General features: G+C 41.8%; 1 protein-coding gene across 4 annotated transcripts; it reads left to right on the top strand.

The window, feature by feature from the left end:
• Positions 1 to 9844: 9844 nt before the first annotated feature.
• Positions 9845 to 65730, top strand: JHY (junctional cadherin complex regulator). 4 transcript variants are annotated; one of them, XM_004750092.3, is made up of 9 exons: positions 9845 to 9975; positions 12727 to 13139; positions 25458 to 25977; positions 41539 to 41652; positions 49884 to 50542; positions 54727 to 55021; positions 60943 to 61023; positions 61815 to 61943; positions 64482 to 65730. In XM_004750092.3, exons 2-9 carry the CDS (start codon positions 12823 to 12825, stop codon positions 64677 to 64679), a joined length of 2313 nt encoding a protein of 770 aa, XP_004750149.1. In that variant the 5' UTR covers positions 9845 to 9975; positions 12727 to 12822; the 3' UTR covers positions 64680 to 65730. The 4 variants fall into 4 exon arrangements, with proteins under 4 accessions (XP_004750149.1, XP_004750147.1, XP_004750151.1 ...); XM_004750090.3 differs by having other exon boundaries at positions 9845 to 10003; XM_004750094.3 differs by lacking the exon at positions 60943 to 61023 and having other exon boundaries at positions 9845 to 10003.
• The last annotated feature ends 2297 nt before the right edge of the window (positions 65731 to 68027 follow it).

Raw genomic sequence — 68027 nt, 5'->3', positions numbered from 1 at the left:
GTCATGGTAATTTGCTGCATTTATCATGGGGTTTTGATCTAGATGAGATGAAGTTCTATTTTTACAACGTTACACCTTCTAAGAGAGAGCCCTCTTCCTTCCTGGGATGCATTCATGAGCGAATTTCTCATCACGGGTCATTACTCTAGACCTGGTGAATATGTGGATTTTTCCCTACCTTTTCTGCTCTACATCTGCTTTTCAGATAGAGGCAAACGAAAATAAGGCAGCAGAAACTTATATTCTCCCCAGATTTTCTCACAGTTGATCTAAAAAGGGGAAAGGGGGGTAGAGATCTTGCCTAAATGTAGAGGGCTAACTTTGTGAGCACACCCTGTGTAGACATTTTAAAGAAGAAAATAATTCTGCCAGGTCTTCTGCAAAGCCATGAAACAACAGGTCAAAATTTTTCATGAAGACAGGACACACCTCAGGGCTCCAGCATGGCTCAGCTGGTTAAGTGTCTGCCTTCGGTTTAGGTAGTGATCTAGGGGTCTGGGATCGAGCCCCGCATTGGGATCCCTGCTTAGCAAAGACTCTGTTTCTCCCTCTTCGTCTCCCCCTTCCCTCCCTTCGACTTGTGTGCTATCTCTCAAATAAATAAACAAAATCTTAATAAAAAATGAAAAAGAGGGTGCCTGGGTAGCTCAGTGGGTTAAAGCCTCTGTCTTCAGCTCAGGTCATGTTCCCAGAGTCCTGGGATCGAGCCCCACATCGGGCTCTCTGCTCTGCGGGGAGCCTGCTTCCCTCTCTCTCTCTCTCTCTCTGCCTGCCTCTCTGCCTACTTGTGGTCTCTGTCAAATAAATAAATAAATAAATAAATAAATAAAATCTTTAAAAAAAGGAAGAAAAAGAAAAAGACAGGATGCCTCTTTCGAATTGGGTCCCAATTTGTGAAATAAAAACGGTGTCTTAGAAAAATACTAAATCCTGTGTTTTCCTGTGTGGTTTAAGGGAGACTAAGCCTCAGTTATCCAGATCAGATTTTTAAATTGAATTGTTCCCTTTACTGGAGAGAAACATAGAACAAATATTTCTCTTTAAAATGAGAGAAGTGCTTTTTTTTGCTGCCCCCAATTCCTTATTCCTAAACTGTGGTAGTTTGGTTTTGGTCATTATTAACCCCTTGTATCTTTGATTTCCTTATCTGTAAAGTGAGGACAACAATTCTCCTCCCACAGGATTAGTGTAAGGATTGAGAAGAAATAATACAAAGTGTCTAGACCAGCATTAGATACGTAATAAGTATTTTTTCTTTTCTACCTGAGACTCTTCTCTCCCTGTACTAGTTTGAGGCAATGGTGTGGAGACCACAGAGTCTGGGTTTCTTTCCTGAGAGCAGCCCCATAACTCAAGAGGGAGAATTTTAACTTTAAAGCTAACAGAGCACAAAGGGACTACTATTAAAGACAGACTCACAGAATGACCTAGTGACACTGAAGACTTTTGGTGAACATGGCCACCTCATCTCATAATAAATCAGTAGCAATTATAGGAATAGGTTTGAATACTAACTATCAAATAAAAATGTCACATGTAATAAAGACAGTATCTCATATCAGTAGAAAAAGATAAACATTTTACTAACTGGCATCCATGCAGAAAAAAAGGTAAAATCAAAAGTATTGCTCACATCATAAACCAGAAATAAAACCCAAACATATGCAAGACTGAAATGTACAAAATGAAACCATAGAAATACTAAAAGAAAACAAACACAGGCTGATTGTTCTACACCTCCAAGTGGAAGAAAGTTCCCTCAAAATTACTCAAAATTCAGAAGTAAGGAGGGCGGGGATAAAAGATTGATAAATTTGACTACATAAATTTGGCTACATAATGTTGGGAAAGAATATTTACAGATTATACCAGAAAGAGTTAGATTTAGGGAAATAAAAAGAAAATTGTGGAACCACTATATTGTACATCTGAAACTGATAGAACACTATGTTAATTATACTTCAATTTAAAAAAAAGAGAGAGAAATTAAGAAAAAAAAACCATTCCACAAAAAAAGGCAAATTATTCTTAAATATATAAAATGACTCTTACATAAGGGAAATGCAAAATTAAAACAACACTGAAATATTATTTCTTCTCCATTATACTGGCAAAAAGTCAAGCATTTCACAGCATGCTTTGTTGGCCACATTGTAGGGAAGCAAGCTCTCTCATATGTTGCTAGTTGGGATGTGAATTAATACAGCCTCTAGGAAGGGGAATTGGTCAAAATCTAGCAAAATTACCATGAGCACTAACTTCTCAATCCAACAATCCTACTTTTAGAAATCAAACCCAAAGGTAAACAACAAAATCACAATTTGACATATGTACAGGGCTTTTACAGATCGTTTTTTACTCACAAGACTTCAGACAATAAATGTGTGGCTTTTTTCCTCCGCACCAACCAGTTTTCCAACTCTCTGGAAGCTAGCTGGGTGTCCACCAATTCTATTCAATTCTGACCCTAACCACCTGGAGGTAGCCCCAAACCCACAGGTTAATGGCTCAGTCCCCCAACACTGTCCCCACTTCAGATGTCAATCACAAGCTGCAGGCACCTATACTTCTGACTGACCAGCTAGCTATAAGACATGGATTCACAGGTCCCCCTCCTCAGGTTTGATAATTCTCTACAACAGCCTACAGAATGCAGAGAAACACTTTACTTACTATTCCTAGTTTATTGTAAAGGATATTATAAGTGATACAGATGACTAGCCAGATGAAGAGGCACATGGAGAGCTCTGGAAGAGTCCCCAAGCCCAGGAGCTTCAATCCCTGTGGAGTTGGCCTGCATTACCCTTCTAGCACATGGTTGCATTCACCAACCCAGAAGCTCCCTGAGCACCATTATTAGGGTTTTTTTTTTTGTTTTTTGTTTTTTTTTAAATAGAGGCTCCATTAAGTATGCAAGACTAAGTCATTGGCCACTGGTGAATAACTCTATCCCAAGTTTGAGAGATGGGGCAGAAAGTTCCAACCCTCACATCACATGCTTGGTTCCTCTGACAAAGAGCTGCCATCCTGAAGCTCTCTACGGGCCCATCAAGAGTCACCTCAGTAGCATAAACTCAGACGTGCCTGAAAGGGGTTTATTATGAATAACAAAAGATACTCTCAGCCCTATTGCTAAGGATCTTTCAAGGGTTTTAGCAGCTCTTGTTTCAGGAACCTGGGACAGAGACCAAATACTAGAAAAAAAGATGCTCCCATCACCCTGACTAGTCATGACATTACAAGTGTTTTAGGAGTTCTGTGCCAGGTATCAGGGCAAAGACCAAATATAGCATAGCTATTTATTGCAGCACCATCTATAATAACTCACGTGTGTATCAACGGGGAACTGATTGGACACACAGTGGAGTATTATACAAGTATGCAAAGGAATGATAAGTGGTTCACTGTATATTTCTATAGAGTCATCTCCAGGTTATACTATTGAATAAGAAAAGAGCCAAGTACAAAAGAGAGTACATATATTCCTTTACTCTGAGAAAGGGGTTAGGTTAGAACTATATACATATTGGATTCGATTTTTAAAATACAACTAATCTAAAAACTAACAAAAATTATCACTTGTATGAGCTAAGTGTCTGCCTTCCACTCAGGTCATGATCTTTGGGTCCTGGGATCGACCGAGCTCTGTATCAGGCTCTTTCTCTGCTCAGTGTGGAGTCTGCTCCTCCCTCTCCCTCTACCTCTCTGTCCTGCTCATGGGCTTGCTCGCTCTCTTTCTGTCTCATATGCATAAATAAAAACTTTTTTAAAAAGGTTAAAATTCAGTAAATAAATAAAACGTGGTATATTCATAAATGGAATATAATTCGGCAATAAAAAGGAATGAAATCCTGATACACAAACATGCATGAACCCTGAAAACATTATGGAAAGTGAAAGAAGCAAAACACACACGCGCACACATTCACACACAAACCAAATACTCTCTGATTCCATTTATATGAAATACCCAGCATAGGCAAATCCATAAAGACAGAGTAGATCAGTGGTTGCCACTGGCTGAGAGATCAGGGGAATGAGAGATGACTGCTAACTGGTGTGGGTTTGGTGGGGGACAGATATTCTGGAATTAGATAGTTGTGATGGTTGCAAAACTAGTGAATGATGTATTTTTACATCATTGTGTGTTATGTGAATTATATCTCAAAACTGTTATTTAAAAAAGAATTACTTTGTAGAACTTCTTTGAATCCTGATTCAAATCTACCCACTCTGAAAAGATATTTGGAAGTCAGTCTAAGTCTGAACACTGGCTCAGTACTAAATGATACTAAGGAGTCATTAACTTTATTTTAAATGTGATCATTTTATTTTAAATGTGGTCATTTAAATGTGATAATTGCAGTTATTTAAAAATGATCCCTTATAGATACCTTACAGATAAAATCATATGACAGCTCAGATTTGCCTTTAAATAATTTGGGGAATCAAGCATAGTGTGTTGAGAAACAAGACTGTTCGGGACGCCTGGGGTGGCTCAGTCAGTTCAGTGTCTGCCTTCAGCTCAGGTCATGATCCCAGAGTCCTGGGATTAAGCCCTGCATAGGGCTCCCTGCTTATGGGGAGCCTGTTTCTCTCTCTGCCTTTTGCTCCCCCTGCTTGTAATCTCTCTCTCTCTCTCTCTCTCTCTTTCTCTCTCTCTCTCACACACACACACACACACACACACACAAATAAATACAAACTTAAAAAAAAAAGTTCATAACTTAAAAAAAAAAGAAGACTGCTCACATGTCGATCTTTGTTGAGGCTGGGCCAGGGCTACATATATGTTCGTTATCCTTTGCTCTCTACTGTTGTATGTGTTTTTAAATGTTCATAATAAAAAATATAATTAAAAAATGTTTGAGAGGGGTGCCTGGGTGGCTCAGTGGGTTAAAGCCTCTGCCTTCAGCTAGGGTCATGATCCCAGGGTCCTGGGGTCCTGGGGGCATTGGGTTCTCTGCTCAGCAGGGAGCCTGCTTTCCCCTCTCTCTCTCTCTGCCAGCCTCTCTGCCTACTTGTGATCTCTTTCTCTGTCAAATAAAATCTTTTGAAAAAATTTTTTGAATTATTTTTAAGAAAGAAGAAGAAAAAGAGAAAAGGCCTTCGCTGATGATGATGATTTGTTGCTCTGTATTCAAAAAAACCACCCTATAGGATCATCTCATCCCTAAAGCCTCTGGTTCCAACCAGGCAGAATCCCCCCTCTAGGATCCTGAGCCCTCGACTTGATCTTCTGGAACAGCATCTGTATTTCTGTATTTCTATTGGCTGAATTGCACTGTCTCTATAAACACACAGATATTACAATGTCAGTCCTCTGGAATTCTTGACGAGTCATTCTAAATAAACTCTGGAGGTGGGCAGAGAATTAAGGGTTTGCCCCCTTGAAATTTTAAACATTTTAATATTTGGAGGGAAAATTCCTTGTAAAATATACTGCATGATGTTTAGCTTTCTACGCACATTTACTAAACTGATCTGCTCTGTAAGAGTTTTTTAAAGCTAATCATTATGGAAATTAACCCTTGTGTTTGCTGTCATACCCTGATTTTCACATAGGGTTTTCCGCTAATTGGATACCTGTTGTCTCTGGCAAACCACCACAAGGTGCTTTGTTTTTCTGAATATCTCTTATTTTGGGGACACTTCTGTCTCTTCACTTGTGGGCAGTGACCCTTCTCTCTGTCCTCAGGATGCCGTTCCTTACCCTCTTCTAAGTTGCTTCGAATTTAACATATATGGAAAGGAACCAGATGATGCAACTTGTTAGAGTTACACATAGAATGACCACACTTCCTAGCAACCTGTGGAAATTTCGGCTTATATCTGTTAATAACAATAGCAATTGTTTTTTGTTCTTGAGCGTATCCTGGGCTTAAATTATCTATCTCATCATCCTAGTTATGTGCCAAATAAGAGTAATACCTCTATTAATAGGTCTAATAGGGCTACATTTATCTACCCTCCATCCAAAGGCTACATTACATGTAAGGGTATTGTGGTTTTTCACCATTACTGAGCAGCTACTGAGTGTTGAGCTCACTGCTAGTGCTTGCTCTCTGGAAGCTCATCATAGAGTAGGAAGGTGACAGAATCATTAACTAGTAACTCATCAGTAATACACTACCACAGCTGTGCATGCATAATGATGGAAGCGTGCACTTGGTACCTTGGGGCCACAGACCAAGGGCCATTAGTCTAGCATGGGGTTTGTCAACCTGAACACTATTAACATTGGAACTGAGTGGTTTTTTGGCAGTGGAGACTGCCCTACTCACTCCTAGGATGTCTGGCACCATCCCTGACCTCTACCCAGTAGATGCCACTAGCCCCTCCCCAAAGTCTTGACAATGAAAAAGTGTCTCTAGATGCTGCTGACATCCCCTGATGGACAAAACTGCCCCCTGGGGGAACTCCCTGAAAATTCTCCCTGTACAGGATGAAGCTCAGTGAGGTCTCAGAGACTGAGTAGCAGTCCAGGAGGCGAAAACTAGCGGAGGAAAGGACTTTGCTAGCAGAGCACCAGAACAGTATAAGAACGGGGAAGTGAGAAGTAGGGAGCCGAAGGGGTGGATGGAGAGAGGACGGAGAAGGATTCAAATCAGTCCAGCATTACTAACCTACCTGTGCTGATTTTTTGTTTACTTGTGTTTCTCATTGGGTCAGGCTGACAGCTTTATTTTAATTTATTTTATTTATTTTTATTTTACTTATGCATAAATTTATCATTATGATTGCCCTAATGGCTGATAGAAACGATGCCCTTTATGGCTTTGCTTGTATGTGTTCATTCTTTGGAGTTGTGAAGAAGAGAAAATTGCTGTGCTGCTTATTAAACCAGGTCTCTCAGCTTCAAATACACTCACAAAGTCCGCTGTGATACTGGGACAAGCCCTCCTAACCACCGTTCTCCGGCCGGCTCCCTGTCGAGCCTACCAGTAGGGGGCACTACAGGGAGAACGCAAGGCTGGAAAACGGAAAAGGAACTGCTCCGCCTTTGCTCCCTCTTTGTTTCAGTAACAGCAGTTAATTTCCAGTTTTCCCAAGTCTCCAGAAAGAGCCTTATGGTCCCTTTTCAGACACCGGCCCTCATCAGCTTTCTATCTCCTCCTTGGAGACCTGGATGCCCACTCCCATCCCCTCCTCCAAGCTTGGCATGGTTAATAATTCCAAACTCTTCCTAGGGTTCTCCTAGAAACAGGGCTGGTGGTTGCTTCCTTCCAGGCGATACGCCTGCTTGCCTTTCAGAGTTTCAGTTCATAAATCTTCGCCTGCGGTTTCTGTTCCAGTAATTTGGTGTGTCTTCTGACTGGACCGTGACGGCTGCTTGTGACTATTCTTTGAGCCTTTAGTTACTTTAAATCAGAATAATCAGGAGAGCCATTCCAGAGGAGGGAGGAAGAAAATCGAGGTCAGGGTGTTCATCTGTGTGTGACCAGTCTCTGAAAGTAGCTGCTGGACTGGTAGATTCCTGAATCACACAGGAAGCATCATTTGTAGAAAAGCAGGACAAAATCTCTTCTGGAGAGTGCAAAAGCGCCTGATGAGTCTGAAGAACCAAAGCATCTGTTCCCACAGACCAGCAGAAGAAGAGGGGGACAAGGGAATGACTCAGCAACCACTCCCTCACATATTCCAGAAGCTGCTCTGGGGAACAAAGCCTTCTGCTTGGGGTTGGTTGGCACATTTGCAGTGGCTCTGGTTACTTTGTATCACGTGCTGGGCAGAATACCCCCACTGTCTTTGGCTACCTTGCTTTCCTTTCTTAAGTGAGGTTCCATTGTATATTCATAAGACAAGGTAGCTGCTGTCAAAGAAGTTTCTTTTTTAAAAGATCCAACTCCAGGGGTGCCTGGGTGGCTCAGTGAATTAAAGCCTCTGCCTTCAGCTCAGGTCATGATCTCAGGGTCCTGGGATCAAGCCCTGCATTGGGCTCTCTGCTCAGTGGGGAGCCTGCTTCCCCCTCTCTGCCTGCCTCTCTGCCTACTTGTGATCTCTGTTAAATAAATAAGATCTTTTAAAAAATAAAATATCCAACTCGAATAAAAAGCAGAATAAAAAAGAGTAAAATTGAGTAGTAAAGATTTTTTCCAATTCTCTGTTTCCCGTCATGAATGAGGCAACTGGAATCATTCTTAGCTCTTTACAGTAGTTATTCAAATCTACTTGTGGTTTTAATGCTATGTTAATGTGAATATAATTCCCAACACTTTTTTTTTTTTACTCTCTCTCTTTTTTTTAAAGATTTTATTTATCTGACAGAGAGAGACAGACAGACAGACAGACAGACAGCAGGGGCAGTGGGAAAAGGAAAGCAGGCTTCCTGCTAAGCAGGGAGCCGATGTGGGGCTCCATCCCAGGACCCTGGGATCATGACCTGAGCTGAAGGCAGATGCTTAACAACTGAGCCATCCAGACATCCCTTTTTACTCTTCTTTAAAGGCTTTTTAATATTAAATATTCTATATACATTTATATAAGTGTAAATAAACTTAATGAACTATTATAAAATGAGTATCTATGTAACTAGCATTAAGTCAGGAACAGCAATCTCACAAACACTGTGCCAATGTGCCACCCCCCCCCCAACCACGGTCCTATCTTTATGAGAATCACTACTTCTTTTCAGTTTTCTCCATTAACTGTACATCCATAAATACAGGACAATTTAAATTTTCCTGTTTGTAATTTTTATATATAAAAATCATACAATGTATATATTAAGGAGTTTTTTCCTCAACATTTTTTTAAAAGATTTCTTTATTTCGGAGAGAGAGACAGCACAAGCAGAGAGGACAGGCAAAGGGAGAGGGAAAGAAAACAGAAGAGACTTCCTCAGTGATCAGGGAGCCCCCCACATCTCACAGCTCTGAGATCACGACCTGAGCTGAAACCAGGAGTCCGACAGACTTTTAAAAGTCCCTCTGTGGGGGCGCCTGGGTGGCTCAGTGGGTTAAAGCCTCTGCCTTCAGCTCAGGTCATGATCCCAGGGTCCTGGGATTGAGCCCCACATCGGGCTCTCTGCTCTGCAGGGAGCCTGCTTCCTCCTCTCTCTCTCTGTCTGCCTCTCTGCCTACTTGTGATCTCTGTCTGTCAAATAAATAAATAAAATCTTTAAAAAAAAAAAAAGTCCCTCTGTGTTGTTGCCGCATTTAATTCATTGTCACTGTTACATAGTAAACTAGAGGACGGAAGAACACATTTTAATTAACCGTTCTACGGTTGAAGGACAGTCGTTTTCAGTTTGGGTGCACAGAAGTTTGAGAGGTAGGTACCTATAAGTGAAATTGGTTTATCACAGGATACGTACATCCCAGCTAACCTCCAACTATTTTCCAAAGGAGCCGCGCCACTTCACACTCCCATCTGTAGCGCACGAGGGTTCCTTGCTCCGCATCCTCCCCTGCCCTGGGGGATCTATCTCATTTTGACTTACGCTCATCTGAGAAGTATGGAGTGATAGATATCCCGGATGGTTTTAAGTAGGCCTCTTCTGATTATTAATGAATTAAGCACCTTTTCAATCAAAAAACAAATATTTATCTGCCATTTGGATTTCTGCCCAAGTCATTTACCCATTCTTTCACCGGATTTTCCTTCTTAATTTGTAGGAGTCCTTTGCCTGTTCCAGCAGTATTTGTCAGAAATATCTCCTCCCACTCCGTGGCCTGCCTTTCCTTGCTTTCCAGCCATAGGAAGTCAGGACGGCCCTATACCAGCCAGGCCCAGAGTTCCTTGTCCTACAACAATGTCTTCACAACCGGTCCCACCCGCTCTTCGGGGGGCGGAGAACGCCACCGCACTGGCCCCGCCCCCTGAGCAGAGCCCCGCCCCCTGAGCCGGGCTGGCTGCTCGCTCTGTTGGCCGCGGGTCTCCACGGCAGCACCTGCCACGCGGGTGGGGCGGGGCTGTAGCGGCTCAGCAGGATGCGGTCTGCAGGGGTCGCGGTCGCCGAGGAGCCCTGGGCAGGTGACAGGCCGTTGCCTCCTGAACGAGGGTGCGCGCGCCGGGGAAGGGAAATGGGAAGGACTGGGATTGGGGGTGGTGGGGGGCGGGGGACAGCAGGAAATCTCCAGAGGAAACTGGATCAGGACCAGGAGAACCACAACTTTGGGGCCCAGGCGGGAAGGCGGGACCGTGGCAAGGCAGGCACAAGGACCCAGAGGCCGGCACCCGGAGAGACTTTGGTGCCCAGACTCCCAGAGCAGCCCTGTCTTCTGTTGATAAAGACCAGTCCGGGGCACCAGACCACCCCTCCCCCGTCCCCACCTGTCACCTCCTTATCTTAAAACGCCTTTGCTGCTAGGTTTTGTCCATCAGAAAAAAGACAGAGAGAAAACAAACCGATCATCCCTTATGGGTAGCTTCTGGGCTGTTCCACAATAGGACAACTATTTCTCTACCTTTCATCTTGGCCAGAGTGAGCAGGGTTCCTTTTCACCTACAGAAGGAAATTTGTTCCTCTCGCTACTAGAGGAAGAGACCCAAGGCCTTGAAGGGAACCCGAGGGAACTGGCTGCATCTTAGTGCCTGGATACCACTGGTGACACCCCAGTCCGCCTTGTTTACTTTTGTAACGAGACTGTTAGCCTCTCTCTCGATCAGAAATTTCAGTGAAAAACAATTGTGCCACTAGGGAGCCACATTCATTGCATTTAAAATGCCTACTTGCTAATGTACTGGAGATACCAGCTTTTCCTTCTTTAACCTCATGCCTGTATAAAATCAGGCCTCTCCCAAAGTCCCAGCTTTGCTAGGGTTCGGCTTTGTATTCTCTGCACTATTCCAGATTTCACTAATTACAACAAAATTATCTTCTATGGACTTTTTAAAAATTTGGTACCACTTAAGAAATCTTAGTCTGTCTCATTTAAGGAGAACAGTTGAGAGGACTGACTGATTTCATGAGCAATACCAAATTTAAATAGAATAATTATTTTAAGTTTTTTTTTTAAGATTTTTTAAATTTATTTATCAGAGAGAGAGAGAGAGAGAGAGAGAGCGCAGGCAGACAGAATGGCAGGCAGAGGCAGAGGGAGAAGCAGGCTCCCTGCTGAGCAAGGAGCCGGATGTGGGACTCCATCCCAGGACACTGGGATCATGACCTGAGCCGAAGGCAGCTGCTTAACCAACTGAGCCACCCAGGCGTCCCTATTTTAAGTTTTTTCTTTAATAATCCCAAGTACAGTGACTTAAACTCATCCAGTAAAACTCTTACAGATGTTTATACAAACTGTTTCTGTTAAATGCTAGTTAGTACTTGGTGGATTTGCTGCTTTCTAAAGACTCCCTAAAAAGCAAGAGTTCATCTACTTGTCAATATTAAAATAATAAGACAGGGCACACTGTGTATTTTTAAAATAAGATGATACAGCAAAGCAGTGTGTATGGTTAAACGATAATATATTATTTATATGTATAATGCCAACTTGGGGAACTTCAAATTCATAAGAAAACTACTTTGTATGCATTTAAATCTGAATGCTACCTTTTGTCTGGCTTGTTTGTTAAGGCACTTTCCTCTAAGGTGTTTGATGGTGTTAGCAATGAGGTCAACATTACTAACAGTGCAAGGAATAGGAATAAGTTCATGTTATCTAATTAAAGCCAGCATTTGCCAAAAGAACAGGAGCAAGCCCTTAAAAAATGTTATAGGAATCTTGGACAGTAAAAAGTTTCAGTTGTCTGGCCTATGAGGGAAAAAAAAAATGGCACAAAGGCAGTGAGATAGAAGACTGAGCAAAATAGAAATGCCGGGGAGAGATGAAAGGAAGCACAATCCAAAATCATCATCTCCTTTCAATCTGATACGAACTTAGAGCACCCTTTCCATAAACCATCTCATGGGTCTTCATGACAGCCCTCTGAAACAAGGAAGGCGCACTTAGAATCACACACTTAAAGAGAGTTAGAAGGGACCCTAGCTGTTACTCTGGCCAATCTTCCACCCACCCAATATTCTCAAGGACAATATCCTTTTCAGGTAGGCAGACATTCAGCCTCTGCTACGAATCACTTAGTGGCATTCACAATTCACAAAGCCTCCAAATTTTGCATTAGACAGTTGTAATCATTGAGCGTGTACTCACACACACACACACAGAGATTAAGCTGATATTAATCTCCACGTAATGTCCACCTAAATTACTCATTCCTATCTGGTGGCAACCAGGGATCCAAAATGTCTTCTAAATGATGAAACCAGCCAATATAGATCTAGGCATAAAACAGCTTCCCTCTTTACAGCTCCAACTATGGAAACCACTCTCTTCCCCACTCTCTCCTTTGCTTTTCAAAGCTAGAACTGAAATCTGTTTTACTCTATTCATGAATACTCAATGATGTGGCATATTTATGTTGGTGCCCTGGGTATTTGAAATAAAGCCATCGAAGTACCCTCCGTAATTAACCATTTAGCTTTATCTAGGCTTGTGTGTAATAGGACCTTGGAAGGTAGAAAAAGGAATCCAACCATTTGATTTCCTCAATAAAGCTGTATTTGATTACTCAGGTTGTTTATGAACTCCACATCAGATGTGTTTCTGTAGAGAAAAAAACACAATAGGTTTTCCAATAGACCTTCCTCATACAAAAGCGTACATACAAAAGGCTGCAGATAATGTAACAGGGTTCTGCTCACTTAAATGTTTGATTAACATTGAAATTAAAGAGAATTCAGTAGTCACAAAGTGACATAAATACAATTTTTTTTTTTTTTAGGTAATGCCTTTGTAAACCACAACTTTAAATATTCAAGCCAACTGCTCCTATCATCAAGAATATCTGTGTTCACATTCACATTGGTATGTTTCCAAGATGAGTCATAGTAAATTAATTCCCAAGCTCTCAATTCAATCTCCTGTTCATCATACCAACTTAAAGATCCGGTCCACAGAGCCACCTTTTCAGAAGGACTTACATCTGATTTCAAAAGACTCCTTGGAATCTGATTCGGGAAGCTTCACTCGAGAGAGTAAGTCCCAGCTTGAAGACCAAATCCGGGACAACAATATGGAACCGGACAGCTTAGAGGAGGAAAGTCTGAGTGAGACGGAAGAGGAGGCAAGCAGAAAAGTAGCGCGGAAGAATGGTGGAGAAAACCTCCACCCCCGGAGCAATGGCATGGACAACAGGTAAGGAACTGGCTTGTGTACGAGAACAGTGGGTCCTGAAGTGTATTGTCAGGTCATCACTGGTAGATCACAAGCGACAGTGAGGACAAGCTATGGTAATGAACTCCTTGTAATGTATGTGGGACAGGTCCCAATCAACTAAGGACAGCTTGAAGCCAGGATTTTTGCCACGTCCTTTTTTAAATAAAAAATATGCAAAAGGGGCGTCTGGGTGGCTCAGTGGGTTAAGCCTCTGCCTTCAGCTCAGGTCATGATCCTGGGGTCCTGGGATCCAGCTGCATCGGGCTCTCTGCTCAGCGGGGAGCCTGCTCTCCCCCCCCACCCCCGCCCCTTCTCTCTCTGCCTGCCTCTCTGCCTACTGGTGATCTGTCAAATAAATAAATAAAATCCTTTAAAAAATGCAAAAGATGAGGCATGAATAAGGGTGTATGCACTCCTTCCACTCTTTGCTCCTGTCCATATTCTAGGGGTCTCCACTGCTATGACCTGACCTTGGAGAAATTCCAGAAAGCCTGCTACAGAAAAATGCCATAACTTGGAATCAGGTGGTGTCGATTGGGTCCAGACATTGCTGTTCGGTGTATAATTTGGAATAGGTCACTTAACTCTTTTGTGGCTCACTTTTCTCACCTGTCATTGATCTGGCCTGTCCATCTCCCAGGACTGCTATCTGTGTCAGTGAGTACATTTTGGGAGTGCAGTCCTACCCGAGTTTATGAAGGTCTACCTCCCGGGGCTTACATATCGTGTAAGGATTTCATTTCTAATAATCGGTATTTATAGGGTGTTAACATAATGCTATGAGTGAGCAAATAATATAAGAGAATATAAAGTAGTGGATTACTCAGTTTTAATGAAAAAACTATACGACACAGCAAGGAAGAAGTTAAAGCTATTGTTAGAAAGAGGTTTTCCTGGGGCGACAAAGTATGTATTCTGAAGCAGACGATCTGGGTTCAAGTTCTGCCACGTACTAGCTGTGTAAGTTGGCCAAGTCCAGTTAATCTCTCTGTGCCTCAGTTCCCTCATCACTCAAATGGGATGACACTAGTTACTTCACAGAGTTTTGAGGCTAAAATAAATGAATATATATGCAATGTAGAACAGTGACTAGCACTTTATACGTTATAGATGTATTAGTTTGTTTTTAAAATAAGTGTTGGAAGTTTTTATTAATATTTTTATTTATTTATTTGGCAGACAAAGATCACAAGTAGGCAGAGAGGCAGGCAGAGAGAGAGAGAGAGGAAGAAGCAGGTTCCCTGCTGAGCAGAGAGCCCTATGCGGGACTCGTCCCCAGGACCCTAAGACTATGACCTGAGCTGAAGGCAGAGGCTTAACCCACTGAGCCACTCAGGCGCCCAGTTTTATTTTTTAAATGGGTAAAATATATTGAGGAAAGTTTCTTAGAAGGCCTAGAACTTGGGCAGGCAGGTTTTTGGAGAGAAGATAAAATTTGGAAACAAGAATCAAATTAGAGTGAACATGTGACACATTCAAGCCCCACTTGATGGCAGAGGATTTGTTCTGAGCGTAGGGAAAGAGGACTACGTAAGGGGCCTGATATAGGGGCCTCGTGTGTGCAACCAGCCCACACCCCAGACAGGGCATTTAACACAGAACCTACAACCTGTCTCAGCAAGACAGTCCCAGCAAGGGCACCTGCGGGAACCAGAATTGGAGCCCAACCCTGAGTCTTTTTCTTCCTTTCTGCTTTCCCTCCTTATTTCTTCCACTGCAACATTATCGGGTAGAATCAAGCTCACTTGCTTCTTAAGGATCTCGAAGTACAGTGCAAATGGTAGGCGGCCTGAACAAGGAACCACCCCAGCGCTGGGGGAGGAAGAGGGGCTCAGGGAAGCATCAGTCAGATGGCCTCCCCTGCTACAGCAGGGAGAGAGAATACAGGCTCTTGGGGGAGACCTGAGAGAGTTAGCTGTGTCTGAGGAAGATTATCCTGCAAGCCAGGGCATTCTGAATCAGAGAGTAAACTGACGACAGACTAAGAAACTACCAGATGGTAATCACAATTACAACCAAGACAACAGTATCTCTTTTTAAAGGCCCACCCGTAATTTCATTTAATTCTTCCTTGTCATCCTGCTAGAAAAACGCTGGTCTTCCCATTTTACAGATAAGGACAATGAGGCAAACAGAGATCAGGTAACTTGTTGAACAGTGACTACAGTGCTGGGGGAGGACGTTTGTGATTTTGTTGTTGATGTTGGTTAAATGGTGACAACATTCTAACCTAAAGAAAAGTACAACCATTTTGCACCAAAAAAAAAAAAAAAAAGAAAGAAAGAAAAGAAAAGAAACACCAGAAAAATACCATATAACCCTAACTGCCATATTTGTTTCAGATGTGTATTTTTTAATTAATTTATTTTAGAGAGAATGCACACATGAGTGAGGGGTCAGAGGGAGAGGGAAAGAAACTCAAGCAGATTCTGCACCGATTGCAGAGCCCAACGTGGGGCTCAATCCCAGGACCCTGAGATCATGACCTGAGCCGAAACCAAGGGTTGGACACTTAACTGACTGCATCACCCAGGCGCCCTTCAGATATATTTTTTATAGACATAAAACATCAACGATAAAACTTCCTTGTTCCCCTTCTCAAACTGCCCCCCCATCTACCTCCTTAGAGATAACCAATATGTTCTCCTGCGTGGGTGTGTATTCTTCTTAGCAATCTTTTATTCATTGGCTGCATAGACAATATATGGGGGCAGGGGAGGGAGAATGAGTATATGAACTGACAGGCTTATTGACAGATCAGATATGGTGGCTGAAGGAAGAAGAGAAGCCAAAGGTCACTTTAAGGTGCTCATAACGATAGCTGGCATCGATAAACTGATTAGCATGAGCCCATCCCTATGCTAAACAGTCTTTGTGTATTATCTCATTAATTCATATGGCAACCCTGTTGGGAGACACTGTAGTGATCCCCATGTTAAAGGCTATACATGAGGCTTAAAGGGGTTCTATTTATACCCATTTATTACGTGGATGGAGGGGTGGAATGGGGAACTCATGCAGTCTGACTCGATGCCCTAAGCCGTGTTTTTATCATAGCTCTGATATAAGAGAGTCAGAACCTCCTAGGCAATAAATGGTAGTAGTTTCGCTGCTGGGTTGTTTTTGTTTTTTTTCCTTTTTCCAGAAACGAGGGGAGAGGAAGGAGGTTTTGCAGTAGTTAGGCATTCTGGAGAAACCAAGGCAAGGACCCATGGAGGGACCTCATTTCCTGACAGTTGAGTTTTTCCTCTTTGAGTCCAGTGCTCAGGTAGCAGCCTTTACCCCTGGCTTTTTACCCAAGGACCATGTAAATACCACTCAGTATATTTCAAAATAAAGGAAAATACTTATAGAAATCAAAATTATGGTTCAGGTCTTCGTCTTCTGATTCAGAGATCTGTAAATATTGCTGTTTTCCCTAGACTAATTTGCTTTAGAAATCTTCAACAACAGACGATCATCCTCAGGGTTAGACTGGCTTTTAGCCGTAGTAATTATTGGGCAGCAGAATAGTGCTTGAGACATCGAACATTAGGAGGAGCAGTTCCCCACTACAAAGGAAAACACAACTGAAGCATTAAGCCAAATACTGCCTCAAAAATATTATTCGGGCTAGTTTAGTTATTGGCTTCTTTCACTTAAGCCCTGGAAACATTTTCTACATACACTGTTGCTTGGCTCTGAGTAGTGCACTAGCCGTGAAACAGACAAATCGATCTCAGACTCTCAATGTGAAATTCAAGTAAGCTTTCATTTTTATAAGGTAGATGGCATTCTGGGAATTGTAGTTCTAAAAAAAAAAAAATTAGTCAAAGCCTTGCCTTAAAACCATGAAAAATCTCTTTCTTCTTGCTGTTATAAACAACAATTTTAAAAGCTGCCTGACAAATCACTTGAGCCCTTCTCTTCTGTTTTGATGTTACTAGAACCTCCTCAAAGCAATTACTCTCTTGTAGCTCACCAAAGTCAAGCCCCAGTTCAATGTATATGGATTAGAGAAAACCTTTTACTTAATGGAAATTGGAGCGGCATTGACTACAGTGAATGAATCAAGAGTGGAGAGAGGATCTCCACGTGATAATCCTTAAACCCCACTCCACAGCTAGCCTTAGGACACTCGGCGCTGGCAAAGAAAGAGATCAATGTAATTCCTCGAGCACTGGAAATAACTTCTTCAGTCCTGGGGCCTCTGAAACCTTATATGATTAAAAAAAATTAGAGGGCAGCAGTACAGTACCTAGTATACGTGTTTAATAACAATATTTATATATAATTAGCTACCATTTATAGATCTAGTTGCATTATATACACTACTGTATTTATCCTCGCAAGAGCCTCTTATGCATTATTACCCCCATTTTGCAGATAAGGAACCAAGTCTCTGACAGCTGTGTAGGTGTATGTAGTTACCAAGGGGCAGAGCCAGGAATTGAACTGAAGAAGTGCTCCCCTAACCAAAGCCTGAGCCTCTGATTATAAGTTATCTAGATAGGTGATCAGGGCTGATCTGATAAAGGATTCAGTTTTATGATCTAGCAGAAATTAAAGCTGTAACAACTTCGATATGGACTCAACTGAGCCCAGAGTAAATATACATGGAAAATCACACATTTTAGTAAAGTAATAAAAGTTTTTCAAAGATACTGTGCCTTTGGAATAAACCAACATTAATTGTATTTTGCTTTGGGCAGCCGGGTCATAGTCTCTGGTATTCCTCGGGACCTCTCCTGGGGAAGAGAGATGTTTTCATTCATTAAGGTCTGTAGAGGTCTTTCACATCATTTGAGAATGATAGTCTTCACCAAAGATCCCATATTCTAACGAACCACCTTGTGAGAGAAATTACTGGGCAGGAGAGAAGGCAAAATGAGCAGTTCTTAACTTTTTATGCCCAGAATTGTCTAAAAATAAGAAAGGGACTCCGTAATAATAATCTACATTTTTTTTAAAGATTTTATTTATTTATTTGTCAGAGAGAGAGGGAGAGAGAGCGAGCACAGGCAGACAGAATGGCAGGCAGAGGCAGAGGGAGAAGCAGGCTCCCTGCCGAGCAAGTAGCCGGATGTGGGACTCCATCCCAGGACGCTGGGATCATGACCTGAGCCGAAGGCAGTTGCTTAACCAACTGAGCCACCCAGGTGTCCCAATAATCTACATTTTTATTGTGTTGTGGTGGTCTAGGATCTTTCTCCCAAATGCTTTTATATATATTATTTCTGATTAATAAATACAAGAATCAGGGAAAGGGTTCAAACAGCAATACTGGGGAACCGAAACAGCGAGTGAGTAAAGAGAGACTGAGTAAAGACCAAAACTCAGCCTTTTCATTTCCCCACATGTTTTCCAGACTGTTCCGTAGAACACGCGGAGACTGGGAAACTGACTGCAGACTTTTCCCGCACACGTGCTGTAGAGTGTGTTTGTTTTCTTGTTGTTGTTTGTGCTGGTTAGGAGAGTAAAGAGGATACCCGAGGGCATGTTTAACATTCTAGGATGGCTAAGAACACTGTGGGAGTTCCCGGGAGCCCACATGCATCCCTGTCCGTGTCTAGAAACATTCATCCATGTTGATGTTTATGGACTTTCCAAGATAGATTTTCAATTTAAGGCCCTGAAGTGCAGACCTGCACTTCATGTACATTACACTACATCCTTCACACAATATTTTAGGGATGGCTACAGCATTTGAGTTATTTCTGATCACTTGGGAATGGTTATACGGGAGAAGTGACTTTCCGTCGCAGGCATGCGTCATTTCTGTTGTCTTTGCAACCATCCGCTCGCAAACGCTACCGTCCTTAAGCCCCGGTGCTGTCCCAGGGCAGGCATGGTGCCATCACAACAGATGAGCGGGCAGGGACGAAGTCAAGTATGTGCGTGGGCATAGCTTGTGTCTGTTAAAGGCAGAGGCCCCGCCAGAAATGCTAACACTGCAGTGGCTTGGGGTGTAATGCCCTCAGAGACAACCACGAGTTCCTTTCTAGCTTATTTCAAAATCGGGAGGCTTTCGGTGCTAAATTAGTAAATAATCGGTGAGTTTGAAAACCGCCAAAGTATTAAGTCACCTCGCCTACAATCCTGTGAGGTTATCAAGATGATTAAGAGGCTTGTAAGCAAGTTAGTAAAGGACTAGTTTAATTCCTGACCTTAACTGTATTATTTCTACTCCCCGGCAATTGTGAAAATATAGAGAGCTTTAATTATTCTACATGTTTAATCTACCGAATGTAAAATGAGTGCTTTTTCCAATGCTTATATACCATCGCTGAATTTTGCATGATGGTTGCAATCCAGTGAATAACACTACGGGTCCTCAGAGCTGCCGGGCTCATAAAGCACAGCCTCTTCTCCTTACTGTCAGCAGGAGGAACTCATTGCCTAGGGTGGGGAAGAGATTCACTCAAGTACCCACAGCCGGGCAGTGCCAAATCTGGACTGGGACCCACGTTTCAAGGCCGGTCCTTCCATTGCCTTTTTCATGACACACGGCTTCCTTGCAATTACAATGCTGTCAATATCAGACACTTAGAAGACAGGAAATTCGATGGGGTGCCTAGGTGGCTCAGTGGGTTAAGCATCCAAGTCTTGATTTCTGCTCGGGTCACGCCCTCAGGGTCCTGAGATTGAGCCCTGCAGAGAGTCCATGCTCAGCGGGGAGCCGGCTTGAGATATTTTTTTTTTTCCACTTCCCCTCTCCCCCTCCCCACCCACCCTGGCTCTTTCGTCCTCGCTCTCTGGATAAACAAATAAATCTTTGACAAATAATACAACAAAACAAATAAAAGACAGGAAATTCTATCTACAGAGAGCGTAAACACCTACAAATTTCATAAATCCAAGGCTTCTTAGCCGCTATTTCTGGAGAATGAAAAGGACATCCAAGAGGGCCATGGAAAATTCTTGGCGTGAGCACTGTAAACTCTCCCTGAATGCGAGGAATTGTGTTTCTAAATACTGGGTCATACATCATTTCCCCTGTGAAGACTCAGGCTTTGTTTCACATAAGAGAAGTGAGGTACGAGAATTTTACATCCCAATTATGACCTCGTGTTCTTTAGATCATTTGTTTTCATTCACCTCCCAGACTGTCCTTGAATCAAGGCTGGTACTTATAAGAACGCAGGGCAAATATCTGGTTATTTTGCAGCCATAAATCTGTTGTCAGAGACAAAGAAGGGACTCTGGTTGGAATTATCCAAATTATATAACTGCTGTAAATTATGTTCACTAGGTAACAATCGGCACTTCTGCTTTTGAGTGTGCTTCTGTAGACAGTCTGGCCTTTGGTTCATTAAAGCAACTTTTTTCCAATTAAAATGCTTAATTTTTCGTAAGCAGGATGCCTACATTAAATGAAATTTCTTGCATGGTAAACAACCTACTTGAAGTGCATCAGCGTGTTTATGGGACCATTTTCTTTTGTGCTTGCAAAAGTTGTTTTTTTTAATCCTTTGGATTTATTTCATTTGATTTACTTAAAAGCCATTGATAAAAAGATTAAGAGGAGCCTAGGATTCAGAAATCCTTGGAAATAACTGTCAGTTTATAGTTCCTTAAAGAAGCTTTAAAAACTTTACACTTAGGCAAAAATTGAATTTGCAGTTCATATGCATAAAAGATTTAATGGCATATAAATTGGGAATAATTGTTCTGTTTAAAAGGATTAAATTAAACCTAAATCAATAATAACATGTGCAGTTTCCATTTAACTGCCTACTTAAAATAAAGTGGCAAATAAATAACAGCTAAATGATTAATAGCAGGGCTTTTATTCACCTCCTCAACAGGCAAAATGGCCAGTTATTGAATATTTTATTATGAGTGCAAAGTATGTTAATTGTACTAGAAACATGCTCTAATTTTAGTAATTTTTTGATTGAATGCTACACTAAATATGAGGCTCTTCATTAAATGGAGATTTGATTTTATTTTGCTTGAACTTGAGTACAGTGAGTACTCAGATATGGTCCATTAAAGCCTGCAAATATCATGGCGTATGCGTGCGAGACCACCTCCCCTTCCTCTCTGCATCCAGGTCTCACCTAGGCATCTGAAGAGGGGACCCGGCATCTGTTGTCTGAACAGCAACAAAAGAGTTGTGCATGCATTGTCTGTGTAACCTTTCTATCAAATGGGGAGGAAGAGAAGTGTGTGTTTTGTGTGCAGATGATTACTGATGAAGGAGCACTTCATACTCATTTTGTTCCACTGTGTTGACCTGGACCACGAAACCTAATTGAGCTTCTTAGCACACAAGCTCAGCACAATGGGGTTCTTCAGTATCAATGTTCTATTTCAAACATTAGATTTGTTTCTGTGAAGTATTACAGCCTCCCGTGCTCATGATTTTGCAAAACATTTGTTTCGACATAGAGTTTCCATCTAGAAAGGGGACGGAGGGAATACTTGGAGACTGTCATTGCAGTGTAAATGGGGCAGTGTAATTAAAGCTCTTAGAAAAGCCACATTTTCAGATTCAGATTTCTTCTGGACACATTATTAGAGTTTCTCTTCCCACGTTTGGTTCAGAAACATTCTTCTCAATCAAAGCAATTCATCTTTTTTTTTTTTTTCTGATATGTTCCCAAAGCCTTTGTATTGCTTGGGTTCCACTTAAGACACCAGTGCTTCTGCAATGTGTAGTATACCTCTAGGGGCATTTAAGAATGGCAATATGTTGAGACCAGAAATTACGTTTCTTTTTTTTTTCTTTTTAATTTTATTTATTTATTTGACAGACAGAGATCACAAGTAGGCAGAGAGGCAGGCAGAGAGAGAGAAAGGAGAGAGGAGAAGCAGGCTCCCTGTCGAGCAGAGAGCCCAATGCGTGACTCCATCCCAGGACCCTGAGACCATGACCTGAGCTGAAGGCAGAGGCTTAACCCACCGAGCCACCCAGGTGCCCCAGAAATTACAGTTCTTTCTGAAGATCTAAAGTCATTTAATTCTCCCATCAGCACTCAGCAGGTTCTTAAAATATTTCATCGTGTGGCTGAAATTTCTTAGTCGCATTTCCTAAACTATAGTTCAAACAGGTCATCTACAAGTGCCTAAGGCATGGTAAAGAAAATCGGATTTTTGAAGATAGTTAGTTCCTTCAAGCCACAAAGGTGCCTCTGAGTGCATCACAACACAGCTCCGTGCCCTGGAAATAACTTGAGCCCCAGGGAGAGAACAATCCCTTGAGATCCACCCACAGGAAGCACAATGCACAACACAACATGCGTCGTGTCATGGTGACTGAATGTAACACAGGGCAAGGACTGGCCATGGAGCTCGTGGGCAGAGGTGGTCCTAGCTAGCCAACCCTCACGGAGTACTTACTCTGTGTCATGGATATGTAAGCATTCGTATGTATTCATTCACGTAATCCTCTCAATGGCACCCTGAGATAGGTACTGTTATCCCATTTCACTGACGCGCAAGCTAAGGCACAGAGAAGTTAATGAATTGCACCTTTTCACACGGTAACTCAATCCCAGGACCCTGGGATTATGACCTGAGCTGAAGGTCAGGCAGCTGAGCCACCCAAACGCCCCTGGATACTCACTTTCAAAGAGTACCAACCCCTGCTTTAAGAGTGCAAAGAAGGCTAGCTATCCTAAAACTTCACAAAAAACAAGCAAACAAAAATGCCTCTGTAGATAATCCCTTCCAAAAACTCATCACCTGGGCTCTCCAGAAGTATTTAGATCTTACTAACATCTTTGCTCTCTAATTATTTTTGCTCAGAGCCAGACTCTCAAGTTAATATAGGTAAGCCAAATTCCTTCACAGAGTTTACAGAGTCCTTCAGGATCTTACCTCTGCTTCTCCCTAAGCTCTCCTCAACCCTCCTTTTATCCATTCAGAATCTGTTCTTTAAAAGCATCACATTTAAAAGTGCCTGGGTGGCTCAGTGGGTTAAGCCTCTTGCCTTCGGCTCAGGTCATGATCTCAGGGTCCTGGGATGGAGACCCCGCATCACATCGGACTCTCTGCTCAGCGGGGAGCCTGCTTCCCCATTTCTCTCTGCCTGCCTCTCTGCCTACTTGTGATCTCTGTCAAATAAATAAATCTTTAAAAAAAAAATTCATATCTTTACTTACTCCAAGATGGAATCAAGGTACCCCTTAATCTGTTCTTTCCCACCTAAACAATCACGCTTATGTTTAAATCATCACATGATAGGCCCAAAAATCATTCACTAATTTGCAAGAAGCTTTTCTGCATGTGTATATTCTAATTGACTACTATTGGTTTTTAAAAATTGATATCTGATACTACATTTGTGTTGACTCAAGTAATTTTAGAGGCTCAGTTATTTGAGAAATACTCATTCACTCCTCTGTCCAGAGCACAGGCTTGAGTACTTCAGGTAGAGATTAGGGAAGGAGGAAGACTCAGACCCTGCTGCCCAGAACTGTAACTAGGTGAAGAGCCAAAGTTAGCATAGTGAAAGGCAAAATAAGCACAAATACAGAACATTAAGATACATTGTCTCATTCTGATGTTTATGCAATCCTGAGAAGTAACCAGAATATAATTGCTACTTACAGACAAGAAAAACTGGCTCAGAGATGGCATAATTTCATGCACAGATAATGACAGACCCAGAACTTGAGCCCAGGTCTGTCTAGTCCCAAGTCCAGACTGTGCCCTGTTGGACCTCTCCATGTCCCCACTCTATGCCCAATGAGACCTAGAGAGCAAAGGCTCTCCAGACAAGGCTAAAAAACAGTGTGAGTTCATAAGACATCACACAGGAGACACCTCCTCCTCAAAAAACCCAGAGGCAGGTAACCCATGATGCTTAGGACATGGGGTGAGTTGCATAATTTGATATTCAACTTCCCAACAAATGTGCACCATCTCCATTCAGGCATTTTGATGGAAGAGAATATCATTTTTCTTCCCTTGGTAGAGAAAGCAGAGCAGCCTACTCCAAGAAGTCCTCCATCTTTTCTTTCTTTCTTTCCTTTTTTTTTTTTTTTTAGATTTTACTTATTTATTTGTCAGAGAGAGAAAGCATACACAAGCATGGGGATCGGCAGAGGGAGAGGGAGAAGCAGGCTCCCCACTGAGCAAGGAGCCCCACATAGGACTCCATCCAAGGACTCTGGGATCATGACCTGAGCCAAAAACAGACACTTAACTGACCAAGCCACCCAGGTGTCCCAAGAAGTTCTCCATCTTAATTCAAAATGACAGTTTAGCAAGACATAGGAGTTTTGTCTTCCCACTCTAATTTTTGCTTTACCTCAAATCAAAAGACATCCAGGGCCACATTAAGAGAAGTAAATCAGTAGCCGGGGCACCATTCGCTTGTTTACCCAGAATAAAATTATGTCCTCTGTAAACGGGAATATCAAGTAGCATAAAAAGCCTAGGTGATTTACATTTTCTTTTTGATTAGAGGATTGCATCTACTATACTCAGGGAAGGAAAATCTCTCCCATTTAGCTTCTGAAGATGAAAGGGGCCATTAAACATGCCATATTACCAGCATTTTTTTTTCTTTTTTTGGTTAAGACCAGGTGGTGCTTTACAAATTGAGACCGTCATGAGGAAAAGGGAAGACTTTACTTGGGATCATATGCCCTGATTAGGGACTAGCCCGCATCCCTATGGTGAGACCATATGTTTAACCTTTTGCTGAAGTAGGGCCGTCCTACAGCCGACCTGTGTTCTGTTTTGTGTGCATCCATGTGACAAACCCACAGAATACAAACTAAGAACTTTTCTGTGAGCCACCGTCTGATTCTAAACATTGGGGTTCGTTCTTCAGCATATGCATGGAAATCTACAAAGACAAGATGAGAAGCAAAATCCTTTAAAGGAAGAACCTAGGTAGGAATTCAGTTAAGATCAATCTTGCTTCCCCTCACAGGAGGGGCAGATGGAGGAAACATTCATCCAGGCAATAACGGCATTTTCTTCCCAGATAAGCACCCAAATGGATGTGTCACTGGCCAAAATGAGAAATCAGGTTTATCTTCGCTAGTTGAAGTGTTCAAGGTGTGCATAAGTCATAGCTCCACTTGAACCACAGCGATTCACTGGCATATGATTTTCAGTGGTTTTCAGGCATTCATAAAGACATATCCCCCATTTTTATTCCCTAATTTAATGAACGAATAATTAAAACCTTTTTGCCCTTATGTGTACTCCATAAACCCAAATTGAGCCTCAGTTAGGTCTTCAATACGTAGGTAGTAAAAGGAAAATTATAGGAGAAAGATTCAACTAAGATAATTAAACATAACATGCAAATTTGTTTTAATTAAGGACTTGACATTTCCTTTCTGCTTTGGGCAGCCAACAACCAGTAGAAGACAAATATTCAGACCTCCGATATGACCCAAACTGGAAGAGCAAGAAAGAGGAGAGGAAGTTGTTGACTATGGACACATTGCCAGAGTCTGTAGACAGCTCTTCCGAAAATCTGATTCCGGATCCCCTGTACCCTTCCAAGGAGACGTCGATGGAACTCTCCGGGGAGAAAGGTGAACCCAAGAGTAGCCCCCAGAGTGTTGCCTCCTTACTCGGCAGTGAATTTTTAAGCCCAAACTATGATCGGGGCGCCCACCGCAGCCAGCCATTTTCAGAGCTGAGCGACAGTGACCTGGCGGAAAAATCCAGCAACCTCTCTCGTTACTTGAAGAGTTCAAGTTCACATCATGAGGTTTTCCTGCCAGGATCACGTGGCCGTCGGCGAAGGAAGTCCAAACAATATTTCGTGGAGAAAAACAAGCTGACTTTGGGATTACCTACTCCTAAAACAGATTCTTATCTTCAACTTCACAATAAAAAAAGGGGGGACAATCTCCCGGAACAGGTATGTAAGTGCTACTGATTAATCTCCTCCCAGCACTACTGGCCTGGAATGTGCCTTTGTTTGCAATGGCTGGAGATCCTTTCCTTTGAGACGATGACGTCATTCTAACCATGCGGCTGAGTAAAACAAATGCCCTATCCCTTGCTCCTCTTTGAAGAATCAGGGGAATTATTCCACAGTTTTGTTTTTTTCAAGATTTAATTTATTTGACAGAGAGAGAGAGCAAGAGTGCAAGTAGGCAGAGTTGTAGGCAGAAGGAGAGGGAGAAGCAGGGTTCCCACTGGGCTGGTGGATCCCAGGGCCCTGGGATCATGACCTGAGCGGAAGGCAGATGCTTAACAGGCGGAGCCACCCAGACGCCCCTCATTCCACTAATCCTTAAGAGCAAAAATCAAAGCCATCAATGGCTTACGGTGCTGTAATTCAATTAATATATCCAAAACATTTCCACTCAGGGAACCATGGATTTTTTTTTTTTTAATTGCATACTCCATTAGATAAAATCAGGACTGAAGGTTTGACTCGCTGTGTTGGTTGCCTTTCTTTCTACTACAACCACTGGCTTTCAACTCTATTAAATGTCCCAACACGTTGGAGGTGACATGACACACTCATGTTAATAAAGGCAACACGCACACAAGTGATTCTCAACTTCGATTTTTATATACATTTTGGGCGGTGATAGGATGGCCACAGGCTATAGCATGTGGTGGTTTGGTTTGGGGGCTTTTAAGATTTATTTATTTGAGAGAACTCATGCAAGAGAGAGAGACATAAAGCACGAGAGCACGCACGCAGGAGTCAGGGGTAGGGCACAAGGAGAGGGAGAAGCAGACTCCCCACAAAGCAGTGAGCCCAATGTGGGGCTTGATCCCAGGACCCCAAGATCATGATCTGAGCCAAAGGCAGATGCTTAACCAACTGAGCCACCCAGGCGCCCCTTGGTTTTTCTTTTTAATTATCCAGATGATTCTACTATCTTTCCAACCACAACTGATAATCACTACACCATCCTTTATTCTATGCGAAAGATAGAATGAAACTTTAGTCTCTCCATCTATAAAACCAGAACAGGAAGTGCCCTCCCTTTCTCATCTTACCATTTCAAGAGTGAATTCTATCCTGGATGATGGATTCAAATCTATTGCAGTCAGTAGCCTTAACTCTATATGCTGGGCACTCAGATCCTATCAGACCAACTCCTAGTGGACATCTCCATGGACATAAGAAAAGAATGGCTAGGGGCGCCTGGGTGGCTCAGTGGGTTAAAGGCTCTGCCTTCAGCTCAGGTCATGATCCCAGGGTCCTAGGATCGAGCCCCACATCGGGCTCGCAGCTCAGCGAGGGGTCTGCTTCCCCCACCCCTCTCTCTCTGCCTGCCTCTCTGCCTACTTGTGATTTGTCTGTCAAATTAAAAAAAAAAAAAAAAGAAAAGAAAGAAAGAAAAGAATGGCTAGATCAGTATATCCACCATCCTTCTTGGGAAGATCAGCTTGAAATTCATTACCTACTGTGAGGTCATTTTCAAATAGGAAGGAAAGGTTATTACATTACATGGGGATGCCCTTAGACCTATTCCAAATTCAAACTGGTATTATTTAAAATGCTCTAACCTATTCTAACCTATAAGTATTTTTTGATAGAACATGAAAAGGAGGTATATGAACATTTGTGGTTTTCTCTTAATTCAGAAACTCCCTTTATAGTCTTAAAGGATTATGGTAACATCCTTGCCTTTATAACTGATAATAAAACAGAGGAATGGATATAGTATATTCAGCTGAATTCTCAAAAGAGTTGGCTGAATGCAAAAGAATTATCAACAATCTGTCCCAATTTTAGATGTTAATGTACCTTTCATAAAATATATGAAAATTTGAATTTTGCTTGGTTGCTCCTTTAAAAATATAAATTCCACAGTCCATTATCTGTGAGAAGTATTTATAACCAGTAATTTCTCTCAGACTAGAACAATATTTTTCATTTATTTTTAAATGTGTTCTCAAAAGAAGCCAGTCTAGAAGGAGAGACAAATAGGCCAAAAGAAAGTTATAATAGAAGTGAAAATAGCTTTATTATAAACTCTTTAATTGCTGATTTCTTAATTGCTAATTTTTCTTAGTAGTTATAACTTCATTTACAAACAATATTGGGGTGAGCTGACTTACAGTGATTCCATAGCACAACTTCCTGTTAGGGAGTGAGAAAACTTTAAAGCATTTTTAGCTTGCTCAATCTTTTTTTTTTTTTTTTTAATATTTTATTTATTTATTTGACAGAGAGAAATTACAAGTACACTGAGAGGCAGGCAGAGAGAGAGAGAAGAAAGCAGGCTCCCTGCTGAGCAGAGAGCCCGATGCGGGACTTGATCCCAGGACCCTGAGATCCTACCTGAGCCGAAGGCAGCGGCTTAACCCACTGAGCCACCCAGGCGCCCCGAGCTTGCTCAATCTTTAAGCTCATAAATTAGTCTTCGAAGTGGCCGTTGACCTTGACCACCACTTTCTCCAGGTTCAAATGTCCGAGGGCCGATTGCTAATTATATTCAAAATTGTTTCTTCACCATTTTCCAACATACATTTCCTTCCTCTTACTCCTCTTCTTTTAAAAAGGACAGAAATTAGTTTGACTGAACAGTGATAGGATATGTGTAACTGTTTTTATTGAGTTATAGTCAATAGCATTGAACAATATGTTCCTTTCGAGTCATTATTTACATATGACATATGTGCAGGTCTCTCTGTCCCTACAGATTATAGGTTTCCTTATGGGCAAGAACTTGATTGATTTGTACCTATTTTCAATCTTCCTGGTAACTAGCCTAACATACTGTAAGGTCTCAGTAAACAGACGGGGAATGAAAAATGGACCTCTTAAATCACCCCCAGACTTACTCTCTTTAGTACAAATTTTATGTGAAAGGAAAATTTGCTAGAGCAGTGGTTTGAAAACCTGACTGGATATTAGATTCACCTGAGAAACTAATTTTAAAAAATGATTCTAGGCTTCACGTCGACCAACGGACATCTTTGGATAAGACCCTGAGCGCCAGTATTTTTGTTTCAAAGACCTTCAAGTGATTCTAACGTGTAGCCAGGTTTGAGATGCTCTTTTCCAGACTAGAGCAGTGGATCTCATCCTTGGCTTCACGATGGAATCATCTGGAAAATTAAAAGAATATGAATTCTTTGGCCTGCCGAAGCCCTGAATTTCTGATTTAATTAATCTGGGGTGCACTGTCAGCATGGGGATTTTTTTCAAAGCTCCCCAAGTGATTCTAATGCTTAGCCAAGGTTGAGAACCATTGCTTTACATCAGGCATTCTCAAACATTAGTTGAATCAGAATCAACTGGAGGGCTTGTTAAAACAGACTGCTGGACCTAACTTAGGGGCTTCTGATTCAGTAGGTACAGGGTGGGACCCAAGAATTTTAATTTCCTACATGGTTCTGGGTGATGCCACTTCTGCTGTTCTGATGCCACTGAGAACCACTGATCTCTTTTTCCCCTCAAACTGTAAGGCATTTATGAACCACCCAGAATCTTGTTAACATACAGATTTTAATCCAGTAGGTCTGGGGTGAGACTTAGGCATGTGGATTTCTAACAAGTGCCCAGGTGATGTCAAGGCTGCTGGTCCATGAACTGCACATAAAACACATACAGGGTTTTCCAGAAACCGGAAGTCATAGTTGTATAAGTCAGTAGTCATAGAGCACTGAGGTTTTCAAGGGATGGTAGGATTATTCTGCTGATTTGTGAGCAGGAGGTAGAATTGGAGGTGGCAGGTTTGGAGGATATGGTTTTAGATTAAGCAGCATCTATCTGGAAAGCTTTCATGTTTGAAAAGCTTTTTTCTCCTAACTTCTTTGAAAGAGATGAGCAATGTCTTACAACCAGAAATACTGAAAGGATAAATGACATCTGTCCCAAATGAATGACTAAATGTCTGTTACCGTTATACAGTGAAGAAAAGCAGCTTTTTAATACATCATTTTGTCACAAGCATTTAGGTCCAGTTAAACTACACATGGCCTTAAGGTGTGTATTGTCTTTGGGAAGAACTGAAAGTACATCTAAGAAGCTTATGACATCCCCCCAAAATGTCAACAGTTGTTTTTTTGTTAAATAGAACTCAAAAAGCTGATTAAGTTCAGATGAAAAATAAAAACAGGGATAATAAAGAAAGCTCTGGACATTAAGAATCATGAGAGCATCTAGCACTACCAGAGAGTGAATTTTAAATCCTCAATAATTAAATACTAGGATAATATTTGATGCATATATAGACAGAAAAATGGAACAACAGAGTAGAAACTGCAGAAACAGAACAAAACTATATATGAGAATATAGAAGATGATACTATGATTGGATAAGGCAGTATTGAGGCAGTATTGAGGAAATGGTGCATTGTTCAATAAAACAACTGGGTAGCCATCTGGGAGAAAATGAAGTCAGATCCGTAACTCATATCATACAACAAGATAAATTCCAAATGACCAAATATTTAATTTAAAAAAATTAAACCACAAAAATACTAGAGGAAAAAAAAAAGAAGCACATTCTCCCATAACCTCAAAATGGTTGAAAATCCAAAATCTACAAAAGATTGATAAATTTGACTACATAAATAAAAATACTTCTATAGGAAAAAGCATGAGAGTCAAAATACAAAGAACAAAAATATTTCTAATTCGTATCACAGATGAAACTCTACTATTGCTAATATATAAAGAGCTTCTAGAAATCAAGACTAAAAAATCCCAATACAAAAATACAGAAAGACCAAAGGTCAATAGAAAATTTACTAGAAAAGTTAAGTCATATATCTATGAAATGCATGAAAAGATACCCAACCTCAGCCATTAGAAGCTAAATATAAGTCTATAGTACATTGGGATTTTATTTTTCACCTATAATTAAACCAACAAAATTCCAAAATGTTTGATGAAGCTGTAGGCAAAAAAGTACAACATCAGGGTGGTAAGATAAGAAATTGGTATAACTGGTGTGGAGGATAATTTGTTAATATCCCCTTAAAATACAAATACATATACTTCTTGAAAAAGTAAAACATAATGGAAGAGAACAGACTTCAGAGCCAAGGTGGTTGGCACTGCCACCTGCTCTCTGACCTTGGGCAGGTTGCTTAGCCCCTATGTGCTTCAGTTTCCTCATTCTTTAAAAAAAAAAAAATATATATATATATATATATATATACACACATATATATATGTATATATATACATATACATAAATATATATAATATATATATACATATATATATATGTATATATATATAACAGTACCTTCCTCACAGGATTGTTAAGAAGGTTAAATACGTAGGTTAATATATGTAGTGTGGTTAGATCAATGCCTGCCTTATAGCCAACACTATATAATTGTTAGCAAAGAGTATTTTTACTTGACCCAATACATCACATTCCTAGGAATTTTTCCTAGTTATGTATGGGCAGTTTTGAAATAACTCCTGTACAAGATTATTCATTTCATCCTTTTTTCAGAGAAAGATTGGAAACCACCCAGATATCTGTCATGTGGGTAATACTGAAATTATAGTACATCCATAGAATAAAGTACATTGTAGCTGTTAAAAAAAAATAATACTATTGAGGATGTTCTCCATGAACGGTTTCGGACAACTTACCAGAGTTTTTTATTATTAAGGGAAAAATCAAAGGTACAGAACAGTGCTCACAGTGTACAAATTGAGGAAGGATAAAGCTCTGGGTTTCATTAGGTATGCCTAAAAAGCTGGAAGAATATGCTGGTGACTGTGAAGGGTGGACAGAGATAAGAGCACAGCCTTCCATTTGATACCCTTTTATAGCTCTTATTTTTTTAGTGGTTTTATTTATTTACTTGACGGGGGTTGGGGGGGAGACAATACAAGCAGGAGGAGTGGGAGAGGGAGAAGCCGTCCCACCCCCGCCCCGCACTAGGGAGCCCGATGCAGGGCTCCATCTCAGGACCCTGGACTCAGGACCTGAGCCAGTGGCAGACGCTTAACGACTGAGCCGCGCAGGTGCCCTATAGCTCTTATTTTTGAACCATGCCTATGGATTCACAAGACACAACATTTTGTAGTAACTCTTGTAACTTCACGCCCACTGACCCCTCAGGGTCACCTAAATTGCCTTCTTTGCTAGTAAATAATGGCTCAGAGAAGAACCATCCGTTTCTAAATTAAACTGCCCCACAATTATTTTTGCCATTTTTCATCTGTACCATGTGCATTTTTCATCTGTTGATCGTACATTAGAACGCCCTGGGAAAATCACCTTGGAATCCAGGCGCTCTGTATCACTGGACGTGTGAAAGCAGGCCCGTTCCTACTGATATAAAACCCAAAACACACTAGAGGGCGCCTGAGTATCACCGTCAGCCAGTGACTTTGCTGCTGAACATTCAGGACCTTCTTTTTTTTTTTTTTTTTATTCATGAGTTGTTCAGGGTTTGTCTGAAACTCATTAGTTAGAATTTGAGTCCATTTCTGAGCTACCATTAAAAGACATCTATGTCTTGAAAAAGGAGCTACCTTTCTATCTTGATTCCAATGTGACTTTGAAGACCAATGAAGGGTGCTTTAGACCTGTTATTCTTCTCTTGGAAATTACAGATACTTTATGAAAACAAATATAGCAAGGTAACTCGGTCCCCTATAGTCTTCCAGACAAAATGAAGCGCTATCAAGAATCCACTACCCAGGGCCGCCTGGGTGGCTCAGTGGGTTAAGCCTCTGCCTTCGGCTCAAGTCATGAACTCAGGATCCTGGGATCAGGCCCCGTATCAGGCTCTCTGCCCGACGGGGAGCCTGCTTCCTCCTCTCTCTCTGCCTGCCTCTCTGCCTACTTGTGATCTCTGTTTGTCAAATAAATAAATAAAATCTTCAAAAAAAAAAAAAAGAAAGAAAGAAAGAAAAAAGAAACCACTACCCATTTTGGGGCTCCTGGGTGGCTCAGTCGTTAAGTGTCTGCCTTTGGCTTAGGTCATGAGCCCGGGGTGCTGGCATCAGGCTGGGCTCTTTGCTCAGAGGGAAGCCTGCTTGTATTCCCTCTCTTACCATCTCTCTCTGTCAAATAAATAAAATCTTGAAAAAAATATATAGTACAAAAGAAAGAAATCCACTACCCATATTAAGATCGACATACATTCGTGGCTCTTGCTGGGACAGCGGATCAGGCAGCCAACAGACCTTTATTAAGCACCAACTATGTGCTTGGGGTTCAGTGCTAGGTAGCTACCAGAGAACAAGACCTACAGCCCTGAGCTTCAAGGAGCTTATGTTCCAGTCATGTGACAGAGGCAAGAAATGTGGAACAAAATAATTTCCAGTGCCAATAAATACCTCAAAGGATACTGAATAACTTGACTTAATAAAATGATGAAGGGGAATGTGACTGGGATGTTTGGGTAGGACTCTCTGAGGAGATGTCATTCAAGTTGAGATGTGAACATACAAAGAAGAGAAAACTGTGGAAGCTCTGGGGGACAGGTTTGGTCTATGGCCCCTGTGGCAGCAGCCCTCTCCCCTAGGGACAGCACAATGTTACAGGAGAAAAAAATAAAACCAAAACAAAACACTAATTCAAAAGTCACAATCACAGGTTATATCCTGGCTCTTCAGCGAACTACGTGGTAGCACTTCCTAGATATTTGAGCAAGAGACTCTTTAAGACTGATACTCCTTATCTAATATATGGGGTCAATTCCTGCCTTGGAGGCCTACTAGAAAAAATTATACAAAGCTCCTGACATGTGGCAGACGGTGTAGGGAAGCTACTGTCAACACTGGACATTCTCAAGCTATAGCTTTCTTTTCCTATGGGAAGGGAAAGGAACCACTCAGAGTAGGACCTTATGGATTTTTTTTTTTTTCCTTTTTTCAGGTCAGAGTGCCTCAAAGTAAAAGGGATAGCACTTCAGGTAGAATTAAAAAATTGTACCTAAAAGGGTAGCATTTCAATGCCCTAGTAGCCCAATCTATGGTAGGACTCTCAGAGAACTCAGAAAACACACGTTACACTTGTGGGTCAGAGTCAAACTCTCAGAGTGGTACACAAGGCTCTCCGCGCCCTAGCCCCTTCTCCTGCTTCAGCCATTTCCTTTGTCATCGCCGCCCCCCGCCCGGCCTCCCTACCACTCCCAGCATCCTCTGGGAACTCACAGCTCCCAGAGCCCAGCGTCTCCCCTGCATTTCTGGTCATGCTGATGGGCCACTCTTCCTTGTCTTGTTTGTTTGGGAAAACCTTACCCTCCCTCTTGAGATGACGGAGCCACCCACTGCTCTCGTTTTCTGTAGTTTTAGATTTAGTAAAACTTTTGGTGGTCTATAAAATTAAGCTGTACCTTTATTTCAATGATGATCATCTTTTTCTAATTTGTTTAGAAATGGAATTTTTTTGTTGTTGTTTAGAATTCTTCTGGTTTGGGTGGTATTTGTTTTTAAATATTTTATTTCTTTATTTGACAGAGAGAGATCTCAAGTAGGCAGAGAGGCAGGCAGAGAGAGACCGGGGGAGGCAGGCTCCCTGCTGAGCAGAGAGCCCAATGGGGGCTCAATCCCAGGACCCTGAAATCATGACCTGAGCTGAAGGTGGACACTTAACCCACTGAGCCATCAAGGCACCCCTGGGTAGTATTTTTGAGTCTCACCTTTATCATACTCATAAAAATTATTCTTCTATAGAGTAAGTGCTCTGTATCTTCATTGATTGGGTTTTTTTTTTTTTCCTTTGCCCTGTGTGACCATGACAAGAGCACTTACTTAGGACAGCATAATTCAAATTGAACTTCATGGTTTTTTCCCAGCATAACGCATTTCCTCAGGCATCTGTCTGTGTGCGCTGATCAGCACTTGGTTTAGCTACGAATTGTGTGATCTATGGAGTGTCACTCCATTCAGTCAACATTACTAACGAGGGACCCATGAAAAGGAAACTTTCCTCGTTAACTAAAGCCTGCCCTTTCAGAAACCAGAACCTTAACCTAAGCCATCATTTCCCAGGTCAGCTTTCACCCAACGTGCTGGAGGGCCTGACATGCTGGTGCTAGCTTAGCTGGGGCCGTGGCACTTGGCTCTGTGGTAATGTCCCTGGCTGTGGCAATGGGAAGAAGGATGCTCTGCTTCTTCCCTGAATGCCCCAGACTGCTAGGGATCTGCAGTCGTTTTTGCTGCTGTCAGTGTATCTGCTGTTTAGCATCTCCTGCCCTCGTGGGAAGCAGACATATTGGGAGTCAGTACAAGGCGGCCCGGGTGGCTCAGTCGATTAAGGGTCCAACTCTTGATCTCAGCCTAGGTCATGATCTCAGGGTCCTGGGACTGAGCCCCGCATTGGGCTCCTTGCTCAGTGCCGAGTCGACTTGGGATTCTCCCTCTCTCTCTCCCTGAGCCCCTCCCCCTGCTCAAGTGAGCTCTCTCTCTACAATAAATAAGTAAATCTTTAAAAGGCATTCCTTTTTAAAGAAAGAACATAGAATATAGCTTTCTTTGATTTTTATTTATTTATTTATTTGACAGACAGACAGAGATAACAAGTAGACAGAGAGGCAGGCAGAGGGGGAGGAGGTAAGTAGGCAGAGAGCCCGATGCAGGGCTTGATCCCAGGATCCTGGGATCATGACCTAAGCCGAAGGCAGAGGCTTAACCCACTGAGCCACCCAGGAGCCCCATGATTTTTTTAAAATAACTATTTCCCTAACCTTTTCAGTTTTCCATGGCCCACCCCCCAGAGTCATTCTCTTGCCTTTTGCTTTATTGAGCCATTCTAAATTACTTTATTTCCATGAAAATAACAACTCTCTATTCACACTTTGATTTCTCTAAATTATCTAACCTTTATATACATGTTATAATTTTAACTAAACAGACAATAAACATAAACAGGTTTGTGAACAATTGTAAAATCTTCTTGGTAAGCATACAACCCAACTGATGGACAGAAATCCCAAGACATCCTAGAGAGGAGTGGGGAGTCATGAGCCTCACCTGTGGGTATCAGTTGGGAGATCTTAAAGTAAGGACTGGAGAGGATTACTGAATCCAATGAGTTGAGAAGACGAATACTTTTGTGTTGTACATATCTAGATTGTGAGGATGGGAGTGTGGGTATTTAGACTAGAGAAACTGTCAGGTGCCTTACATGCAGGCCCTTGTATGTCATTATAAAGTAGGGGCTCTCAGAATACGGTCCCTGGAACCCAGTGGCATCATCCTCCCCTGGGAAATTGTTAGAAGGGCAAATTCTTGGGCCCCATCCCAGACCTCTTGAGTCAGAAACTCTGGGGTGAGGCCCAGCAATCTGCTTTAATAAGCCCTCCAAGTGATTCTCATGCATGCTCAAGTTTTAGAACCGCTGTGCTAAGGAGTTATGCCTTTCCTCTACATGCCGTGGAATCACTGAAAGATTTTAGTAATAGAGTAATTTGAATTCTGTGGCCATCCAGAGGCCATGCTTACATATCCCTAGTCGTGTCATGTAGAGTTCGGGTTACTTGGTTAATCAAACACAAGATATTCCTAAAAATCTCTTTCATATTCTTGAAAATAGTTCATTGCTTCATTCATTTACATGTATTTAGTAAGACCTTACTAGGTACCAGGCATTGTCTTAGGTACTTAGAATGTAATACTGAACAAAAACCAAAAATCCCAACCCTCATGGGGCTAACTTTCTAGTAGGAGGAGATGGACAATAGACAAAAATAGATAAATCATGTATTTGTAGGTGATGGAAGTGCTAGGGAGAGAAAGAGAGCAGAGAAATAGGGAATTGGTTGTGGGGGGAAATTACAGTTTTAAGGAGGTCATGAAGGAGGTGAGAGCGTATCAAGCAAATATTTGAGGAAAGAATGTTCCTCAAAGAGGTAACAGCACATGAGAACGGTGATGGCCCAGTGGTCCTGGGCAGAGTGAGCAAGGGAAAGGGAAAGGTAAGGCCTGCTTTCCACATTATTTTGTTGACAGATGGCTACCTGACTTTATTATAAACCATAAGTCTAGCCAGATAAACAAGTAGATTCTATGTATTCTGATGTAAATGGAGAATTCAGTGCTCCATGTAGGTAGACCTTTCATTCAATGATACTTACGGAGCATGTATGTGCCAGGCTCATGTGACTAGCCCACCAAAACTGAGACCTACAGTCTGGAGGGGAAACAAACCCCATTACCAAGCCAACACTTGTTACAAAAAGGAAAGTACAAAATGCCAAAGCCATGAGCTCAGGTACCTTTGTTGTAATCTCTGAGGAGTCAAGGAAGGCTTCCTGGATGAAATTCTATTTCAGCCCAGGCTGGAACAGCAGCAGTGAATGGGATTGGTCAGAATAAGTGAGGTGAAGAGGTGTTTCCCAGCAAAGATGGCCTGTGCACAAACCCTGGAAACAAGGGTGCCTATGACCCAACCACAGAGTTAAGAAAGTACAATGTGAAAAGAACAAGAAGTACAGAATGAAGGACCTTAAACCTTTAAAGATTAAGGGCAAGGGGGAAGCACTGAAGGGACTGCAAGCAGTGGCTGGCATAATTAGTTTGGGGGTTTTAAAAGTGGCAGGACCTTATGTAGAAAATGAATGCAAAAAAGTAGTATCTCCAGTGGTTTCCATGTCATCACATTCTGATGGAGCGTCTGCGCGTGAAATACGTTGTGAAATGCGTTATGAAGGGTTCTGCACGAATGGAGAAAGTGACCAACAGCAGAGCCAAATGGTAATTCTCTGATGGTATTAACAACTGTGTTTTGTCTCTTAATGGCTGAATCATGAATATAAATCCCCAGATAATTCAAACAGCTGTACAAAATATCCGTGTTAGAGCCTGACAATGGCGGGCTCTTGGTGCCGCCATGCCTCCGCCTCTCCCGCTGGCCATGTGTCAAGAGAGAGATGTTAGTCGGCTTGGACTGCCACAGAGCACAATGTCTCAGAAATAGAACAGAACTAATACAGCAGATCACTCGTTAGCCAAGTGAACCAATGCTCGCTGAATCCAGTGCTCAGGTCCCGAAGAGAGGGATTAAGTAACAGATGTGTTGGAGTGACAGTAAGCAAATAATACATTTAAGAAAAAAAATCAGACACTCTGGCCTATTTTAATTTGGCTATGTGCTAGTTGTTAATACCAGAGAATAACAAGGAAACAGATATGTTAACTGAGGGGCTCTGCACAACGTCCGTGATAATAAAAAATAAACAATAAACAATATCAAGGAATAAAGGAGCAAAACTTGCCATGATTGCAGAACTTAAGGATAATATGCTTTCTAGACATGTTTCAGTGTGTGTCTGTGCAGAGACACTAATTCACATACAGCTCTCAGTGTAAAGCCTCAACTTTTTTGTGTGGTGCCCATTCTGTAAGAACCTGATGAGTTTCTTTGAGAGAGAAGTAGCCGCCCAATCTAGCTCAGCTGTACTCAATCTGAGTTGCTTTCCTTCCTACAAACCCTCACTTCAAAGCAAGGAACATAATGTACAATTTTTTAATGGCTCTAGACCCAGGCACTCAGGCTCTCTGCTCTGCGCCTTACCTCAGTGTAAACACCTAATCAGGATTGCCCGCGTTTCATCAATAGCAGCCAAATGCAATTCGAGAACCACAAGCCTTTGAAGTCCTCCCAGCAAAGGCCGGTTTTCTAGTCTGGGATAATGACATGCCATGATTGCTGTCTTTGTTGTATCTTTTCAGTAGAGAAGCAATTATAGGCCCCAATTTAACAGAATAGACATTACACAGCTTATGATGCTCAAAATGCAATTTCATTTGATCATTTTCTCGATTTGATTGGTATTAATAGAATGGTTCACAAAAAAAAAAAAAATAGCTGGCAGAGGTTGTGTCCCATTCCACTTTCAAAGAGATAATGTAGAAGTATGCTTTACTTGCCCTGAGACTCTCACTGGGGTGATTCTGACACCGAGTTCCACCCAAACAGCCCGTGGATGGAAAATATCACACATCCTACACTCTCTGGGGAAAGAAAGCATAGGACATCGTATTTGTAATTTGGAAACTTTTTGCCAGAGCTATGTCTAAGGGATCGATCCCGGGCAGTCAAACAATTGGAATCACCAGTGGCAGACTGAATTAACTAAACCAAGTCCCCTTTACAAAAGCCAGAGAAATCAAGCATCCTAGCGGTGGGTCTATGATTCAACCCAATTTTTTCTCCCAAGCTCCAGATAACATTTTTGTCCAAGACATCACCTGTTTGAGGTTTGAAAAAGGATTATTTCTTCTCCCACTTAGGCAGCCTATTTAGATTCCACACACACACCCCGCCCAAACTCTCTTGGCCTTCATTTCTTGTGCAGGAAAGAGATGATTTTACTTGTAATTGAGTGGTGTTTCCTTTTAACATCATGGCAGTAAGGGATAGAGTCCTTTGCAATAACAGGGCCAACGTTATGAAACCTAATACTTTTATAGTCCCCTCATGTTTCTTAAACCAGTACCAAGAGATGGACTGAGAGATGGCATCATGACACACAGTTCCTCACCTGCGGTGGCAGCATTTATATTCTTAAACTCTCTGTTGCATAGCAGGTTACACCGTTTCATGGTGTTGGAAAGTTTTCCTTTTGCAGAGTAGGTAATCTTTCAAAATCTATTGTGTGCTCCTATTTAATTTTTTAAAAGATTTTATTTATTTGTCAGAGAGAGAGCAGAAGCAGGGGGACAGGTAGGCAGAGGGAGAAGCAGGCTCCTTGACACAGGGCTCAATCCCAGGATCCTGGCATCATGACCTGAGCCAAAGCCAGATGCGTAACCAGCTGAGTCACCCAGGCCTCTGGAGTACTCCTATTTGAAATCAGGAAAATCCCATGATCCAATAGCACGTTTTGCCCTTGTCTTTGCTATGATCTTCAAGCATGAAGAAGTCTCAATTTTCATTTTTTCCCATTTTCAGATCAACCTATAAGTATCTAAACTTCCATATCATCTGTTTGCCATATCTCTGCATTCGAGTGCAGCAACAATGACAGGTATTGTTTGTGGCCACAGAACCTGCATCGAGCAGTGAGGAATGAGGTTATCTTTACTGGCAGACACTGGCTTATTAATATTTAACAAATATCTCCCCCTCTCTCCCGATTGAATAGCAGTCTGAATAAACGCAAAGTAAAAGTAAGAAACAGCAGGAGAATCTGAACACAAACATGACGGATTCTGGGGGTGCCTGGGTGGCTCAGTTAGTTAAGCATCTGCCTTTGGCTCAGGTCATATCCCGGGGTCCTCGGACCAAGCCCCACATCGGACTCCCTGCTCAGCAGGGAATATGCTACTCCCCCCAACCCCACTCGTGCCCTCATCCTTTCTCTCTCAAGTAAAGAAATAAAATCTTTTAAAAAATAATAAAGTATAAAACTATCTGGGACCACCCCAGACCTTCTGATTTAATTGGTCCGGGATGGGACCAGGGCACTGATATTTTGTCACTCTAACATCTAACTAAAGTTGAGAACCTCCGATCTACATCATTCAAATTCACTGACTGCCGACATTACAAATTCTGCAAGTCAAAGATGATATTTCAAAATTGCCAAATATGAGGCTCTCGAGTTAGACTGCCCAGCTGCTCCACATAACTGATTCTGGGCAAGTTCCTTAATGTCTCTGTCCCTCAGTTTTCTCATCTGCAAAAAGAGGGGGTAATAGTAATACATACGCGATAAGGTTTAATACAGTAGGACTAATAGAATATATTCGAAGTGCTTATGACAGTGACTAGCACACCATGGGCATTCCATGTATATTAAATATTGTTATTTTATTGTGCTCATCATCTTGAAGCATAGTGGTATTTCACTATTCATTATTTCTCTTATTACACTCAGCATTTGTTGCTACATCCAGCTCAGATAACTGTTCTAAAATTGGGTCCCCTGTGTACTGAACATTTTTTTTTAATTTTTATTTATTTATTTGACAGAGAGAGAGATCACAGGTAGACAGAGAAAGAGGGGGAAGCAGGCTCCCCGCTGAGCAGAGAGCCTGATATGGGGCTCGATCCCAGAACTCCGAGGTCACGACCCGAGCCGAAGGCAGACACCCAACCCAATGAGCCACCCAGGTGCCCCTGAACATTTTTCTTAAAATATTATTTATTTATTTATTTAACGGAGATCACAAGTAGGCAGAGAGGCAGGCAGAGAGAGAGAGAAGGAGGAAGCAGGCTCCCTGCCGAGCAGAGAGCCCTATGTGGGGCTCGATCCCAGGACCCTGAGATCACGACCCGAGCCAAAGGCAGAGGCTTTAACCCACCAAGCCACCCAGGCACTCCTGTCCTGAACATTTAAACTAAATAGTAGTTTGACCTCAAAGCACCAATTCTCACATCATGCCTGTAAGAAAAAACATGATTTATTCCTGTTTTCCTTGGGAATAAGCCAGGTCCCCAAGGACTAAGATATATCCTTGAACTGAAAATAAAATGCAACCCTGCAGGACCTCTTTCTAGAGTACACAGATGAGCCTCATGGCTCTAAGACTTAAAACGAATCCCATTAATACGCTTTATATGTTTTACCCTCTTAGATCTCCTACCCCATCAATGTAACTGACAAGACGTCCATTCAGAACGCCAAAGAGAGCGAAAATGCTGCCATCAATCCTGAAGACCAATGGCATCAAAGAGCCCAACAGCTAAAGGTTACTTGCTAGATTGAACTTTAAATGGGTTTCAAGGGTTACTGCTAAATATGAGTAAGTTTCATGACTCACTTCTTATCCCTTACAGGTTTATTCTTATGCATGAAAGTAGTGACCCACCCTTGTGAGGGTAAGACTGGTTTCTGCCCAGATGGGCCAATGCTTGTTCAGCCTGCCAAGTCTACCCATTTTTCCAAAGGTTCTAAATTTCCTAGAAGAAAGATCATCACATCACCCTTTAAACATTCAGAGTTAAAACCCCAAACAGAAGCAAGGCATGGAGAAAATGGGGGTGGGGGTGGGGGTGGAGGTGGGGGGGTGGGGGGGAAGGAGTCACAGCTGCAGAATACTGTCCAAACCTGCACTGCTTCCAACTCTGTTTCCTTAATGGCATCCCTAGCTGATGGGGATCACAATCGCTGAAAATGGGTGAGAATCCCCAGAACTTCCCTGAACCCTCGTTTTTGTGGGATGGGAAAGCCTACTAACAAGCAATCTAGCATGAAAACATCCTTTTCTGGCCCTGGGTTTACTACTCTGACATCATAATGTGATTTTAGGGAAGATTTTTGCGAAATAGTCCCCACTGACCGTTTCTCTAGAAGAGAAAAAGCACTGGCAGATGATTTCTTCTGGAACCAGTATATGGAGTTCTGTGGAGCATTCATTCTTATACCTGTATCCCTGCTGAAAAGAGGGGTGAGCCCTACAAAATCACCCAGCCTAGAAAGCCTGACACCATCAGTTCAAACTATGTACAGTGCTAAAGGTGTAAGAAAAATAAAGTTCATTCCAGTTTCAGAGAATTTTGATTTTTTTTTTTTTTAGAGTTTATTTATTTACTTGACAGAGATCACAAGTAGGCAGAGAGGCAGGCAGACAGAGAGAGGGAAGCAGGCTCCCCGCCGAGCAGAGAGCCTGACTCTGGGCTCAATCCCAGGACCCTGAGATCATGACCCGAGCCGAAGGCAGAGGCTCCAACCCACTGAGCCACCCAGGCGCCCCTGAATTTAGAAAGGAGGGCCTGCCTGGATCATCTTTTTCCAGGTCACTCTCAGAATTGCAAAAATAAGTAAATAAAAAATAAAAGAATAAAAACAGTCATTCACCCAGAGCTTCCTGAAAGCTGATGCCAGGAGGACAGCCCCCAGAGGTGGAGAGGTACTCAAATGCCCGTGGCAGTGAGATGCAGATGAGGGTCAACGCCAGACCTCAGAGAGATCCTGGGGGGGGGGGGGGGCTTGGCCAACAGGATGGAGAGGACAAGGGAAACACTTTAAGATTTTGTCCTGTGTTACAGAGAATGGCCTGGGTCAGAAGACACGGATTTCTGGACCTTCGCCTTTTTTTTTTTTTTTAAAGACTTCATTAATTTATTTGACAAAGAGAGACACAGCAAGAGAAGGAAGCAGGGGGAGTGGAAGAGGAAGAAGCAGGCTTCCCACTGAGCACGGAGCCCAACTCAGGGCTCCATCCCAGAACCCTGGGATCACAACCGGAGCCAAAGGCAGACACTTAATGACGGAGCCACCCAGGTGCCCTCACTTGTCTTTAAGTTGATGCAGAACTTTGGGGAAATCTCAGCTCCCCCCACACCTTAAGTTTCTCCCTTATTAAATGAAGAGTTGCCTGAAATGAACTACAAGATGCATCCCAGCAGCAAAATGCTATTATTCTAGGATATTTTTCTCCAGTTACTTAAATTATTATAGAAAACCCATTTGAAGATTGTAAGGTTCTCGCAACCTAGAGCTTCCATAATCATCACTACAGAAAATTATAGGATCTCAGCCAGTGATAACATAATCACAGGGCTGGATTTGTGGCATAGCCTTTGACAGAGGCGGTCAAAAATTTTATATGGAAGAAAACTGGAAGAAGCCAAAAGAATGCTGTGTGTTCTCTGGGTATACTAGAATTCATTTGTTCATAACCCACTCGCGAATGAGGACAAGGAGGAGCCAGACATCTAAAGATCGTAGACCTAAAACAATCAATGCAGAGTGGTCCATGGGATGCTTCCCTTCAGTAAGAATGGATTTAACTCCCTCTGCATATGCCAGCGAGGCAGGCACTCAGCTCCATTGCCTTTCTTTTTCCAGTTCAACTACCCAAATGCAGAGCCTTCTTTCTGGTCCCCATCCTTCACGGGGATTGCCCAGTCTGTCCCTCTCCATCCCCAGCCCCTCTCTGCAAGACCACTGTGCCCGCCCGTGGGCTGGATCACTCCCTCGGGGTTTATCACACTCGGCTGCTGTACCTGTGTTCCGTCTGCACCAGCTATACCAGCAGCTGCCTCAATGTTAAGATGGTTGTGTTGCAGGACACCTGGGTGGCTCAGTTGGTTAGGCCTCTGCCTTCGGCTCAGGTCATGATCCCAGGGTCCTGGGATCGAGCCCCGCATCAGGCTCCTTGCTCGATGGGGAGCCTGCTTCTCTGCCTTTGCCTGCCACTCTGCCTGCTTGCGCGCTCTCTTTCTGACAAATAAATAAATAAAATATTTAAGATGGTTATGTTTTCTTTATATCTCTTAGCACAGTGCTTTGCCCAAAGCGAACACTCAGTAAATATTTACTGGCTGGTTACAGAAACATTTAAAAATCATTACATGAAAATGGGCCTCTCTGAAAATATTTTTTCTGGAAAGATAGCTTTAGATGACTCTACATAACAATGAATAGCTCCCACTAATAAGAAATGTCTTTATATGAAACCAAAATAATTCCCACAACAAATATTTATTAAGTACCTACTATATTCCAGGCACTCAGGGTCAGGGCTCCAAAAGCACATGGTTTAAAAAAAAAAAAAAAAAAACTTAAAAAAAAAATAAAGTAATAAAAGATCTTAAAAAAAAAATGGTCCTTACCCTCAAGGAGCCCAAAACTTTAGCTGGAAGACAGTTATGGGATCATTATAATGCAGTAATTGAACATGCAGTAGGAACTTTAAGAAGCACCAAATTCTGCCTAAAAAGACAAGAAAAGCCTCCTGAGAAGAGACAGCATCTGAACGGACCCTAGAAGGATGAATCAAAATACGGCAAACAGGCAAGTGGCAGCAGAGGTCTGAGAGCCCGAGAGATGTGGTGTGTCCACAGCCTCACCCACAGGTCAGCATCCGGGGGAGTGGGTGTGAGGGAGCGCAGTGCTGTGACACAGGCTGGACAGGTAACTAGAGGCAGGGGCCGTGAACGGCTTTTATGTTGGCCAAAAGATTTCAGATTTTATCCTGCAAATGGCAGGAAGCCACTGGCCAATTTTAACCAGGTTAATGACGTGATCAGACTTAACATGGTAGAAAATTCATTCTAGCCAGGGTCTAGAGCATAGATTGGAAGGAAATGAGATTGCAGAACAGCAAAACCAGTTTAGGGGCAGTTTGCTGCTGTTCCCGCAAGAGATCACAAGAGCACTCAGGGCGGGGCTGGGTCCGTCTCACACTCTGCACACCAATAGCTTGCTTTTCAGTACGGTGGACAGATACAAATCCACCAAGGGCATGAAACTTCCCTTGGGTCAGGGCTGCCCCCTCAGAGCCTGCCAGAAGCGGTCAAGGAGTGAGACTAACAAACTCAGCAATTGTTTGGATACAAAGTAAATGGGGGAGAGAGAAAGAGCGTGGTTTCAGAGGGTCTGATTAGTGGTACTGACACCACTGAGGAAGAAAAGGAGGGCTTGCGTCCACGCTGGAATGGGGGAGGAGGGGTGCTGAGCCTGATGTGGAGTTTGGAGGTGGAACATGATCTAAGAATAGAACCCAGGGAAGACATCTGAGTTAGCAACATACATTTGATGGTAAGATTCCACTCCCTAGTGGACTGAAGCTGTAGGCATTGCTGAGATGCCCCCAGAATCACAGGAAGTGGGAGAAGAGAGAAGGGTCAAGAACAGGGCCTGGTATAGGATGGTTACATTTTAAGGGTCAGCAGAGGAAGAGAGAAGGTGAGAGACCATGAAGGGCTTGCCAGAGAGACAGAAGGCTGCCCAGAGTTTAGGAGTGTCATGGAACCCAAGACCTGAAAATCTCAAGAAAGAGACATCAGTGGGCAGGGTCAGACTCTGCAGGGCTTAAAAAGGTGCCATGAAAAGGGAATGAAACATGCAGCTCATACATGCCAGTCTCAAAGGATTCAGAAAAAAACTAAGTAGGAACAATGCACACAATATCAAACACAATATCACAGAAATGACGCATATGTGCGTTTGAGTGTCCATCTGTCTATAGATGGAGAGACACACAGAGAAAGATGAAATTGGCCCAAAGTTAACGCATCTCAGTAAGATGATCTGGGAGTCCTGCGGTTTTCCTGTAAGTCTGAAATAATGTTCTGTGCGAAAAAGTGAAAAGGTAAAGAAAGCAGTGCCCAGAGGATTTCGCCACAAGGAGTTTAGCAGCGGCCAGAGCAGAATAGCGTGGGGGTGGGTGGTCGGTTTTTCAACTGATAGTTAATGGTCACCATCCTCTCTTTCTATGTAAGCATCCTACTCGGACCTAAGGGCTTTACTTCAAACCAAGTCACCCCTCTTCACTTCACCCTTCCACATAGGTCTTGTCCTGAATCACTCTGTGCACCCCTGTGAACCTTCAGGGCTTTTCCAAATCCCTGTGTGTCCAGAACTGGACCCAGTACTAACCTAAGGGTCTGACCTTTGCTGGCCGGCATGAGGGAACAGAGGATAGCAGATCCTTCTCTGGCCCAGAGCACGTGGTCAATAGAAAAAAAATACAAAGTTCTCTAATTAAATGAAGCTTCCCAAAAAAATGAAATAGGCGGTTTCCTTTCTTGCCTCTCTAAAATAACTCCTGACTTTCTAGGCAAGGCAAAGGAATGACAGGGCGAAAGGTACGGATGATCTTTGACTCGTTAATATCAAAGTCCTCGTAATCACATCCTAAGTCAGCTTCCCACCCTTCCTATTATTACATACACCCTTCCTATTATTATTAGCTCTTATAGTCATAAGAGCTATTGTTTTGGTTTTGCCTCCAACGCCATCAAGAGAGCTATGCTTTTTTTCGTCTGAACACAGAGTCCTCCCTGACTGATGCTGAAAATCAGAGCCAGTTAATACACATTCTCTAAATGTTCTCAATATTATCAGACGAATTGATAACCCCCACCTTCAAAGTATTTGTGTTTTGTTGTTAATAAACACAACAGATGGGGAGCCCAGGCACAACCCTCGGGCTGATCAGGGTAACAAAGAACAAGAATGGCTTTTGTTTTAAAGCAGATGAACCTTTGGCTAAGACAGAGCGTGCATCCTTCCCTCTGGTTTATGGCTTGGAAGCAGGAAAGCCATAAAAGAGAAACAGCCAGACACTGCCTTTCACAGGGTTGGGGGCAAACTGCCCTTGGATGGCACAGTATGAACGAACATTAATAACTAAGTACAGATCTTACTAAGAAGTTATCATCCCTGCATCAGGCGTCAGGATTCCCCAATGCGAACGCTGTACCAATGGCCACTGCTGTGTGTGTGCTGGGAAAACCCAGTGCCATTAAGCAGTTATTCTGAGTGCATGGAGTATGGACTGATTGTGAGTATTGGTAACAAAAGAACCCCATTGAGAGCGGGATGGAATAGAGGATTTCAGTGCTGGTGGAGATTAAGTAGCCTGAGAATGGCTTTGTATATTAACTTGAGGGAAGTCGGGTCTTGCGACCTAAAAAGTGACACCTGATGTCTCAATTGTCGGGTAATAAATCTTCAGTAAACCACAGATCTCAAGTAGTCTGCTCAGAAGGTGAGAGAAATCACATCAAGCCTGTAAATGTCTTCTTTTCTGGGGACTGAAATGCCATCTCTGGGCACTTACGTTTATGTGAATAGCGGATTTAACACTTGAGACAATTGAAGTTTCATAAAATGATGAGTCCTTGGCCTTGTTGACAAAGCACCCTGCGAAGAGAACTATTGTAATCTGAATTGTCAGCTGCAGAGGTATAACGTGATGAAAACCAAGTGGCAACCCAAGATTTCGGGTCCAGTAACCTAAGGAAAAAAATCCTGATAGCTTTTTTCTTTGTTGGTGGGAATGAGGACAGAGAACGGAGACTTGTATAATCCGATAGCAGCAGAAAAACTCCTGCTCACCTATTTTTCTAACAGTTAAAAACTGACAAAATTTCATTTTAAGACTTTATTTAGTGATTTGAGAGAGAGCGTGCGCGCATGCGCGTTCACACAAGCGTGCACGAGTGGGGGGAGGGGCAGAAGGGGAGGAAAAGAGAATCGCAAGCAGTCTCCACGCGGATTGTCAAGCCCCACTGGATCACAGGACCCGGAGATCATGAACCCGAGCTGAAATCAAGAGTTAGATGCCCAAATGACTGAGCCACCTCCGGATTTTTTTTTTTTTTTAATGATGTTATCAGGGGCACCTGGGTGTCTGTTAAGCATCTGCCTTCGGCTCAGGTCTTGATCTCTGGGTCCTTGGATCGAGTCGCGCATTGAGCTCCCTGCTTGATGGGGAGTCCGCTTCGCCCGCTCTCTGCTCTTCTCCCCTGCTTGTGCTCTCTCTATCTCTCAAGTAAATAAATAAAACCTTTTAAAATAATACAATAAAATGACATTATCAGCATCAATAAATATAGATTGTAGCACAGGTGGGTGTTTTTTCTTTTCTTTTTTGGCTTCTCATCTTCATGAACAGTGGTGATGGCCATGAAAATAGCCACTGTGTTCCATCAACACACCTGAAAAGACTGTACAGTAGCAGTTTTCTTCTGGGTCCACTATAAGGAAGGATGCTCTTGGCCTATTTGCAGAGCTTTCCTGCCTGCATTTCCCCCCATGAGGCTCCATATACTGCATGGAAGGAAGAACCCTTCTCTCAACTGAAACACAGAGAAGGAAGTTCTTCCTTTTTTGGAGCGCCACCGGTAAAAATTCAAAGTGTAGACGAGCTCATCAGAACCTAGCCAATCCTCCAGAAAGCAAGGAGAACATGCTTTGAATTTCAGATAAGCCATTAATACTTGAAAATCTGATATGCAAAGTAACATTGTATGGGACTGTTTTAAATTTAATAGCCTCAACCTCATCATTACAGGGAGATGTCATTGGAAATAGAATACCACTTAATATTATACGGAATAGGCTGTCTTAGTAATTATATCAGAAAAGTGAAAAGTTGAACTCATTGCAGTAATTTGACCATCCTTCATAGCAAGCTGAAACCATTTGAGCAAAAATAGGAGTTATTCACTTTAAGGGTTTTTTTTTTTCCCCCTTGAATGACCAAGGTAACCGGCATTTTTCAATTAATGTTGCACAGAGAGAGATTTCTTTTTATATGTGTGTTCAGAAAGAAATAATTTGTAGTTCTATACCACATTGATGCATATGGTCATGTTACTGTTTTTACTAAGCAGTTAATCATTCTTTCCAAAGGCCTCTTAACTCTGCTAGTTCTCCACAAAGTAATGAGTGCTTTATTCCTTGGAAAATATTTCTAAATGGCTTAGCACAATATAGTTACATAGTGTATCTATTATACCAGGAGTACATTTTGTTGTTATAAGACTTGAAAAGCATAAAGACCGTTCTGAAATTGAAATATTTCCCCCAGATGTTTGATTGCCTAAGTACAGGCTATATTAAGGAATTGAAGCAAAACAACCCTCGTGGCTTCACAAATGTCCTATCACAGTGCAGACCCTTTTATAATCCTCTGAATAAAATCTAATTTGTTTCATCTGGTGAAGAGGTCATTTCTAGCTTCTGACCTATATGAGTAAGAAGATCTGATCATCTAAATGGCATCTTGTATCTGACTTGTACTTGTTCGGTAAAGCAAATCACTGATGTCCTCTCCGGTTGAGATTTTTTTAAATGTTCACCTTAGTTGAAATAAACTTGCATATTTCAATGTAGATTTGTACTTTCTTTGTAGCCCTGCGGAGGTAAATCTCCTCCCCCTAACCCCCCATTTGGTAACACTTCATTTTACATTTGAAGTCAAAGACTTGTCTTTAATATCAAGCCCATTCTAAGCTCTCTACTTCTTTTTAGAAAATTCGTAATCTGAAATTGCCAGGAAGACTTTCTCAGCTAGTCACGCTCATATCCTGAAATTAGGAAAGGACCTTCTGGACTCTTTATCTCCTTTCAAATCTGTGGTCACCTTCCCAGCAGTCTCAACTCCTGGTCTGAAAAAATACTAAGTAAAATGTGAAGACTGCCAATCATCTGAGTTTACATTAACCAAAGGTATCTTTTTAGGATTACCAGGAACAACTGTCTCAAAATGAAAGTGCAAAATCAAACAGCGTGCCGAGAGGTCCATCTTCTGAAACAACCAATGGCCAGCAACCTTCCAGAAAACCAGTCCGGCACAAGATTCGAAACCAGCATAAACGTCAGCATGGCCTGAAGCCTCTGGTGACTGAAGAGCTGGCTGTCAGTCACAGAAACCTGCATAGCACTCCCAGACAGAAACACAACCAGAATCAGCCTGCTGATACTTCAGTAAAGCACGAAACAATCAGAATTATGAATGCGCCTAACAATGATTTACAACACTCAGGCGCACTTAGGAACCAGGAGCCTGAAGCAACCTCCAATAAATTTGCTGCACCACAGCAGGCTTTTGACAAGGTGTTATACAAAAACTCTACTGGAAATCACTTGGTGAATGTTAAGAAAGAAAGAGGACACAGAGGCCGAGAAGAGAAAAGACCGTCACATCAGCAGCTACACCTCAACACCCTTTCCAATATGGACTTGAACTTCCTTAATGAGCTTACTGAAAGACCAGTGGCACTGAGCCAGAAAGGCTCCCAGTCTGCTAGTAACAAAAATGTTAATGGATCGAGGGAAAATAAGAAGCAATCCAAGCAGATCTACACAGAGACAAAATACAAGAACTTAGAAATATTATGGTAAGAACTCCCCTTTTCTCAAGTGTCTTTTCTAGAGGAGAAACGAGAGACTACTGAAGACGGGAGGAGGAGAATGGGGGGTGGGCACATACGGGGACGGTCAGGGGAGAGGAGGACATCACCTAACACGGTCCTCGGCTCTGAATTTCTTTTTTTATGATTTATTTTATTTATGGAGGAGAGAGAGAGCAGCAAGTGTGGAAGGTGAGAGGGGCACAGGGAGAGGGAGAAAGAGACTCTCAGGCAGACGCCCTACTGAGCGTGGAGCCCAAGGCAGGGCTTGATCTCACAACCCTGAGATCGTGACCTGAGCCAAAACCAAGAGTTGGATGCTTAACAGACTGAGCCATCCAGGTGCCCCAGTTGGCTCTGATTTCTGCCTCAAATAGTCCACTTTCAATGTATTTTTCTTCTTCTCTGTCTCCTCTAGTTTTTCCACTGTAGTTAAGCCGGGGTCAGGTGGGGGGGGGCGGCAGACAGAGGCACTAGTCATTTAAAAAACGAGCTCTTTTGATCTTTTTGATATTTTGAGGGTTATAAGTAATGTTTGGAAGAAACGATCTCTAACTCTGTGTTGACCTATCCTAAGGATATAATCAAAAATACAGAAAAATATGTATGCACAAAAATACCATTGTTCACCAAAATGACAACAATAACTCAATAAGGAAATATTTGGGTAAATTATGGCTTTAAATATCATGTAACCATGATATACATGATTTACCATTACGGTTATGAGGAAACACTTCTACAAAAAAGAAAATAATAAGGTATAAATTTACACCTGAGGTGTAGGAGCTCTACTATGTAAAGCTATGCACAAAGAAAGAAAAATGCACCAAAATGTCAAAACTGGTTATTTCTGGCAAGAGAGGCTGGATTATTTCTAATGTCATCTTTGTACTTTTGACTGGTTCAAGTTCCCTGCAATGTAGATATATTCCTTCTATAATCAGAAAAAAAGAAAAAGTGATTAAAAAAAAATCACTCCCGGGGCACCTGGGTGGCTCAGTGGGTTAAGCCGCTGCCTTCGGCTCAGGTCATGATCTCAGAGTCCTGGGATCGAGTCCCACATCGGGCTCTCTGCTCAGCAGGGAGCCTGCTTCCTTCTCTCTCTCTGCCTGCCTCTCTGCCTACTTGTGATCTCTCTCTCTGTCAAATAAATAAATAAATAAAATCTTTAGAAAAAAAAAAAAAAAAAAAAAAATCACTCCCAGGGAGCTTTCCTGATGTCATTTAATCAAATGTGTTTTATCACATATCTGCCATGCACTTAATCCAGCACTAAAATGCTATAGAAGAAACGAAAGTTGTATGATGCACAGGTACCTTCCAGGGGCTTACTTTCAAAGTAGGGAGACAATTTTGGATATCTGAAGTGATGAAAAGGCATTTCAGGGCTGTATGCTGTACTTGGAGGCATTAAAATTCGGATTTAGCTTCCTGGAGGAGACAGTGATAGGTAGCAAGGATCCTGGTCTTTTTTTCCCCAACTTTAGAGGGAATGCTTCTAACATTCATATCATTAAAAATACTTTTGGAAGACAGGGAGGGGAGAGAGGAAATTTCTCCTATTCCTAATCCTTTTGCAAGGGCTTTTATCACAAATGAATTTCCAACGTTAGGCTACTTACATTTATTGTGATAACCATATTTGGATTTATTTCTCCCACCTTAATTTGTCCTTTCTTTTTTATTATTTTTTTATTTTTTATAAACATATATTTTTATCCCCAGGGGTTAATTTGTCCTTTCAATCACCCTATTTTTTTCTATACTTTTATAGCTCTCTCTATATACAAATATCTAGATCTTCTATTGAACTAATAGAGTTTTGTTACTTTTTCCCCTACTGATTTGGAAATAAATATTCTCTAATTTGAGTATTGTTGACAAAGTCCCTTTAGTTTTAAGTGTACAACTCAGTGATCTGACAAGTTTATACAATATGCTATGTTCACAAGTGTAGACCATCTGTCCCATTATATTGCTGTTACAATACCAGTGACTTTGCACCTGATGCTGTGACTTATTCCTAGGAGTTACTCATTCCATAACCGGCAGCCTGCACCTCCCTCTCCTTCACCCATTTTTCTCAATTCCCTACCTCCTCCCCTCTGACCACCATCAGTTTGTTCTCTAGGTTTATGGGACGGATTCTGTTTTTTATTTTTTGGATTTCAGTTATGAGTGGGATCATATAGTATTTGCCTCAGCGAGGCTTAATTCACTTCGCTTTAACACTGTATACAATGTTTTAAATTTAACTGTTTATTTATGTCTTTACCTCACAGTTTTTCTTCCATTTTATTCTTTCTTCCGGAAAGAAATTTGGAAATTTTTTTTTAACAAGAGTAAGTCACTAGTAAATTTACTGGAAATTCTTTTATGCTCTATCTTGAATTATAGTTTAACCTGGTGAAGAGTTAAACTCTTTGAAAACATTTCTCTATCTCCCAGTTTCCATGAAGAGTTTTTTTGTCAATATAATTATTTTTTTTTACCTTTTCCCTTTGTGCTTGGCATTTTGAAGTTCACTGTGTTAGGTCTAAGTATGAAATGTTTAATCCTGCTGTTGATTCCTAAATCTGGAGATTCATCTCTTTCATAAATTCTACACAATTATCATCCATTTCCCTTTATTAGGAAATAGGCAAAGGAAATACCATGAATCTTATGAAAAATTATTTACCCTCTTTTCCCTCCAGGAACACCAAAGAGATGTATGTTAAAAATCTGTTATTCTAGACTCTACGTCTCTTTAATTCGGTTTCTTATTTTCTATTTTTTTCTATGTGTACTCCTGAGAAATTTCCTCTCATATGTTTCCCAATGCAATAACTCTCTTCAGTTGTAGCCAGTACGGCTACAATGTACCCACTGAGTTGCAAATTTCAATCCTAGTATTTTTCATGTCTATAATTTTTATTTGGTTCTGATTAAAACCTTCCTGTTCTTTTTTCAGAATAGGTTTCCCGGGGTTTTAATTTCTTCTTTCAGGTCTTGAATCATTTTAAACATGCTTACTTTAAGAATGCTATCTAGGGGCACCTGAGTGGCTCAGTGGGTGAAGCCTCTGCCTTCAGCTCAGGTCATGATCCCAGAGTCCTGGGATTGAGCCCTACATCCAGCTCTCTGCTCAGCAGGGGGCCTACTCCCCCCTTCCCCTACTTCTCTGCCTACTTGTGATCTCTGTCAAATAAATAAATAAAATCTTAAAAAACAAAAAAGAATGCTATCTAATATTCTATCAGAAGTTCTCAGAAATCTACCACTGCTTCTTGTGTGTGTGTAGGCGTCTGCTGACTCTCCTACTGGTAGATTATCTCCTCAGAGATTCTAGGATTTTGGATTGTGAATGTAGTTTAGTCATCCTGTCTGTAGATGCCTCGGCAGGCTTGAGAAGGAATAGATCCCTCCAGAGAACTTTATATTTGCTTCTGCCAGATATGCAGAGGCATCCCTCCTCTGAGATCATTTTTATGTCATTTTTTTGGTCTTACATTCCCATTTAGTCATGGAATCTAAGTATGAACCCCAAATACTGTTGTATAGAAATTCCTAGACCAAGACAGATCGGCTTGCTTTGTTGAGTCTCAAGGCTCATGACTAGGCTAATCACTAATCCAACTTCTTATCCAAGACATAGCTCTCCAAGGCCTTCTTCACACAGGCATCTCAACTGATGCCCCAGCCAACATGGGGCCAAGATTTCACGGATCCTGTACCAGAGCAAAGTGTTAGAACCTGAGCGCATAGGTCCAAAACTCCCACAAAGCAAGCCATAGCTTCAGTTTATCCAAAATCTGCTTTACTTTCAGTTCCTTTTTTGGTTTTGGTGCCAAAGATTCCCTACCTCATACAAATTCATCTAGGTACTCAAAAGGACATTTGTTTAAATTTAATCCAACATTTCCAGGTATTTTATAGCACCAAGGGACTTTTCAAAGGGGTGTTTTCTTTTTCTATTCTATATTTTTCTATTTCTATATCTCACAAAGCAGCACAGTCTGCTTTGGATTCTCTCTCTCAAATAAATAATTTTTTTTTAAAGATTAAGCTAAAGGTCATTAATTTGATTTGGAGAATGAAGAATACATCAAAGTCATAAAGATGTTCCTACTAAAAGTCTTAAGTATCCAGTTTTTAATAACAGATTGGTGGGATGTTTTTCCCGTCAGGAAATTCTACCCTTCCTCGGACAGCCAGCCTGTTAGAGCTTCTCCAGACTCCCAGCTCACCCAGATAATGGAGCAGCACCAGCAAGCCTTAATACAGCTGACCGACGTGCAGCCCAAGGAAGGGGCCCCATCCAACGTCACATTTCCACCTCTGTTGTCAAGGGTCGAAAGTGAATCCCAGCTCAGTTCAGAGAGAAGCCAAAGAAACCAAAAGGAAATGAGTCGTAGCAATTCCGAAGGCTATCTGCTCCAACTGGAAAAAGGAAGAAAGCATAGAAAAAGGAGTGGCTTCAAGGTAACAGAAGCATTTTAGTGAATAATCTTTTAATTCTTGTTATACAGATGGCCCTTGGTTTTCATTTCCTTTCTTCTAGCCTGGGCTATGGATGGTCCTTACTGAGCGGCTGCCACGCTGGGTGGCCCCCAAGTCCTGAGGCACTTCCTAGTGTGAACCCCGGCTGCTGCCTGGAATGGGCCTCCTTTGAGCTTCAGCTTGGGAAGGGTCTCCTTTTGCAGAAAAGCAGAGACCTTCTTTTGGCCCCAGATTAAACACCAGCCCCTCGGAAACGGTCCTCACACCCTGTCTTGACCCCTAGTCAAGGCTGAGCCTCTCAGCATGTTCTCCTATCTGAGGATACAAAATAGGGCTGAGGGAGGTTGCAAAATCTTTCCAGGAAAACATGAAAGCATACAGAAGGTGTCTTTGTAGGTCCTCTGCATTTCTCCACTGTTACAAGCATTAAAAACTCCTCAGGAAAGGTCGCTCACCTCTCACATGGAATGCTAAGGAGAGAACTGGAAAATGCATTCTGTGTTATAGGGCACCTTCCAACCAGTGAGAAGCAAAGGGCCTGTGGTGATCTGGGTTCCCCAGGAACAGACTCTGAAATGGAGATTTACGGGCAGGAGACTGGTTGAGGCGTGTCTCCCAAACCAGCCCTGGAAAGGATGAGCGGGGCAGGGCTGGCTGAGGAAGAGAGTGTTGTGATGCAGGTGCAGCAGAAGCTCTAGAAGTCCATGTGGGCTCTGAGTTGGGACGGCTCTTTGAAGGTAAAGCGTGCGGGCTTTTGCTCCACCACATGGACCAGACATTGGCTACAGACGGTCTCCCCAGGGAGAGCCCCAACTTTGGGTATTGCAGCTGCATCTGGCTGAGGGCAGTTCTTAGGGAAGGACCAGACTGGGAGCCACAGCGAACAGCAAGTGGAGGAATTAATATCTCGGTCCCCAGGGACATCCACTGTAAGGCGGTTTAGGGAATCAACCCCAGTTCAATTCAACATAGGTGCTGAATTCGTATTAGGAACTGTGCTAGGTGCTGAGATGTAAAGAGAATGAGCCATGGCCCTTCCTCATGTAGACACACATGAAAATGGCTTCACTATAACGCTGCAATTTAAAAAAAAAAAAAAAAGAGGTATGTGTGGGTTGCACAGAGGAGCAAAAAGGAGTTTGAGTTGACAGTCCAACCTAAGGGGTCAAGCAGAGCTTCAAGGGATAATTCTGAGTGGAGATTTAGATGATCAAGAGTTAATAAGAGGGATGTTAGGGTAGCTCAGTCGGTTAAGCAGTTAAGCGCCTGCCTTCAGCTCAGGTCATGATCCCAGGGTCCTGGGATCGAGTCTCACATCAGGCTCCCTGCTCAGCGGGGAGCCTGATTCTCACTCTGTCTGCTGCTCTCCCTGTTTGTGTGCTCTCTTTCGATCTCTGACAAATAAATAAAAATTTTTAAAAAGTTAATAAGACCAAAAGAGTATTTCAGGCAAAAAGGACCAGCCTGTAGTTTAGTCCCTAGCAAATAGCAGACCATCAAATAAATGTTAGTTTCCTTTTCCTTCTTCTATTAGTAATTTGAATTCATGTCTTACAGAGAAGAGGCAGTAGAAAGTACCCCGATGACCGTGTGTATCACCAGAAGTCTAAGAGCATGGGAGGATCAGAAGGGGAATTAAAAAAGAACTTCTAGTCACTGTTGCCCAAACCCTCTTTCCAACTCAGAAAAACCCTCCCTTCTTGCTTTCTTTCAGGAATGTTCCAACCCACCCGTATCCCTTTGCTCGGCCCAGCACCTCCAACTTGCATCTAACAAATGCTCAGAAGCACTCTTTGTCTTTTAAGCTGCTCCAGAAGCTAAAATGACTTAGAATCGAGCTGTTCGTATAGGACAGCAGGTAGCTGGGGCACCGGACAGGGGAATCATTATGTGGGTCGTGCCCACTTGCTAGTCACAGCAAATCTTGTGGTTTCCTAGGGATTCGACTTGAATCACATTAAAAGTTTGAGGATTTGGAGAGCTAACAGGCCCAAGCACCTTCTCCTTCCCTCCTCCTTCTCCTGGCAGTTCTGATGCGACTAGTTTATGAACACTAAGCATGGTCTGTGCTGGTAAATCCAGACGTCAGGAGGAAAGGGACAGACACAGCAGAAGGGATGACAAAAAGCATAAAAGTATCTGTTGGGACCGGCCACAAAACAGCTGCGTAAGCAGTTCTGGGACAGCGGAGCTACAGGTATTAACTCCTGTGCTTGTTATCACAGACCGTCTGGGTACTGCTGCTTGACGGCTTCTAAAGAGGAGGTTTATTGGGATGAAATTTAGCAACCACAGAGCAAATTTCCTTCACTTGCTGTTCCCCAGTAGTAGAGGCACTGTTTTGTTGCCCTGATTTTGAGTAACTTTCTCACACTCAGACATCTGAGGAATGTTCTGGAGAAAAACCCTGCTGTCTCCCCCACAGCAGGGTACAGCGCTTCAGAGTCTAAACAAGTCCTCACAGGACTTTTTTTAGTCAGGCATGCTTTGCCCCACGTTTACAATAGAAGTCACTCCTCTAGCTTGAGAGGTGGGATCAGTTACTGGCAGAAACGTGCCATCAGGAAAGTCTGGTGCCATCCTCTGCCCAGGGGACCATCAACAGAGAACACCAGTTCAGAGGGGCGGGTCTGGGGTTTGAAGTCCTCAGCCTGGGGCCAGGGATGGTGGAGGTCAGCTAAGACAGGTCTCATGCAAAGACTAGCAGTGAACCCCCTCAGGGACTTGAGAACAGGACTCTATTTTCCTCCTGTGTTTAGAGACCTAACAGGACTAGCATTGTTGATTTAATTTGGGGGGAGGGGGAGCGTGCTATTGTGACCTTTTAGTCTTGTAACAGCCAAGAAGAACTAAATCAAAGTAAATTCTAAGGATTATTTTACTATAAAAACCTTTTGAAGAGGCAGAAAGTAGATTAGTGGTTGCCTAGGGCTGGCAGTAGAGGGGGGCCGAGGAGTGGCTGCTAATGGGCACAGGGGTTTCTTTTCAGGGTGATGAAAATGTTCTAAAATCAGATTGTGGCGATGTTTGCCCAACTTGAGGAATATACTAAAAAACCACTGAATTGTACAACTTCAAATGGGTGAATTTGGTGGTGTGTGAATTCTGTTTCAATAAAGCTGTTAGAAAAGACTTTTGATGGAAAGAGATCAAACGAAATTACAGCACTGAGAGCCAATCAAGATTACTTGAGGCAAACTTAAGTAAATCCAGGATTTTTCATTGCCAGTCACCCAGAACAAACTCTGTTAGGAACCATGTTCTCTCCCCCTTGAGAAAAGGGCACTTTGCTAAAAGTAGATCATGCTGGAAAGGAGATAGTAGCATTGGGGTACTCATGCCTATCCTTGGGCCACACTGTTTACTTTGTGTCAATATTTAATGCTAGTCCCTTTGCTAGTACTTGCTGTTTTCCTATCATAGCCAAGATGTTCGTTCTGGTTATGCGAGGAGATAGAAAGAACTGTGACAACAGACCCGGGGTGGGGTTGGGGGGGCGGGCGCCGGCCAGGAGCAATGATTTGTGCTTCACACTGTATCTTTTGTGTCAGTGCAATGATTAAAGTTAATCTGCTTCACGCTAAGTCTGTGATTTCTGGCCACTGATCATTTCTCATCCGTTTTGGACAAATTGGATTTATGACCTGGATATGAGTGAGGCTCTCTCCTTTTTCATTACTGGTTTACTTTGCCAAATATAAAGTAACTTAGTGATTGCGAAACAGTGGTACTGATGGCATGTCCGAGATAAAGAACCAGATAAAGAACAAATTTGCAATTGCCAAGTAGAAGATACCCAAGTTCATTCACCTATTAATCATTAGCGGAGATTTTAAAATGTGATCATACCTAGTGTAATCAAGGTTTGGACAAAAAATGGCATTCTTACCCATTGCTAATGGAAGTGCTCACTAAGGACCTTAAGTGTGTTTGTGATTTTGTCTCAATAATTCCACTTTTATTAAGTTTAGATCTCAAAGTGATCATCAGAGTAGCCCACAAGCAATGCTTATCCCTAGGACATCTTAAATAACATTTAGAATGTCATGTATAAAAGTCACATTTTTGAAAGATTTAGTGACAGGGAAATACATCATAATGCTACGATACTTAGTGAAAAAAATCTAATTTGTAGCCCTTGGCCATTTTCTGAAAATATGAACAGACAGATGTTAAAGGCAGAAAGTTGCTGGACTGGTTTTGCCAGGTGATTGTTTTCTCTAAGGAGATTTAGGGTTTTGAAAAGCCTTTTATGAGCAATTTTTTCCCCTCTATACTTTAATATTTTTCAGTGATTTTAGCCCAACTACCTCTTTAAAAAAAAAAAAAAAAAAGCCTCTCTCATCTTTTACAATTAGATATACTGAAAGACTTTTGACTATACATTTTGAACATTCTAATCAGGGAGATTCTATTTGCAGGACTCAAACCTTGCAGCATAGAAATGTTGCCTAAAAGATACAGGATTCTGGCTCTCTGAAGTACTGAAATTTTAGCAATACTGCTTTCGGCTCCAAGCACCTTCAAAATTATGAGCTCGTTCTTCTCACCTGCAGTTAATCCACAAGTAGATGGTAACTAGTACTGGCGGTCCACAGCTCAGAACATCAGAACCAATATTTATATGGCTCTCTCATGTCTTTCCTGACACAAGATTGCTGCTACAGCTCCAGCTATCATATCTACATGCAAGGCAAGGAAAAGAAAAGGGAGGGGCTGCACCAGCCTGAATCAAAGCTAAGCCAACTTGCATTTACACCTCCTCGGCCAGAGCTCAGTGCTGCAGATCTGGGGAAAGGAGTACCTGTCTCCAAGCCTCTATGGTGGGGTAGGACAAGGGAGAAACTAGCTGGTATGAGCTATGCATAGTCAGCCAATAGGCCAGTGGGAGTAGAACAAATTCTTGTAACCACTGATACATTGATATGAGATTACTTATGCCCTTCAAATTATCCAAAAATCACATTAACTAAATGCTATTTCTCAGATCTTGCCTAGACTTTTTTTTTTTTTTTTTAAGATTTGAGAGACAGAAAATGTGCATGCACAAGCAGGGAAGAGGGCAAAAGAGAGAGACTACACACTGAGTGTGGAGCCTGATGTGGGGCTTGATCTCACAAACCTGAACGGAAATCAAGAGTCAGAGACTTAACCGATTGAGCGGCCCAGGTGCCCCAGTTCTTGCTTGGACTCTTAACCCTTAAAAATTTACGACCTTTTCCTAATCGGAGAGGGAGACAAACCGTAAGAGACAGAGGGTTGCTGGAGGGGAGGTGGGGGCCGGGGGGTAACTGGGTGATGGGCATTAAGGAGGGCACGTGGCAGTAACAAGCACTGGGTGTTACAAACAACTGATGGATCACTGAACTCGACCTCCAAAACTCGTAATATACTTTAATTAATTGAATTTAAGTTTAAAAAATGTTACAGTCTTTTGAATGTTAGGACATGATTAGAGCATTCGCCTTTCGAAGCAATGCTTACCTGATTTAGATTGCCTCTTGCCAGGAAATTCTTTGGTTTCGTGAACCGTACAAGAACAGATAGATTAGCAATGACAGTAAAAGCAAAAGCAGTAAAGTGGTAAATGTATATGTCGTTTAGAATGTTAATAATGAAACACCTCTTTATTCACTTGGAAATTTTTATTTATAATTTTCAGAATTCCAATTTTCTTGTTGTTGTAGAAGTTGGAAAAGTCAAAACATGTTACTTGACCAGCCACAAATTACCCAAGACGCTATAATCAATAACTACCATTAGAGTGAAAGAATTGTCAGGAAATGTACCGTCTCCCAACAGTCCACATGGGCTTCCATTCTTTCCTTATGTGGCTGTGACAGCATGGCGGGGCCGGCGGGTGGGGAACAATTCCTTAAAAGAAACTGTCTCTGTATTTGTAGAGCTCCAAGCTGAAAGATTATCAGAAAAGAGACGGGAAGCTTGGAGGCCTTGGACCTGACCTTGAGTCTATCAGAGACAAAGTGAGTGAGATGTACATACAGCATTCTGTAGGTTTGAATTTGCCCACCTGTGTATTAGCAGAACAGTACAGAAATGTCTCCCACCCACCCCCACACCAAGTCCTGATCCAAATGTCTCCCTCTGAATAGAGGCCCTTCTGAAATAGCATTAGTAATAGAGACCCAGATACTCCTTTTACCATAAGATAAAATTACCTAGCCAATGTTGTTTTATGTATCCACCTTTTAGTTCGTCTTGAAGGCCTGCACAGAAAAGGGGGCCACGTGCACATGAAAAGAGATGTGTGTGTTATATGGTCGTTGGTCTTTCCCAATAGAGTGATCTTGGTAATTTTGAAGAGTGGCTACAGAGAAGACACTTAGGATAAGAGTTTCCCAACCCCTGAAAAGTGCATCCACTTTATTTCCTTTCCTCTAGTGAAAGAAGATCTTCATTTAATGTGTTTTAACTACAGTTGCACTCAAGGCATAAAAAGAGAGTATAGTTCAAAGTTGGAAGCCAAAATGAAAATAAATTGGGTAAATGCAACAAAGAAGGAGCTGAATGTGATTTAGACCCTGTTAAGGGAACACTGGGTGTGCTTCGGCAATGATGTGCCCCCTCAGAGACAGACCGTTTCTAGGAGAAACATTAACTGTCTCACTGCTGTTCCCTTAAGTGTGGTCATCCCATTTCCTCACTGCCGCTAATACAACATGGCCAGCTCGCTCAAAGGAGTGCCGCTTTTAAAGAGAGAATAGAGAGATCTAGAAGGACCTGTGTACTGTTGTAACATGGTTTGTCTGAACAGATGCAGAAATTAATCCAAAAAAAGGAATATGCAAAGCAAGTTAAGGAGTATAACATGAAGACATTATCCATTCTGTCAAAACCACAAACAGCGAAAACTGAACGTCAGTCAGCCATCCCTCGGCAGAAGGTAAGAAATCCCCACCACGGCAGTTAGCCTCTCAAGTAGAATGAAGAGGAAACCTTTGTCACCACTTGACAAATTTCCCATGTTTTCTGAAGCCAGGAGGGGTCTAAGCTACTGCCCTTCTTGTGGCTACCCATCAGAGACATGGATACACAAAGAACACGAACACAAATGACGCTGTAAGGGTAGCCTGAAGTTCATCGTGGTCTTAGTCCTCCATGTGTTTTCTTCTTGTATTTCAAATCTGACACATAAAAATGAATAGTAAGGCCAGCAGACAGAAGAGATACTCAATATCACTAATCATCAGGGAAATGCAAATCAAAACCACAGTGAGATCACCTTATACCTGATCAGAATGGTTAGAATTAAAAAGACAGGCAATAAGTGTTGGTGAGGACATGGAGGAAAGAAAGAACCCTCGTGCACTGTTGGTGGGGATGTGAGTGGGTGCAGCCACACTAGAATGGAGCCAAACAGTATGGAGGTCCCCCAAAAATCAAGAATAGAATTACCATATGATCCAATAGTTCCACTATTGATTATTACCCAAACAATACAAAATACTAATTTGAAAAGATATATGCACACACATGTTTATTGCAGCATGATGTATGATAGCCAAGATATGGAGGCAACCCAAGTATCCATCTCTAGAAGAATGGAGAAGATGTGGTGTGTGTACACACACACACACACACACAGAAGCTTATCACACAGCCTTAGAAAGAGGAAATGGTGCCATTTGTGGCAACATGGATGGACCTAGAGGATATGACGTTAAATAAGTCAGAACAGAGAAAGACAAATACCATACAATTTCACTCATATGTGGAATCTGAAAACCAAAATGAACAAAACAAGCAGAATCCAATCTATAAATACAGAGAACAAATTGATGGTGGCCAGAGGGGAGGTGGTGGGCGATGGGCAAAACATATGAAGGGGTGAGAGAGATAACAGGCTTCCAGTGATGGAATGAGTAAATCATGGGCATGAATGGTATAGCCCAGGGAATATGGTCAGTGATACTGTGATAACATTGTATGGTGACAAGTGGTAGCTACACTTGTGGTAAGCAAAGTGTGACACAGAAGATGAATCACTAAGTTGTACACCTGAAGCCAAAGTAACATGTGTGTCAAGTATACTCAAAACATTTTAAATTGAATAGTAAGGCGATTTCTTAGAAGAATCTAGCAATCCTGATAAATCCTATCAATTTCCTTCTCTACCATTAAATTTTAAAGAATTAGTGTCTTCTTGTCATTCATGGGTACATATGTCAAAGAAAAGTCCTTTGTTGTTTCTTTCAAGTTCATTCCCCTACATTTTTCCCAAGGGACTGTAATACATAGGTCCCTCTAGCCATGAAAAATGATTTCATAAAATACAGAATGTTCTCCCTCTCGGAGGTCATCCAACCGTAAGTCAGGATGTGAATGAAGTACTTTCAGCGGAGACACTGAGCCTCGCAGTGCAAAGTCTCCATCTCAGTCCCAGGAAGAACATGGGACCCTTTGCATGAGGGACAAGTGACCCTTTGGTGCTTTTAGGAATTTGTACTTCATGTTCTCACACAGACCATCCTATTTTCTATTTATTGCCTTTCTCCCTGGGACCTTGAAGACCTCAGTCCACTTGATTGAGTTTCCATGGTGCCACTTTCTCTATTTTCTCCAAGCCATTATTTTTTTCCATGAAGAGATTCAAGACAACAAGTCTGTAATGAGAAATTCCTACAGAAGTCACCTCTACACACACTGAGAAGTTCGGACATGATTTTCCCTTCCAGCACCTGAACATACTACTCCTGCTTCAGCTATCAAAAAACGTACTAAAATATAAAATGGATATCAAAACATAAATCTGTTTTGAAATCATATGTAGTGATCTAATCTTTATTGTAGTGCCTTTTGGAACTGACATCACTAAAAAAAATTAAAAATTAAAAAAAAGAAAAGACTGCTTTTTCCGGTCTCCAGGCTTTTACAGACATACTAAAGAAAAGAGTAATTTCCAACCTCTAATAAATAGCTGCTAGAGTTTCAAAAGCCTGGGAACAAGAAGAGTTGATGTAATAAGTGGAAACTCAATTTTGTCAACTACAGTGACGTCTTTGGTCTCAATCTGTAGCAAGTTCACTCTGAATGGAAAGGTCTGTTAGTATCTCCTTAACAGAGGCTTGGTTTTAAGAAGACCACTAGAAGCTAAATAGAGCCCATACATGAGAAATGTATTTTCAAACACTTGAATAAAACCTCGTTTTAGAACGAAAACACCCGAAGGCACAGCTCGGTTTCATTTTCCAGCTCTTGTCCATTGCATACTCACGTGGCTAACTTACTTTGTTGGAACTGTGCATTAGAGAGCAGGACTCGCATTTCCCATCCGCTCTCCATTCCCAACTGCATCTTCTCACCTCATGGTAGCAATGTGTCTCTTCCTTTTACCAGTGAACATGTCCTAAGACTTGATTTCATTTTAGTGAGCTCTGCATTCCTTTCCATTTCACATAAAATGTTCTCTTTACGTTTTTAGGCTCTGGAATATGCCAAGACCATCCCCAAACCCAAACCTTCAAACCTGACGGACCACGTATCCAAAGAAAAGAAAAATCACACGTACACTCGAAAAGACGACACTCTGCCTGAAATCTCACTGCTTGAGAGACTGCAGAACAGACATGAGAGGGAAAAACAGGCTGTGGCGGCTTTCAAAGTCCTTCACATTGTATAGACAACGCATTTGTCGGAGACCAAAAATGCCCGGGGACTGGACTTGGAGAAAAAAACTCCAACCACCTCTCTGTGTAGAGAGTGGATCCTCTGTCCTCCAGCGCAGTCCACGTTTGCTTTGTACAGGATTTAAAATATGAGGCCTTATTAACTTTACAGAGCTGTGTTTTACTTTCTAGAAAGGTTATTTTATTATTTATTTTCAAATCAGAATTTTGGGTAGAATAAGAACTAGGGAACAAAGTTTTAGTTTCACAGCGGATCTTTTAATTTCTCAAAATATCTCTACCCTTCCTTGTAAAATGAAACCTTGAAGTGACCCAGCAAAAAATGTATCTAACTTCTGCTTCTCTCTTAACTGCCCGATAAGGAAAAAGTATAGAAACACTTCAGTTTTGAATAAAATGAATGTAAATGGACTAACTGCTAGAACATTTGGAGATAGTTTCCCAAATAGTTCTAAAGTTTCTAAATTAAAAAAACAAAAACAAAATAAAATACCCCAATGTCCTAACAGAGCATCGTGACCTATATTAGAAATCCAACAAGTCCAGAAACATCCATTCCGACAACTCTGAGCAATATATTTTCCCAAAGTTACTTGCTCCAAGTGTGTGAATGTGCCAGGCATCTTGCCATCAAAACATCTTAAAATGTTACCACATCTGTGCTTACACGCTTACGCGCACACACACACACACACACACACACGTACATACGTTAGGTAAGAGGAGAAAGCATTCCACATTTTACTGCTGAGTGTCACTATTAATAAATATTATCTACTTTTGTCTTTTGAAACTGAATAAACATTATCAGGTGTAACAGAATTAAAATTATCAGGTCTTAAAATAAATATGGAAAAAATTAATTTTTTCTTACTTGCTTGTATTAGATGGGCATTTGATTCTTTGACAGCCATATCCAGAAATGGGTAATTTTAACACTAATTTAGGGGAAAAGCTATCTATACAGGCGGCATAAGAAATGGTTTTGGAGAGTTATTCCTTTGTTATAAACATTTTACATAAACCATGATGTGGTATATAAAAGCTCCCTGTATGTGATTTTCTCTTAAAACTGAAAGCAATTAGAATTGAAAGTCTAATTTTCAATTAGAAAAGTCTAATTTCTGGAAAAATTATACATATATGAAGATAAATAAGCTGACAAATCATGTTTTGGTGGTAAGTTGAAAATTACATCATATATGAAGCATTAGGTGGGAAAAATCATATCTCAAATGACTCCTAAGATATATTTGTAAAAGAAGAGGACCCTTCATGGTACATGGTGAAGACTTTTCTAGAAGCTTAAGAATTAATTTCTTTTTCCAAATGGCCTTAAATTTAAACTTAACTCTGAAAGATTAAATAATGCATATAGAGACATTTCCAAATTTAAAGGGACAGAGCAACTTTTTAAAATATTCCACTTCTATTAGAGTATTTTAAAAGTATTTTAGGGGCACCTGGGTGGCTCAGTGGGTTAAACCTCTGCCTTTGGCTCAGGTCATGATCTCAGGGTCCTGGGATCAAGCCCTGCATTGGCCTCTCTGCTCAGCAGGGAACCTGTTTCCCCCTCTCTCTCTGCCTGCCTCTCTGCCTACTTGTGATCTCTCTCTCTTTGATATAAACAAATGAAATCTTTAAAAAAAAAAAAAAAGGTATTTTTAAAAGAGCTTAGAATGGGCTTATCTTATTCACATACTAATTTTCAAAAGAGGAAGTGGAGATTAGGTTAGGATAAATGACTCTTCACATATGTCAGTCCTACTGATAATAGCAGACGGAGTAGACCGGTCTAAATTTTGGCAAATACCAAGGACAGTGCTATTTGATTATTTCTAGTAGGGGGTTGTTCTTGTTTTCTGTGTGGGCAAGGAGCATATAATTATTATGAACTTCAGTTTTGGACATGAACTCCCACGGTTTCATTTCTAGAAATACTCATTATTACATACCCGATCATATTTTAACACATAAAATCTGGCAACTTCATAACTATGTTGTTAAAGTTGAAAGAGACACATAAATTAACTCAGATGTTGACTCATAAGAGACACTATTTTATTTTTGAACATTTAAAACCCTCCTCCAACCATTTCTCTGGTAGCTAAGCACTGTTAAAACCTTCAATCCCTTCACTCGCTATCGAGAACCACACTTAGCTGAAGCAGGTGGCGCAATTCAGTCTACATCAAACATTTCACAGAATCTTTACTTCGAAGGCAAGTCTGTACCTCCAGCATGTAAGCCTTAAACATCACAATTCTTTGTACACAAATATTGAAAGTGACAAGTGGCATCTAAAAGGGCTGTTCCTACAGAAATAGAACATGTTTGCTAGAAGCTGGGGGTTGAGATCAAAGAATGAACCAAAACAGGCCATTGTCTGAGCCCACCTGGTAAGATCTAGCAGATCACTAAGCCATCATGATACTAAGCGTAAGATTCTGCGGAAACAGTGAACGACACACACTTCTCTGCTCCTCCTTGAAATTAAGGCAACAACAATGATCTTCTGCAGACCCAAGTGGGTCAATGATCAATTTTTACAGTACTTTTGCTTCAGATATTAAGAAGTAAAAACAATCTGCCTATTAGAAAGCAAGGACTTTAAACTTGAGTGACAGAATAAGGGTGGGTTTGTATTTGACCAGATGTTATAGAGGCCCACTGAAAGACACACGGCTTAATCTGCCTAATCTCTATTAAATGGTGTAAATAAAGGACCTTTAAACCACATATTCTCTCTTATTATAGACTCCTCTTCATGGTGTTTTTCCATCTTGAATTTCTAAGGACAGCATCCTGTTAAGAGGAAGCTTTGTTCCAAGTAGCTGAATTTCATGACAGCTGTCTTCATGATATTGTTTTGTATATTAAGGAGTCTCTTGGGAGTTATCTAGAAACCAGCCCAAGAAAAGACAATATTGAAGAACAAAATAAAAGGTAAGTCTAGCAAAACACCAATGCCTAATGGTTCCAATTGGGGCCCTATTATTGGTTAATGAATCATTGTTAAAAATCTCACAGCAAGCATGAGTGTGCAGTCTAGTCTATAGCAAGAAAATGACTCTCCATCCCAACAGTTATTAGCTGGAAGTTGTTTGAAAACACATCCAGTAATTATTACAACATTGGAGCTAATTGAGAACTTTGCTTTGATAACAAATGGTCTACAATAGCAAACTCGGGGGGGGTGCTTTTAAAATTACTTATTGATAAACAGCACACAATATCAATAGAATTTGGGTCATAGTCTGAAGATCTCAGGACACATTTAGCTAATTATTTCCAAAATATTCTTGAAAATATAGATTACTATCCTATTCAAAGTAGCACTT

This window comes from Mustela putorius, unplaced genomic scaffold (genome assembly GCF_011764305.1).
Source record: "Mustela putorius furo isolate JIRA1106 unplaced genomic scaffold, ASM1176430v1.1 tig00000460_pilon_pilon_pilon, whole genome shotgun sequence".
NCBI classification, from domain to species: Eukaryota; Metazoa; Chordata; class Mammalia; order Carnivora; family Mustelidae; genus Mustela; species Mustela putorius.
This window is presented reverse-complemented; position numbering and strand designations above follow the sequence as displayed.

What these genes read in the sequence shown, in the direction of transcription:
- JHY (XM_004750092.3), top strand. Translation starts at nt 12,823, where the DNA reads ATGAGTCATAGTAAATTAATTCCCAAGCTCTCAATTCAATCTCCTGTT. An exon ending in GGGACAATCTCCCGGAACAG is followed by an intron (nt 25,978 to 41,538) that starts GTATGTAAGTGC and finishes TTACCCTCTTAG; the next exon opens with ATCTCCTACCCCATCAATGT. An exon ending in TTGAGTCTATCAGAGACAAA is followed by an intron (nt 61,024 to 61,814) that starts GTGAGTGAGATG and finishes TTGTCTGAACAG; the next exon opens with ATGCAGAAATTAATCCAAAA.